This window comes from Lepidochelys kempii, chromosome 1, assembly GCF_965140285.1.
Source record: "Lepidochelys kempii isolate rLepKem1 chromosome 1, rLepKem1.hap1, whole genome shotgun sequence".
In the NCBI taxonomy this organism is placed as follows: Eukaryota; Metazoa; Chordata; order Testudines; family Cheloniidae; genus Lepidochelys; species Lepidochelys kempii.
Genome location: NC_136380.1, coordinates 2,934,016 through 3,006,104, shown reverse-complemented (window position 1 = coordinate 3,006,104; position 72,089 = coordinate 2,934,016). Strand labels below are relative to the sequence as shown.

The following is a 72,089-nucleotide window of genomic DNA, read 5'->3' as shown; positions in this document are numbered from 1 at the left end:
CATTATTCGTTCCACTTTGACACTTTGAGGGAGGGGCAGACTGGGTAATAAACTTACCCTGGTCTGACTTCTCATCAGGGCAAGATGACACAGCTCTGGGGAGAATTGGCTGGAACCTTTCTACTGTTGGTTCATGGGTGGTTGGCAACAGCATTCATGTAACACACCTAGGTCTGTCCCTGCCTGGGAATGTTTGTGGGAATGCAGGACCTGGAGGGGTTTTCAGCTTCTCACAGTGTGAGAGGGGGCCCAGACTGGTATGCGAAAAGGCTCAGGAGTAGCCCACTTCCAGGTTGCACCTGGGGAAGTACATCGCAGTGGTGCTGTTAGCAGGGTAAAATGAGCAGCTTGCTCTGCTGGGTGAGATTTGCACTTCACCCACTAGTGTGGAGAGTTTTAGTGAGACGTTACGGGTGGTGTCTGAAGCAGAGTCAAAGAGGTTACCAGGTTGCTCTGAAGCAGAGTCAAAGAGGTTACCAGGAAACAAGGTTTCCGCTTGTTTATTTCAGGAAAGGGAAGTAGGGACAGAAAAGCAACAAGATGAGTGAAAACAGTGAAACAGTGGAAAACGTGGAGGTGCTGAGCTCGCAGACATAGGTGAATTGTGGCGCTGAAGCAGGCAGAGGATGCCAGAGAGGAGGCTGTGATCTGTGGAACCAAAAGAACAAATTATTGAGGAGAAAGAGGGACAGCAGAGACACACATTGGACTTGCTGGAAAAGCTGCACCAGATCCCTCCCACTCCACCAGGAGGGGGCTGGTACGAGCAGGCTGGGACATGTAAACAAAATGAACGATTTGATGGGGAAGTGGGAAAGGGGCAAAGGTATTACAAGCTTTGAAGGAATGTTCGACTTTGTTGCTCAGGAGCATTTGTTAAACATGTGCAAAGATGGTGTAAAACAGTGTCTGAGGGACAAAATGACAAAAACCGTGGATGAGATCTCTTTTCTAGCTGATGATTTTGAGCAGACACAAGCAGCTGTGGTGAAGAAACCACAGACAGAGGGGTTTAAACTCGATGAGAGGCAGGGTTCTAATTTACCTCACTCCTACAATCCCTGACCCAAATCTCCTGTAAAGAAAGAAGAGTCCAGAAGGGTCTACCATTGTAATTCCTCTGATCACCTGAGGAATATATGCCCTGTGCTGGGAGAAAGGAGGGAGCAGCTGGTCCATGCAAATGCTGCAACCCTGAGCCCAGAACCCCCTCAGGCACCTCTCACTTCTCCCACTGTAAAGTTAGCCTCTGCACAACCAGGCATGAAGCATATCGAAGCTGTCAGCACTAGTGGAGGGAACACCTTGGGAGGCAAGATATAGGGGCAGAAATTTCTGGTGTTCTGGAGAACCTGTCAGGGGGCAGGGGTGTGGATAGGCATCAGGCCAGTCATGGGACAGGGAGCAGGGGGTTTGGATAGGGAGTGGGGTCCTGGGAGGGGGTGGTTTGAGACAGGGGGTCTTGGGAGGGGGCAGTCAGGGGACAAGGAGTGGGGGGTTGGAAGGGTCAGGAGTTCTGAGGGGGGCAGTCAGGGGGCGGGGGTATGGATAGTGGTCAGGGCAGTCAGGGGATAGGAAGCAGGAGAGTTGGATGGGGGTGAGGTCCTGGGGGGCAGTTTGGCGTGGGGGGGTCCCGGTAGGGGGCGGGCAGGAGACAAGGAGCAGGGGGGGTTGAATAGGTCAGGAGTTGTCAAGGTTCCTCCCCCACTCTGAACTCTAGGGTACAGATGTGGGGACCTGCATGAAAAACCTCCTAAGCTTATCTTTACCAGCTTAGGTCAAAACTTCCCCAAGGTACAAAATATTACACCCGTTATCCTTGGAATGGCCGCTACCACCACCAAACTAATACTGGTTACTGGGGAAGAGCTGTTTGGACGCGTCCTTCCCCCCAAAATACTTCCCAAAACCTTGCACCCCACTTCCTGGACAAGGTTTGGTAAAAAGCCTCACCAATTTGCCTAGGTGACTACAGACCCAGACCCTTGGATCTTAAGAACAATGAACAATCCTCCCAACACTTGCACCCCCCCTTTCCTGGGAAATGTTGGATAAAAAGCCTCACCAATTTGCATAGGTGACCACAAACCCAAACCCTTGGATCTGAGAACAATGAAAAAGCATTCAGTGTTTTACAAGAAGACTTTTAATAAAAAATAGAAGTAAATAGAAATAAAGAAATCCCCCCTGTAAAATCAGGATGGTAGATATCTTACAGGGTAATTAGATTAAAAAACATAGAGAACCCCTCTAGGCAAAACCTTAAGTTACAAAAAAGATACACAGACAGAAATAGTTATTCTATTCAGCACAATTCTTTTCTCAGCCATTTAAAGAAATCATAATCTAACACATACCTAGCTAGATTACTTACTAAAAGTTCTAAGACTCCATTCCTGTTCTGTCCCCGGCCAAGACGACTACAGACAGACACACAAACCCTTTGTTTCTCTCCCTCCTCCCAGCTTTTGAAAGTATCTTGTCTCCTCATTGGTCATTTTGGTCAGGTGCCAGCGAGGTTACCTTTAGCTTCTTAACCCTTTACAGGTGAGAGGAGCTTTCCCCTGGCCAGGAGGGATTTCAAAGGGGTTTACCCTTCCCTTTATATTTATGACAGGAGTTCTGAAGGGGACAGTCAGGGGGTGGGAAGTGGGAAGGGGAGTGGACAGGGGACAGGGGCCAGGCTGTTTGGGGAGGCACAGAATTTCCTACCCGACCCTCCATAGCGTTTGACAACCCCGATGTGGCCCTCAGGCCAAAAGGTTTGCCCACCCCTTCAGTAGAAGAACGTCTCCTCACTGGTCACTTGGGGGAGGGTGCCCAGGACAGAGCAGCTGATCGAACATCTGGGCACCCAGGCACTCAGGCTGTGAGAGGGATCTGTGTCGCTGACCTCACAGAAGGGAGCAGTCACACGACTCACCGGTCACGGACAGACAGAGGGGTGACGGAGGGCTCTCCATTTGAGGCCCTCATTTTTCAGCCCTTTGTTCCTGATGTTCTTGTGGAAACGAACTCTGTCTTTTTCAAAAAGGATGCAGATCCTACTAAAGAAGTGGTTGTCTGTGAAAATGCTAATGACCCATCAGACAGAGGGTAGGAGGAAATTCCCTGGGCTGGTAAGACACAGAAAGAGCTATGAAAGGGCTGCTGAGAAAGGACACTCCTCTTCCCCCAGAGAGTAGAGAACAGAACCTTCGAGGATAGGGAGATGGGAAAGGACCTAGTGCTTGAAGTTGGGATCACAGGAACAGTACACGTGAGGGGCGGATTTTTTTCATGGGCATAACTCTGGGGTTGAGAAGAAGCTCCACAGAGGGCTAGCTAACATACAAAGTCCTCTTACATCCTTACCTCACCAGACCCTGGCTTTTCAAGACCCCAAAGATAACCTTAGCCTGAGCTCCTTACTGAAGGGGACACTAAGGGTGGGGAGGGAACAGTAACTAAACACATGGTAAGGTTCAGGGAGGAGTTGAAAGACACAGTGAGTCTTGAAAAAAACAAACTGTCCAAACAAAAGATGTGGTACAATAACAATATATCGGAAACCAGTGATAACGTCTGAGGACACTCCTTCTCAGCTAACACCTGTAAACAGGCTCAAGGCTTGTCAGAGTAGGGAAAACATAATTAAACCTGATCTCCTGCGTGGAAGGAGAAACTGAGGCACACCTCCTCGTGGCATTGATGAATATCTCTATTGAGTTGCCTGTTGGAAAAGTACAAAGGTTAACAATGCTGAAGAGATAAAAGGAGAGGTTTTCTAGTGACCCAGAGAAGGCTGAGTTTTGAGATCACTGGGCTGATCTACAAAGTGGTAAAACTACACAGAACTTTTCAAGAGCACCTGTGGGTAAAACTACAACGTTTACAACACTTGGGAGTTGAATGGTCAAAATCTGAAGAGGGCCTCGGGCACACTGCTTCTGCCTCAGTCAGTGACTAACACTTCTGCAGTAAATTAAGGGGTGATATATAACATTCTGTACCAATACGTACCAGTATTTCAAACTTCTTTGCTCCTTGGTATCAGCCACAATGTAGTTTACATCCAGTCTACCCATCACATTGTGGATAAACCTGTAACCCAGAGTTCTTTCAACCCAAAGCTCTTGGTAACTTTTACTCTGTTCGAGGTGGTGTCAAGAAATAAATCAGGGGAGGCAAGGCCGTCCCACCGATAGATGGCTGCCACAAACAGGACAACACACGAGTGCTTTCACTTAAAGCTAAACTTTACTTAGTCTCAAGCACTTATACACACGTCCGCAACAGGTTAATAAAACACCCCCAATCCTTGATCATTACCAAAGCTGAGTGTGGCTTTCGAGTGGCACAGCGGCAGCCCGTCCGCCCGTGGGGAACACAAGATGCATCCAGAGGAAGAGACCAGTCCCGAAGAGTCCCACCACCTCAACCTCCCCCCCCACTTATTTATACATTAGTAATAGAATGACATGTCCCTTAAAGAAAACTTGTTAAGCAAGCAGTTCCAATGGGCAAGCAAGAGGGTTTCTTTTGATTATTGATTAACCAGGTGTGGGTTTTTCCTGAGTTTGCAGCCTTGAGACCCCAATAGACATTCCTGGAGCACATCCTGCTCTTCTAAAATGCATGTATCAGCAACGTCAACACAATTCTTATCAGAAAGGATGCGGGATCAAGCTGCCCTCTCTGTGGTTCCCCCCACCCCCACCCGCCTTGGCTCAACCTTGACTGCTGAATGGCCAATTTACAGCCTGCTGACTTGGCTACATTTAGCAATAAGCCATGGTGGTTTCAGGCACTTTACTGGTTTTCCAAAGTCTCCCCGTACAAACCATTCAAATTATGGCCCATTAAGAAACACAATAGGCCTTGGAAGAAGCTTATCCCCACCTGATGGACTTTCCTGTGAATGTTCTCACTAGGATGCGGGTAATGGTCCTTGCTATGAATCACTGAAGCATGCAAGGACATGAGGCCAGCTCATGTGACACTGGGCTCCATCCTGTGCCTGTATTTTTCCACTAACTGTGCTGGGAACATTTGCTTTGGGAAAATGAAATTCACTCCATAAGACAGAAACTGTAAAAGGTGGAAGCGACATCATCACTTGGCCTCACTCCCCCACAACCCAACACCTGCAAAAAAACTTAGCAACAAGGACTGAACTGGGGATGTGGTCCCAGGCTGAAGGGGATTCTTAGCCTGGGTATGCAAGATTGGTTGACTGCTTCTCTCATCGGGATGAGACACTGCTTGATTGAAATCCTGTCTAGTGTAGAGAACTTAGAAGGTGATTTTGTTTATTTCTTATGTAACCAACTTTGAGCCGTGCAATATTACTTATAATCACTTAAAATCTATCTTTCTGTAGCAAATAAATTTGTTTATCTTTTTCGACCTGAAACTGTGTGTTGTTTGAAGTGTAAAAGGGAAATCTGCTCAGGAACACAGGTGGGTTCATTGTCATCTACACACTGAGGGAGGGGCTGAGAGTGGCTAGTGAAAGTATTCATATAACTGCAGCTGGGTGTATCTCTGCATGTTTATGGCTGTATGTGTATGGGGATAAGTGCAAGATCTAGAGAAGATTGCATCTTATCATATCCTCAGTGTGTAAGAGGGGGCCCATATTGGTATGTCAGAGGGCTCAGTGGTTCCCCAGTTCCAGGCTGCATCCAGGGGAACTCTGTCATAGCCACCCAATGAACAGACCCTGCTAGAATTGAGTCTGTTTCCTTCTTGCCATGTGTTCAGCTACTCACGGAGAGACCGTGATAACATCATGGAAGACAGGACCCATCAGTTCTGTCTGTCATTCTCTGTGAGTCCTTAGCCAAGGTCATCTCTCCCCATCCCTCAGTTTACCTATCAGTATCATGGGGATATATTCATAGAGACTTTCCTTTGCTAGGTGTTTTGAAGATCCTTCAATGCAAAGACGGTGGGCAATTTATGAGTTTACCCTGTATAAGCTTTATACAGAGTAAAATGGATTTATTTGGGGTTTGGATCTCATTGGAAATTGGGCGGCTGGGTGCTAGAGACAGGTAACCTGCTGAGCTGTTTTCAGCTAAAGCCTGCCGCTTTCGGGGGGTGGCCCAGATCCTAGCTCTCCATTGCAGCAGGCCAGCGTGTCTGACTCAATAAGGCAGGGTTCTGGAAATCCCAAGCTGGCAGGGAAAACTGGCTCAGAGGTAATTTCAGCACATCAGGTGACAGTCCCAAGGGGATCTCTGTGACTGAACCCATCACACTGATCTCTCATTTCCTAGCAACAGCCCCATGCGTCTGCAGATACTGTTCTTTTCTCCCCTCAGGCATCTTTCTGCATATCAGTCTGTGTGCTGGCTACCCAGATCTCCTAGACATTTACAGTCTATCAGACCCTAGGGAGGCTAAGACATTATCTCTATTTTTTCTTAATAATCAACTCTAATATTAAATATACACAAAAACACAGAGCACAGAGCCTGAGTGTTTTCATCTTCTTTTAGGAAGTTCCCTTAATTACCGTTTACTCTTAAAGGTGGATACAGAACACAGATGTGCAGACAGGTTTGTCTCCAGCCTGTTCCCATTCAGATGATCGATTCACCACTAGAGGCTGAACAAACCCCACTGGGATTGCACAGAGCTATATTACAAACGGTGCACCCGCCGTGTTGGCTTTTGGCGTCGGATATTGCTGCAGAAGCTGATGTGAGAGAGGTGTCGGTCATGACACCTCATGGTGATTCCCAGGGAAGATGCTTCCATCCCAGAATTCACAGGTACCCATCTCTCATTGAGAAACTCACCTGCTCGACAAACTCAGTGCAACCTGGGCGTGATGCGACAGAGAATAGGTCTCTGTCGTCCTTTCCACTCTGCGTGGCCATTAAACATTCAGGGCCCTTGCCACTGGTGACGTGTTTGCTACAGTATCACTGGCCAAAATATCTCTTTTTTCTCTGAATCCCTGTTGACCCTGGCTTATGGTCTTTCACCCCAAGCTGGCTGCATTTCAGTGGCACAGTCAGAGAGCCCAAACAAAAGGTGGTGCCCCCATCTCGACATACAATGGCCAATCCATTTCTGAATCCAGTTTGGCTAAGCACCTTCCTCCAAGTGACAAGGGGAGGTTTTGGAACAAATTGATAAACATAACAGTAGTAAATCACCAGCACCAGATGGTATTCACCCAAGAGATCTGAAGGACCTCAGGAGCCAGGTCTCTGTTAATGCACAGAGACTGTCACATCCTCTTCTTGCATTTCAGGTCTATGGCTGTTAACAGGGGGGTTGCTGTCTGACTTTTATCTCCCGTAAGATAGAACTGGAGGTGCACTGGCCTAGAGCTCCAGTTCTATAGGTACATTGCTGTGACACTCTCTACCCCCAAAGCAAAACCCTGGCACCCCACTTTCACCGCTGTTATATAGTTCCAACAAATCTTGTACAAAATATGTCATGTGAGGTATCTATGGAAACACCGTGGTTTGCTGCATGTGATTATCCTATCTGTGTGTCTGTATCATTTTTGCCTCTGAAGTAACAAATGTTGATGAGCTACCTGTATTTCAAGTGTGTTTGCTCCTGTGGTAACTCCCACAAAGTAGTTTAAATCCAGTCTAGCCAGCACATTGTGAATGGATATTTGACTGGGTGGCTCATCGATGAACACAATGGGCCATGGTAGAAGCTTGTCCCCACCTGTAGCCGAAATATGGGTAAAGGCCCCTGCTGTGACTCATCAAAGCATGGAGGGGCATGTGGCCAGCTCATGTGACACGGGACTCCACCTTGTGCCTGTACTTTTCCACTAACTGTGCTGGTATCTCTGTTTGGGACAATGAAGTTCCCTCCACATGGCAGAAGCTAGAAAAGGGGGAAGTGTTATCACCACTTGGTCTCATTCCCCCCACAACTCAACACTTTAGAACACAGCTAGAAGAAAAAAACTTTGACTGGAGAGGTGGTCAGAGGTTGGAAAGGAGAAAGGCAGGGACCTCTTGAAAAGTCCACCAATCAGAACAGATGTGTCCTGAATACAACGAGGCAGGTGATATCGCTGAATACTTCACTAGCTTTGAGACGCTATTTGTGATTCATATGATTCCTGATAACCAGAAGATGCCCACTTTAGTTGCAAAGTTAATTGGTGAAGATCTGGATATAGTCAATAAAATGCTAATTGAGAATCATTTAGATTGTTCTATATTCAAAGAAATGGATTTGAAACAATTTCAGATTACTCCTGAAACATATAGAGTGAAACTGACAAATCCTCAGAGGGGTGCTGGTATGAGTAATGTGGAATATGTGAATAAAATGAAGGATTTGATGGGCAAGTGGGCAAGGAGCAAAGGAGTTACAAGCTTTGAAGGAATGTTTGATGTTGTTGCTGAGGAACATTTCTTAAATATATGTTAAGATGATGAAACACAGTGTCTGTGGGAGAAAAGCATGAAAACTGTGGATGAGATGGCTTCTCTAGGTGATGATTTTGAGCAGACACAAGAATCGATTATGAATAAAGCACAGACAGAGTGTTTTACACTTGGTGGGAAGCATGTTCCTTTTTACCCCATTCCTCTTTGCTCCACAGAGGGCAAGCAAAAATGCAAAGTCCCCTTACATCCTTACCTCACCCCGGGCATACCAAGACACCAAAGATAAACTTAGACTGAGATCCCTACTGAATGGGACACTGAGGGAAAAGAAAAAAAAACAGTAAATTAATATATACTGAGGTTCATAGAGCAATTGAACAACCCAATGGATGTTGAACAAACCAAATTGTCCAAGCAAAAGGCATGGTAGAATAAAAATATATGGAAACATCTACCTGGGATAAAAGATTTGGTGATGATGTTAAATCTGATGATGCAAAGTTTGATACTAATAGTAAACCTAACAACAAAGAATTTGGCAGTGATGGTAAATCTGATGAAAAGTTGTAAAATGCATGATTTCTGGGAAAAGCTATTTGCCGTGCTATGAGTAGTAAACAAGAAGACCTATAGTGCTTCTCAGGGGATAGTGCTTCTCAGCCAACATCTGTAAAGAGGTTCAAAGCTTCTCTCAGCAGGGAAAGCATAATAAACCTGGTCTGCTGTGTAAAAGGGGAAACTGAGTCACACCACTTCATGGCCTTGTAGAATATCGTTGTTGAGATATCACCAGTTGGAAAAGCACAATGGTAAACAATGCTGCACAGACATTAATAGAGTTTCTCTAGTGACCCTAAGAAGGCACACTTGCTGACTTTTGAGTTCACTAGCCTGATCTACAAAGTGTTGGAGGGACACAGAACTTTGCAAGAACACCTGTGGGTAACACCACAATGCTTGCAACATTTGGGAGTTGTATGGTCAAAACCCAATTAAGGCATTTGGCACACTGACACTGCATTAGTCATTGAGAAACACTCCTGCAGTAAACTAAGGGGCGAGTTCTGATATTATGTGCTCCAAAGCAACACCCTCGCGTCACCATATTTACCATGGTCATATGATTACAATGTGTTTTATATAAAGTTTGTCCTGTAATGTATCAATGGAAAAGTTATCATTTACAGAACATGATTACCCTATTTGTATGCATGTATTCTTTTTTACCTAAAGTATGAATATTGACAATGTACCTGTATTTCAAATGTGTTTGCTCTTTGGTAACAGCCGCAATGTAGTTCACATCCCATCTAGACAGCATATTATGAATGAACCATTCAAGGTAATGGTGCATTAAGAAACATGATAGGCCTTAGAAGAAGATTATCCCCACCTGATGGATGTTCCTGTGAATGTTGAGCCAGGATATGGATAATGGCCCCTGCTATGAATTATCGAAGCATGCAAAGTCACGTGACCAGCTCATGTGACACTGAACTCCGTCTTGTGCCTGAAGATTCCCACTAACTGTGCTGGGGGCTTTTGCTTGGAAAAATGAAGTTCCCTCCACATGGCAGAAGCTGTAATGGGGGAAAGTGATATTGTCACTTGGACTCACTCCCCCCACAACTCAACACCCGGAACCACCTCAGGGATAAGAACTGAACTGGGTATGTTGTCCCAAGCTGAAGGGGTTTCTAGCCTGTGTCTGAAAGATGGGTGGGCTGTTTTTCCCATCAGGGTGAGACACTCCTTGATTCAAATCCTGACTTGCAAATAGATCTTAGATTGCAATTTTGGTTATTTCTTAAGTAACCAACTTTGATCTGTTCTCTAAAACTTATAACGACTTAAAATCCATCTTTCTCTACTTAGTACATCTGCTTTCTATTTATTTACCTAAAACAGTGTGTTGTTTGAAGTACAAAGGGAAATCTGCTGAGGAACATGGGATGGTGTATTGTCCTCTCCACACTGAGGGAAGGGGGCAGGGCAGTAAACTTACACTGGTCAGTCTTCTGACAAGGGAAAGACATTACAGCTCTGATGTAACTGTGTAAGTGCAAGACCTGGATGGGCTTGAAGCTTTTCAGAGCCTCACAGTATGAGAGGGGCACAGGTTGGTATGTCAGAGTGCTCAGTGGTACCCCTGTTGAACCCTACAGAAGTCTGTCACGGACACCCAATGAACACACCCTATGACAGTATGAGTCCATTTTCCGCTTATCATGCATTCAGTTACTGATGGAGAGACTGCTGTTATGGCAGGAAACTCAGGAATCTTGGGTTCTGTCTGTCATTCTCTGTTTGACTTTGACCAAGTCATGTCTCCCTGTCCTTCAGTGTATCTATGGATATAATAGGGATATGTTCATAGTGACTTTCCTTTGCTACGTATTTAGAAGATCCTTCAATGAAAGGTTCTATGTGGTATGGTAATAGTTAATGTGAGAATTACTGATCTTTGATCACTTAGTGAAAGTCCCAAGTGCCTCCAGAAAGTGTTTGTGTCTCCCCTCAGTCATCTTTCTCCAGATCTGTCTGTCTACTATCTACCCATCCCTCCTGGGCACTTAGCATCAGACCCTAAGAGACCTAGGCACTCTCCCTAGCTTCCTTAGTAATCAACTATAATTTCTAAATATACACACCTACACAGAGCAGCCAATTCCTCTCTGACCTAGCACAGAGCTCAAGAGTTCTCATTTCCCTTTGGGAAAGTCCCTTAATTGCTGTTTACTGTTAAAGCTGGATAACAAGCACACAGCACGGCAATGGAAAGAGAGGGACTGGCTAGAGAGTGTCTGGTCTCCAGCCTGTTTGCATCCAGGCACCGTTTCTCCCCTAGGAGCTGGGCGAACCCCACTGGGATTGCACAGAGCTATATTATAAACAGTGCACATCCCTGTGTCAGCTCTCGGCATGGGATACTTCTGCAGATGCTGGGGTGACAGAGGGGTGGGACACGGCTGCCTGAGGGGGATTCCCAGCAAAGAAACTTCCGTCCCAGAAATCACAGGTACCCATCTCTTTCGGTTTGACAAACCAAGTGCAACATACGTATGATGGGACAGAGAGTAGGTCTGAATTCATTTCTGCTCCACACAGCCACTAAACATCCCAGGGCCCTTGCCACAGGTGCTGAATTTGCTCTAGCATCATGGGCCAAAATGCCCCTCTCTACTGTGACCCTCGATGATGGGCTCCAGCCCTAACGTGGCTTAATTTCAGTGGCACAGTGGATCCTTCAGGATGAAAGTTGTTAGTAGACGTCCAGTACAAGGCTAGATTCAGAGGTTGCGAGCCGCAGTTTGCTCAGGCCTCTGTTGCAGCCCTGCTGTCATGTTTTAAATGTAGACAAGCCCTCAAGCAGATATTGCAGAAAAACATCCAGTCTGGAGTAAGAACTGAGTAAAACCTCAAGAGCCAGCTGTGTGTTAATGCACAGACACTGTAACCGCCTCCTCTTGAAATTTAGGGCTTTGGCTGTTAATGGGGTAGGGGAGGGGTTGGGGCTCTTACGAGAATTTATCTGCTGAAAAGCATGGAGGTGCCAGGGCTCCTCGCTCGGATAAATATAACAATTTTTCCATGTGGGCAAGACATCTTCTCCCCTAGCTTCATTCCCAAAGTTGGCTGAACTGTTATGCCATGAAACTTTTAAAATGCAATTCAACCAGGAGTAGACACCCAACATGGGAAATTTCAGATTAATGTTTGTCAAACTTATATGCAACTGAAAATGAAGTCGTGTCATTGAAGGTGTCAGAAAGAATCAACTCTGGGTGATGCCACCAGCACCACCAACTATGGCCAATCCATTTGTGAATCCCGTTCTGCTAAGCTCTTTGCTCCAATAATGTCTGTGGCAAGGAGTTCCACAGGCCAAATATGTTTTATGTAACAAGTTTTCTTTTATCAATTTTATATGTTCAGCTTTTCAGTGTAATTGAATATTCCCTTGTTTGTGTGTTATGAGACAGAATAAATATAAATGCCTGGACTACTTTCTATATTGATAGATTCCTCGGGTTTATAGTCAGAGGGGACCATTAGATCATCCAGTCTGACCTCCTGTGTAAGACAGGCCATTACATTTCTCCCAGTTACCCCAGTATTGAGCTCCATAACTTGTGTTTGAATAAGACCTGGTCGACACCAGGATTTGATATCATGGAATCAAAAGAGCAACAGAGTTAAAAGGTGCTACAAGGATCAGCTAGTCTAACCTCTGCCTAGATGCAGGATTTGTTGTGTCTAAACCGCCCGAGACAGATGACTATCCAGCCTCCTGTTGAAAACCTCTAATGAAGGACTTTCCACAACCTGCCTGGGCGTCTGTTCCATTGTCCTCATGTTCTTACAGTTGGGAAGTTTATCTGAGATTAAATCTAAATCTGCTGTGCTGTAGTTTGAACCCATTGCCTCTTCCCTGCCCCATGTGGCAACAGAGAACAACTTTCCTCCATCTTTTTTATGGCAACCTTTCAAGTATCTCAAGACCGCTCTCAGGTCCCCCCAAAATCCTCCCTTTTCCAAACTGATCATACCCAGTTTCTTCAGCCTTTGCTCCTATGGCTTCCATTCCACCCTGTGGCTCATCTTTGTCACTTGCCTCTGGATCCTTTCCAGTTTCTCTACATCCCTCCTATATATTGGAGACCCAAACTGGGCACAATACTCCAGCTGAGGCCTCACCATCACCAAGAAAAGGGCTACTCTCCCCTCCCGTGACTGGCATGCTAGGCCTCTGCTAATGCAAATGAAAATTGCATTTGCTCCTTTTTGCAATCGAAAAAAAAAATCACACCCCTCAGAGATATAGCTAGAGCAACCTAACCCTGGTATATACAGCAAGAAGTCTACTGAAGAATTCTTCATCGAAAGAGCTACTACCTCTCAGAGAGGTGGATTAACTACACTGATAGGAGTACCCCCACCGAAGTACCCACAGGGTTCTTGGTGGTGGAAATGGGGTCACTTTTGAAGATAACATCCAACTTCTTATAAAAATGGCAGCTCTGTGGCACAGCAACACAGATACTGTTTGCCTCCCCTGCCTTCTGGTGCGTGTGCCTCAGGTCCTTCCCCTTTGCTGTGCACTGCAGGGTGTCCTGATCACAGCTCTTTTCCCACAAGCTGCATGAAATCTGCCCTTAGGTATCGCAGTTCCTAGGGCTGGAGCTCAGATGGGACTGCACAGCCTCCTCTCCCCAAATACGGAGCAGATTCAGGAGCTCCACAGTGGCCCAAGCGTGGAGCTGCCATGGCCACCTGGGAAAGTGTGGTGTGAGCACTCCACACCCAGCAAACGGGAAGATTAATTTTAAAATTCCTGAGCCTTTAAAGGGGGAAGGCTGGAAGCTGTTCACCTCGTTGGAAGGGAGAGCAGTTGAAACTGTTCACCACAGCAGTCAGGATGGGCAATGTTGGATGCCTTGTGGAGCCAATTTCAGCAATAAAATAAACAAAAATTTTCCGTAAAAAGCCTTAAACCTCCTGTCAAAGTGATTATATTCTGTCACTGAAACTGAGCAGTTCTGTTGTTGAAAGTGGCTTTGCAGTGTGTACACCGCCGCTGTTTCTTCATCAAAAACTGCTTTGAGCGAAAAAACACTTGGTAGTATAGATAAGGCCTTAGGACCAATGATGAATAACCATTGTTATTGTTAAACACAAACACTTGTGTTTCCTACTGGTGCCCAGTAAGGTTTCCCACACCACGATGAGTGGGAATTATTGAGGCAGAGAGCACCATAAAATATGGAATTCAGATTAGTAAGGTCATTTGTTCATAGTTCATTTCTCTGAATTATTAAAATATCATTTTTCAGTGTGTGAAGGGCGACCAATCTGCTTCACCCATGAGAACAGCCCCCAGTAGTACATGTATTGTCTCATTTAACACTGTCTCTCCATCCAGGTAATTTTACTGCGACCATCACTCTGGGCATCTACAGGAAGTCATGGAAACACGTGGTACAAGCAGGAGAGAACTTCTCTCCTACTCTATGTCAGATTCCAACACAACCGACTTCACCAACCCCTCCACCTTCATCCTGCTGGGCATTCCTGGCCTGGAGGCAGCCCATGTCTGGATCTCCATCCCCTTCTGCACCATGTTCGCCATCGCCGTCTTGGGGAACTTCACCATCCTCTTCATCGTGAAGACGGAGCCGAGCCTCCATGAGCCCATGTACTATTTCCTCTGCATGCTGGCTGTTACCAACCTGATCCTGTGCACGTCCACCCTGCCCAAAATGCTGGCAATCTTCTGGTTCAATTCCAAGGAGATCAATTTCAATGCCTGCCTCACCCAGATGTACTTCACTCACTGCTTCTCAGTGATGGAGTCTGGAATCTGTGTGGCCATGGCTTTCGATCGCTATGTGGCCATCTGTGATCCCCTGAGACATTCCACCATCCTGACAAACCCTATGGTGGCCAAGATGGGCCTGGCCGTGGTTCTGCGCAGCAGCATATTCATACTGCCCTTTCCCTTCCTGGTAAGACACTGGCCATATTGCACAACCAACATCATCCCCCAGCCGTACTGTTTGCACATAGCCGTGGCGAAGCTGGCCTGTGCCGACACCCATGTCAGTACTTTCTACGGACTCTTTGTGACATTCTGTGTGACTGGTCTGGATGGGATTTTTATCGCTGTGTCCTATACCCAGATCCTCAGGGCCATATTCAGCCTCCCCACAAAAGACGCCCGGCTCAAGACATTTGAAACCTGCGTCTCCCACCTCTGTGTCATTTTAGCCTTTTACATCCCACGTCTTTTCATCTCCCTCATGTACAGATTTGCCCAGAATGTGCCCCTTCCTTTCCACGTTCTCATTGCCAACGTGTACCTCCTGGTGCCCCCCATGCTAAACCCCATCATCTATGGGGTGAGGACCAAAAAGATCCGGGTAAGACTGCTCCGGCTCTTTACTCATAAAGGGGCCTAAAGTTTCCTTCATGTGCTCTGAATCTGAGAATGAGCTCCATGCAGATTTGTCTGGTGACATGGTGCTGGACCCCCTTCCCTGAATCACTTACTGGACAGTGAAATTGACATTAAATCCTTTTTTGGACTTACTGTGCTGTGTCAGTGTGACAAACTGAGGAATCGGTTTGTGTATAGCTCATAGGACTGCCACCATTCTAATTGTTTTTAACTTGACCTCTGAGGCCCCGCATCCTGCCCAGTCTATTCCCCAAAGCCCTGCCCCCTGCCCCACCTCTTTACACAAGGCAGCTTCCCCTGTTCCATCTCCCGAAAGGCCCCGCTCGCTTCTCAGCCTCTTCCTCCCATGCCCCGCCCAAGCTACGCCTTTCCCCCCAAAGCACCATGCTGTTGCTCGCTCCCCTCCTTTCCAACCCCAGCCACTTGCTGGATCATCTCCACCATCCTCCCCTCCCCCACCGCAATCTGGGCTCTCCATGCTGCAGGGCTGGGATGGGATCTGGTGCAGCCTGGCAAGGAACCTGCATTGAGTACAGTGAGGACACAGTGCTGGGGCTGACAGGCCTGTCTGGAGCACAGAGGGAAGCCAGGAAACCCTATAAAATCCGCTGAGCTTTGGGAGCAGGACTGTGAGGCAGGCAGCCGAGATTGTGCACCATAAAGCTTGTGGGCCCCGAAAGCTCAGCTGTAAAGTTCTGAGGAAAGAGACTATTGTGTGGCTTATTTCCTTAGCTTTCAGCAATGGTCTTAAGTTGCAGTGGGGGAGCTCTAGGTTGGATATTAAGAAACACTATTTCAGTAGTGGAGGGGGGGGTGAAGCACTGGAAATGGGTTACATAGGGAGGTGGTGGACTCTCCATCCTGAGAGGTTTTTAAGGCCCGGCTTGACAAAGCCCTGTCTGGGATGTTTTAGTTCATGTTGGTCCTGCTTTGAGCAGGGGGTTGGACTAGGTGACCTCCTGAGGTCCCTTCCAACCTTAATCTTCTATGATTCTATGATTCCACGATATTTGGCTTGTTGAACTCCTCTCCACAGTCATTACTGGAGCAAAGAGCTTAACTGAATGGGATTCACAAATGGATAGGTGGTGCTGGTGACACCACCGTTAATGAAGTTTATCTGACAACATCAGTTAGAAGACCTTATTTTCAGTTTCTTATAAGTTCAAAAAATCTTTAATCATTTGGACTGGAATTTCCCACACTGGGTGTCTGCTTCAGTCTGAATTGGGTTTTTTTGAAACTTACAGGCAAAACAGTTTGTTCTACTTTTCAAATGACATTAGGACAGAAGATGTCTTGTTCATGTTGACATTTTTTATAGTTATTCCAGTTCAGAGCCCTAGCACCTCCATGTCTTACGGGAGATAAAAGTCAGATAGTAACCCTCCTGTTAACAGCCATAGACCTGAAATGCAAGAAGAGGATGTGACAGTCTCTGTGCATTAACAGAGAACTGACTCCTGAAGTCCTTCAGATCTCTTGGGTGAATACCATCTGGTGCTGGTGATTTACTACTGTTATGTTTATCAATTTGTTCCAAAACCTCCCCTTATCACTTGGAGGAAGGTGCTTAGCCAAATGGGATTCAGAAATGGATTGGCCATTGTATGTCGAGATGGAGGCACCACCCTTTGTTTGGGCTCTCTGACTGTGCCACTGAAATGCAGCCAGCTTGGGGTGAGAGGCCATAAACCAGGGTCAACAGGGATTCAGACAAAAGAGAGATATTTTGGCCAGTGATACTGAAGCAAACTCATCACCAGTGGCAAGGGCCCTGAATGTTTAATGGCCGCATAGAGTGGAAAGGACCACAGAGACCTATTCTCTGTCGCATCACGCCCAGGTTGCACTGAGTTTGTTGAGCAGGTGAGTTTCTCAATGAGAGATGGGTACCTGTGAATTCTGGGATGGAAGCATCTTCCCTGGGAATCACCATGAGGTGTCATGACCGACACCTCTCTCACATCAGCTTCTGCAGCAATATCCGACGCCAAAAGACAACACGGCGGGTGCACCGTTTGTAATATAGCTCTGTGCAATCCCAGTGGGGTTTGTTCAGCCTCTAGTGGTGAATCGATCATCTGAATGGGAATAGGCTGGAGACAAACCTGTCTGCACTTCTGTGTTCTGTATCCACCTTTAAGAGTAAACGGTAATTAAGGGAACTTCCTAAAAGAAGATGAAAACACTCAGGCTCTGTGCTCTGTGTTTTGTGTATATTTAATATTAGAGTTGATTATTAAGAAAAATAGAGATAATGTCTTAGCCTCCCTAGGGTCTGATAGACTGTAAATGTCTAGGAGATCTGGGTAGCCAGCACACAGACTGATCTGCAGAAAGATGCCTGAGGGGAGAAAAGAACAATATCTGCAGACGCATGGGGCTGTTGCTAGGAGATGAGAGATCAGTGTGATGGGTTCAGTCACAGAGATCCCCTTGGGACTGTCACCTGGTGTGCTGAAATTACCTCTGAGCCAGTTTTCCCTGCCAGCTTGGGATTTCCAGAACCCTGCCTTATTGAGTCAGACACACTGGCCTGCTGCAACGGAGAGCTAGGATCTGGGCCACCCCCCGAAAGCGGCAGGCTTTAGCTGAAAACAGCTCAGCAGGATACCTGTCTCTAGCACCCAGACACCCAATTTCCAATGAGATCCAAACCCCAAATAAATCCATTTTACTCTGTATAAAGCTTATACAGGGTAAACTCATAAATTGCCCACCGTCTTTGCATTGAAGGATCTTCAAAACACCTAGCAAAGGAAAGTCTCTATGAATATATCCCCATGATACTGATAGGTAAACTGAGGGATGGGGAGAGATGACCTTGGCTAAGGACTCACAGAGAATGACAGACAGAACTGATGGGTCCTGTCTTCCGTGATGTTATCACGGTCTCTCCGTGAGTAGCTGAACACATGGCAAGAAGGAAACAGACTCAATTCTAGCAGGGTCTGTTCATTGGGTGGCTATGACAGAGTTCCCCTGGATGCAGCCTGGAACTGGGGTACCACTGAGCCCTCTGACATACCAATATGGGCCCCCTCTTACACACTGAGGATATGATAAGATGCAATCTTCTCTAGATCTTGCACTTATCCCCATACACATACAGCCATACACATGCAGAGATACACCCAGCTGCAGTTATATGAATACTTTCACTAGCCACTCTCAGCCACTCCCTCAGTGTGTAGATGACAATGAACCCACCTGTGTTCCTGAGCAGATTTCCCTTTTACACTTCAAACAACACACAGTTTCAGGTCGAAAAAGGTAAACAAATTTATTTGCTACAGAAAGATAGATTTTAAGTGATTATAAGTAATATTGCACGGCTCAAAGTTGGTTTCATAAGAAATAAACCAAATCACCTTCTAAGTTCTCTACACTAGATAGGATTTCAATCAAGCAGTGTCTCATCCTGATGATAGAAACAGTCAACCAATCTTGCATACCCAGGCTAAGAATCCCCTTCAGCCTGGGACCACATCCCCAGTTCAGTCCTTGTTGCTAAGTTTTTTTGCAGGTGTTGGGTTGTGGGGGAGTGAGGCCAAGTGATGATGTCGCTTCCACCTTTTACAGTTTCTGTCATATAGAGTGAATTTCATTTTCCCAAAGCAAATGTTCCCAGCACAGTTAGTGGAAAAATACAGGCACAGGATGGAGCCCAGTGTCACATGAACTGGCCTCATGTCCTTGCATGCTTCAGTGATTCATAGCAAGGATCATTACCCATATACTAGCGAGAACATTCACAGGAAAGTCCATCAGGTGGGGATAAGCTTCTTCCAAGGCCTATTGTGTTTCTTAATGGGCCATAATTTGAATGGTTTGTACGGGGAGACTTTGGAAAACCAGTAAAGTGCCTGAAACCACCATGGCTTATTGCTAAAAGTAGCCAAGTCAGCAGGCTGTAAATTGGCCATTCAGCAGTCAAGGTTGAGCCAAGGCGGGTGGGGGTGGGGGGAACCACAGAGAGGGCAGCTTGATCCCACGTCCTTTCTGATAAGAATTGTGTTGACGTTGCTGATACATGCATTTTAGAAGAGCAGGATGTGCTCCAGGAATGTCTATTGGGGTCTCAAGGCTGCAAACTCAGGAAAAACCCACACCTGGTTAATCAATAATCAAAAGAAACCCTCTTGCTTGCCCATTGGAATTGCTTGCTTAACAAGTTTTCTTTAAGGGACATGTCATTCTATTACTAATGTATAAATAAGCGGGGGGGGGGGGGGAGGTTGAGGTGGTGGGACTCTTCGGGACTGGTCTCTTCCTCTGGATGCATCTTGTGTTCCCCACTGGCAGACGGGCTGCCGCTGTGCCACTCGAAAGCCACACTCAGCTTTGGTAATGATCAAGGATTGGGGGTGTTTTATTAACCTGTTGCGGACGTGTGTATAAGTGCTTGAGACTAAGTAAAGTTTAGCTTTAAGTGAAAGCACTCGTGTGTTGTCCTGTTTGTGGCAGCCATCTATCGGTGGGACGGCCTTGCCTCCCCTGATTTATTTCTTGACACCACCTCGAACAGAGTAAAAGTTACCAAGAGCTTTGGGTTGAAAGAACTCTGGGTTACAGGTTTATCCACAATGTGATGGGTAGACTGGATGTAAACTACATTGTGGCTGTTACCAAGGAGCAAAGAAGTTTGAAATACTGGTACGTATTGGTACAGAATGTTATATATCACCCCTTAATTTACTGCAGAAGTGTTAGTCACTGACTGAGGCAGAAGCAGTGTGCCCAAGGCCCTCTTTAGATTTTGACCATTCAACTCCCAAGTGTTGCAAACATTGTAGTTTTACCCACAGGTGCTCTTGAAAAGTTGTATACTTTTACCACTTTGTAGATCAGCCCAGTGATCTCAAAACTCAGCCTTCTCTGGGTCACTAGAAAACCTCTCCTTTTATCTCTTCAGCATTGTTAACCTTTGTACTTTTCCAACAGGCAACTCAATAGAGATATTCATCAATGCCACGAGGACGTGTGCCTCAGTTTCTCCTTCCACGCAGGAGATCAGGTTTAATTATGTTTTCCCTACTCTGACAAGCATTGAGCCTGTTTACAGGTGTTAGCTGAGAAGGAGTGTCCTCAGACGTTATCACTGGTTTCCGATATATTGTTATTGTACCACATCTTTTGTTTGGACAGTTTGTTTTTTTCAAGACTCACTGTGTCTTTCAACTCCTCCCTGAACCTTACCATGTGTTTAGTTACTGTTCCCTCCCCACCCTTAGTGTCCCCTTCAGTAAGGATCTCAGGCTAAGGTTATCTTTGGGGTCTTGAAAAGCCAGGGTCTGGTGAGGTAAGGATGTAAGAGGACTTTGTATGTTAGCTAGCCCTCTGTGGAGCTTCTTCTCAACCCCAGAGTTATGCCCATGAAAAAATCCGCCCCTCACGTGTACTGTTCCTGTGATCTCAACTTCAAGCACTAGGTCCTTTCCCATCTCCCTATCCTCGAAGGTTGTGATCTCTACTCTCTGGGGGAAGAGGAGTGTCCTTTCTCAGCAGCACTTTCATAGCTCTTTCTGTTTCTTACCACCCCAGGGAATTTCCTCCTACCCTCTGTCTGATGGGTCATTAGCATTTTCACAGACAACCACTTCTTTAGTAGGATCTGCATCCTGTTTGAAAAAGACAGAGTTTGTTTCCACAAGAACATCAGGAACAAAGGGCTGAAAAATGAGGGCCTCAATTGGAGTGCCCTCCGTCACCCCTCTGTCTGTCCGTGACCGCTGAGTCCTGTGACTGCTCCCTTCTGCGAGGTCAGCGACACAGATCCCTCTCACAGCCTGAGTGCCTGGGTGCCCAGATGTTCGATCAGCTGCTCTGTCCTGGGCACCCTCCCCCAAGTGACCAGTGAGGAGACGTTCTTCTACTGAAGGGGTGGGTAAACTTTTTGACCTGAGGGCCACATCGGGGTTTTCAAATGGTATGGAGGGTCGGGTAGGGAAGTCTGTGCCTCCCCAAACAGCCTGGCCCCTGGCCCCTGTCCACTCCCCTTCCCACTTCCCACCCCCTGACTGTCCCCTTCAGAACTCCTGACCTATTCAACCCCCCCTGCTCCTTGTCTCCTGCCCACCGCCTCCCGGGACCCCCCCCGCACCAAACTGCCCCCCAGGACCTCACCCCCATCCAACTCTCCTGCTTCCTATCCCCTGACTGCCCTGACCACTATCCATACCCCCGCCCCCTGACTGCCCCCCTCAGAACTCCTGACCCTTCCAACCCCCCACTCCTTGTCCCCTGACTGCCCCCTCCCAAGACCCCCTGTCTCAAACCACCCCCTCCCAGGACCCCACTCCCTATCCAACCCCTCTGCTCCCTGTCCCATGACTGTCCTGACCCCAGATCAGCTGCTCTGTCCTGGGCACCCTCTCCCAAGTGACCAGTGAGGAGGTGTTCTTCTACTGAAGGGTTGGGCAAACCTTTTGGCCTGAGGGCCACATCGGGGTTGTCAAACAGTATGGAGGGTCGGGTAGAGAAGTCTGTGCCTCCCCAAACAGCCTGGCCCCTGGCCCCTATCCACTCCCCTTCCCACTTCCCACCCCCTGACTGTCCCCTTCAAAACTCCTGACCTATTCAGCCCCCCCTGCTCCTTGTCTTCTGCCCGCCCCTTCCTTGGACCCCCCCGCACCAAACTGCCCCCCAGGACCTCACCCCCATCCAACTCTCCTGCTTCCTATCCCCTGACTGCCCTGACCACTATCTATACCCCCGCCCCCTGACTGCCCTGACTGCCCTGACCACTATCTATACCCCCGCCCCCTGACTGCCCACCTCAGAACTCCTGACCCATCCAACCCCCCAGTCCTTGTCCCCTGACTGCCCCCTCCCAAGACACCCTGTCTCAAACCACCCCCCCCCAGGTCCCCACTCCCTATCTAACCCCTCTGCTCCCTGTCCCATGACTGGCCTGACCCCTGTCCACACCCCTACCCCCTGACAGGTTCTCCAGAACCCCTATCTCCTGACCGCCCCCCCAAACCTCCATGCCATCCAACCGTCCTCTGTCCCCTGACTGCCCCCCAGGACCTCCTGCCCCTTATCCAACTCCCCTCCTCCCCCTTACCAGGCCACTCAGAGCGGCAGGACAGGCTTATTGGAAAGCCTGGGAGGTGAGCAGGCAGAAGCTAGCTTCCCTGGCCGGGAGCTCAGGGGCTGGGCAGGACGGTCCCATGGGCCGGATGTGGCCCGCGGACCATAGTTTGCCCACCTCTGTTCTACTCCCATTGTTTCCTCCTCCGGGCCCCTCATCCCCAACCACAAGGCACATCTCGCTATGCTCCCTCGAGTGGGATCTCTCCCTGATTCAGATGTAATAGGCTTGCAGCTAACAGCTGGAAGAGAATTCTCACTGACTGCAAGTATCCTCCCCTCCCTCCCGGAGGAGTTCTCACCTTCAGCTGCAGGGCAGGAGCTGATCTGAACAACTCTCACCCCTGGAAGCATGCAGCTTCCCCCTGCTGCAGAGGATTCAAAGAGACTCTCTGCCATTGCCTCTGAAGTGCCTGGGACTTTCCCCTTTCCCTCTGGGGTCCCAGCAGAACGCTCCTTCTTCCTGCAGGCAGACACTTTAACAGCCTGAGCTACTCGGAAGAAATCATTCCCAATCAGCATTTCAACAGGGTTATCATCTGCTACCCCCACTGATAACACAGCTTCCAAACCCCCAGCAAGACAAGGGCAAGACAGTACAGCTCTGAGGTCCTAGGCTGGGGAACTGGGGGAACTGTCTGGAGCCTCTCTATGGTTGGTTCATGAGTGACAAATCAAAGTTATCACATAACTTCATGAGTGTGTGTCTCTGTTTGTGTATGACTGTGTAAGTGCAAGACCTGGAGGGGCTTGCTGCTTTTCACAACCTCACAGGCTGTTTCAGGTTGCAACCTACAGAAGTCTGTCACGCCCCCCACCCAATGAACAGGCCCTACGACAGTATGAGTCCATTTCCCACTTATCATGCCCTCAGTTACTGATGGGGAAACCATTTTTATGGCAGAAAACTCAGAACTCCTGGGTCTGTCATTCTGTTTGATTTTTGCCAAGTCATGTGTTCCTCTACCTCAGTTTACTTATGGACATAATGGGGATATGTCCATAGTGACTTTCCTTTGCTAGTCTTTTGAAGATCCTTCAATGAAAGGTTCTATGTGGTATGATAATAGTTACTGATGAGAATTACTGATCTCTGATTCTGTAGCAAAAATCCCTTGTCCCTACAGAAAGTGTATGTGTCTCCACTCAGTCATCTTTCTCCAGATCTGTCTGTCTACTATCTACCTATCCATCCTGGGCATTTAGACAACATCAGAGCCTATGAGACCTAGTCACTTTCCCTAGGTTTCTTAGTAATCAACTATAATTTGTAAATATACACAAATACACAGAGCAGCCAATTCCTCTCTGACTCAGTGGAGAGCCCAAGAGTTCTCATCTCCCTTTGGAAAGGTCCCATAATTATTGGTTGTTGTTGAAGCTGAATAACAAACACAGAAGTACAGACATGGAAACAGAGGCATGAGCTAGAGAGTGTCTGGTCTCCAGCCTGTCTCCATCCAGATGCTGCTTCCCCCCTAGAGGCTGAGTGAACCCCACTGGGTTTGCACAGAGCTATATTATAAGCAATGCACACCACTGTCAGCTCTTGGTGTGGGATGTTGCTGCAGATGCTGGGGTGAGAGAGGTGTGGGTCACGGATACCTGAGGGGGATTCCCAGCAAAGAGGCTTCCATCTCAGAAATCACAGGTACCTATCTCTTTTGGTTCGACAAACCAAGTGCAATGTATGCATGATGGGACAGAGAGTAGGTCTGAATTCATTTCTGCTCTGCACAGCCACTAAATATCCCAGGGCCCTTGCCGCAGGTGCTGAATTTGCACTAGTATCATGGGCCAAAATGCCCCTCTTTACTGTGCCCCTCGGTGATGGGCTCCAGCCCTAAGGTGGCTTCATTTTCGTCGTACAGTGGATCCTTCAGGATGAAAGCTGTTAGTCGAGGTCCAGTACAAGGCCAGAATCGGAGGCCGCGGGCGATAGTTTGCTCAGGTTCCAGTGAAGTGCTATGGCACCCCCGCTATTGTGTTTTAATTGTAGACGAGCCCTCAAGCAGATCTTCCAAAAAAAATCCAATCTGGAGTAAGAACTGAGTAAAATCTCAGGGGACAACTGTGTGTTAATGCACAGACACTGTCACTTCCTTGTCTTGCAATTTAGGGCTTTGGCTGTTAACTGGGTGGTGTGGGGGGGGTGTTATCAGGCTTTATCTGCTGAAAAGCATGGAGGTGCTAGGGCTCCTTGTTAGGATATAGATATTCAGGCCTGTCTGTAAAGGCCTGTACTCTACAGGCCTTTGGGGGGAGGGATAGCTCAGTGGTTTGAGCTTTGGCCTGCTAAACCCAGGGCTGTGAGTTCAATCCTTGAGGGGGACATCTAGGGATCTGGGGCAAAAAATTGGGGATTGGTCCTGCTTTGAGCAGGGGGTTGGACTAGATGACCTCCAGAGGTCCCTTCCAACCCTGATATTCTATTATTCTAAGAATTTAGGTGTATTCTTATCACTTGGCTAGTGATAGAGTTATAAAAGAAAGAATCAAAACCACTATCTGCCGGTGTAAGGGCCTTCTCTTACTGTGACAGTCTGAGGCCCTGTTCTTAGGCTCAGGCCTTTGGCTAAGCAGCAGAGGCAGCCATAAGCTGGGAAGCGACCGGTCACCTCCTCACATCCCAAACTAGTCACACTGAAATAAGGTGCTATTGGGCTGTTAGGCACTATCAGGACAGGATTGTATTCCTATCACCTCCAGAGAAAGGGAAGTGCCTAGAAAATGTAAAAGGAAACTTAGTTTGATAGCATCCTGTCTGGCAAGAACTCACTTATCAATAGCTGGGATGTGAAATCCTCATTTCTGTATTGTTTTGTCATTATAGTTCCCACTTTGCTATTGTTTGTCTGTATAATCTCTGTCTGGTTCTGTGATTGTTCCTGTCTGCTGTATAATTAATTTTGCTGGGTGTAAACTAATTGAGGTGGTGGGATATAATTGGTTACATAATCATGTTACAATATGTTAGGATTGGTTAGTTAAATTTCAGGAAAATGATTTGTTAAGGTATAGCTAAGCAGAACTCAAGTTTTACTATATAATCTGTAGTCAGTGAGGAAGTGACTGGGTGGGGGTGGGCATGTGGGTGTGTGAGATGGGAACAGGGAATGGGGGTAAGAACATTGGAATCATGTTTTGCTAAAGGGGGAGATGGGAACAGGGAATGGGGGTAAGAAAATTGGAATCATGTTTTGCTAAAGGGGGAAATGGGAACAGGGAATGGGAGTAAGGAAGTTGGAATCATGCTTGGCTAAGGGCAGGAATGGGAACAGGGACACAGGTGTAAGGCTCTGTGGTGTCAGAGCTGGGAAGGAGGATACTAAGGAAGGAAACTGGAATCATGCTTGCTGGAAGTTCACCCCAATAAACATCGAATTGTTTGCACCTTTGGACTTCGGGTATTGTTGCTCTTGTTGATGCGAGAAGGACCAGGGAAGTAAGTGGGTGAAGGAATAAGCCCCCTAACACTCCTCACTAGCTTAAATATGACAATTTTTCAACATGGGCAAGACATCTACCCCAGCTTCATTCTAAAAGTCAGCTGAACTGTTATGCCATGAAACTTTCAAAATTCTATTCAGCTGGAAGTAGACACCCAGCTTGGGAAACTTCAGGTTAATGTTTGGCAAATTTATACCCAACTGAAAATGAAGTCTTGTCATTCAAGGTGTCAGACAGACTGAACTATGCCATTAAAACTATGGAGGAACGTTACCACATAGATCAAGAGGCAATGGGTTTGAACTACAGCATAGCAGGTTTGGGGTTTTTATCTCAGATAAACTTCCCAACTGTAAGAACAGGAGGCCAATGGAACAGACACCCAGGGAGGTTGTGGAAAGTCCTTCACTGGACATTTTCAACAGGAGGCTGGATAGTCATCTGTCTTAATGGTTTAGACACAACAAATCCTGTATCTTGGCAGGGGTTTAGACTCGTTGATCATTGCAGCCACCTTCTAACCCTGTCAATCTTTGATTCCATGATATAAAATCCTAGTGTCAACCAGGTCTTACTCAAACACAAGTTATGGAGCTCAGTACTGAGGTAACTGGGTGAAATTTAAATCCCTGTGTAATACAGAAGGTCAGACTGGATGATCTGATGGTCCCTTCTGTGTAAAACTCCTGTCAAGGTGGTTATATTCTGTCACTGAAACTGAGAGTATGTCTACGCTACAAAATTAGGTCGAATTTATAGAAGTCGTTTTTTTAGAAATCGGTTTCATATATTCGAGTATGTGTGTCCCCACACAAAATGTTCTAAGTGCATTAAGTGCATTAGCTTGGCAGAGTGCTTCTACAGTACCGAGGCAAGCGTCGACTTCCGGAGCATTGCACTGTGGGTAGCTATCCCACAGTTCCCGCAGTCTCCGCTGCCCATTGGAATTCTGGGTTGAGATCCCAATGCCTGATGGGGCAAAAAGCATTGTCACAAGTGGTTCTGGGTACATGTTGTCAGGCCCTCTCTTCCCTCCCTCCCTCTGTGAAAGCAACGGCAGACAATCGTTTTGCGCCTTTTATCCTGAGTTACCTGTGCAGACGCCATACCACGGCAAGCATAGAGCCCGCTCAGCTCACTGTCACCGTATGTCTCCTGGGTGCTGGCAGACGCGGAACGGCATTGCTACACAGCAGCAGCAACCCCTTGCCTTGTGGCAGCAGACGGTGCAATAGGACTGGTAGCTGTCATCGTCATGTCCGAGGTGCTCCTGGCCGCGTCGGTCAGGAGTGCCTGGGCAGACATGGGTGCAGGGACGAAATTAGGAGTGATTCGACCAGGTCATTCACTTTAGTCCTGCGGGCAGTCCTATTGTACCATCTTATGGTGAGCAGGCAGGAAATATGGATGGCTAGCAGTCCTATTGCACCATCTTCTGCCGAGCAGCCAAGAGATGTGAATGGCTTGCAGTACTTCTGCACCATCTGCTGCCAGCCAAAGATGTAAAAGATAGATGGAGTGGATCAAAACAAGAAATAGACCAGATTTGTTTTGTATTCATTTGCTCCCTCCCTCCATGAAGTCCTGCCTGAAATATGAGAGGGCGGGATAGCTTAGTGGGTTGAGCACTGGCCTGCTAAACCCAGAGTTTTGAGTTCAATCCTCGAGGGGCCATTCTATGTAACAGTTGTTTTTGTTTCTCCTTGATGTAAAGCCACCCCCTTTGTTGATTTTAATTCCCTGTAAGCCAACCTGTAAGCCATGTCGTCAGTCGCCCCTCCCTCCGTCAGAGCAATGGCAGACAATCGCTCCGCGCCTTTTTTCTGTGCAGACGCCATACCACAGCAAGCCTGGAGCCCGCTCAGATCACTTTGGCAATTAGGAACGCATTAAACACCACACACATTATCCAGCAGTATATGCAGCTCCAGAACCTGGCAAAGCGAAACCGTGCGAGCAGGCAACGTCAGCGTAGTGACGAGAGTGATGGGGACACAGACTCTCAAAGCACGGGCCCTGGCAATGCATGCATCATGGTGCTAATGGGGCAGGTTCGTGCCATGGAAACTGATTCTGGGCTCGGGAAACAAGCACAGACTGGTGGGACCGCATAGTGTTGCAGGTCTGGGACGATTCCCAGTGGCTGCAAAACTTTCGCATGCGTAAGGGCACTTACATGGAACTTTGTGACTTGCTTTCCCCTGCCCTGAAGTGCATGAATACCAAGATAAGAGCAGCCCTCACAGTTGAGAAGCGAGTGGCGATAGCCCTGTGGAAGCTTGCAATGCCAGACAGCTACCGGTCAGTCGGGAATCAATTTGGAGTGGGCAAATCTACTGTGGGGCCAGTGTGATGCAAGTAGCCCACGCAATCAAAGATCTGCTGATGTCAAGGGTCGTGACCCTGGGAAATGTGCAGGTCATAGTGGATGGCTTTGCTGAAATGGGATTCCCTAACTGTGGTGGGGCCAGAGACGGAACCCATATCCCTATCTTGGCACCGGAGCACCAAGCCGCCGAGTACATAAACCGCAAGGGGTACTTTTCGATAGTGCTGCAAGCTCTGGTGGATCACAAGGGATGTTTCACCAACATCAGCGTGGGATGGCCGGGAAAGGTACATGACGCTCGCATCTTCAGGAACTCTGGTCTGTTTCAAAAGCTGCAGGAAGGGACTTTATTCCCAGACCAGAAAATAACTGTTGGGGATGTTGAAATGCCTATAGTTATCCTTGGGGACCCAGCCTACCCCTTAATGCCATGGCTCATGAAGCCGTACACAGGCAGCCTGGACAGTAGTCAGGAGCTGTTCAACTACAGGCTGAGCAAGTGCAGAATGGTGGTAGAATGTGCATTTGGACGTTTAAAGGCACGCTGGAGCAGTTTACTGACTCACTTAGACCTCAGCGAAACCAATATTCCCACTGTTATTACTGCTGGCTGTGCGCTCCGCAATATCTGTAAGAGTGAGGGGGAGACGTTTATGGTGGGGTGGGAGGTTGAGGCAAATCACCTGGCTGCTGGTTACGCGCAGCCAGACACCAGGGCGGTTAGAAGAGCACAGGAGGGCACGGTACGCATCAGAGAAGCTTTGAAAACCAGTTTCATGACTGGCCAGGCTACGGTGTGAAAGTTCTCTTTGTTTCTCCTTGATGAAACCCCCTGCCCCTTGGCTCACTCTACTTCCCTGTAAGCTAACCACCCTCCCCTCCTCCCTTCAATCACCGCTTGCAGAGGCAATAAAGTCATTGTTGCTTCACATTCATGCATTCTTTATTCATTCATTACACAAATAGGGGGATGACTACCAAGGTAGCCCAGGAGGGGTGGTGGAGGAGAGAAGCACTGGGAGGGGTGGTGGAGGAGGGAAGGACAAGGACACACAGCACTTTAAAAGTTTAAAAGTTTAAAACTTATTGAAGGCCAGCCTTTTGTTGCTCTGTCAATCCTCTGGGGTGGAGTGCCTGGGTGGCCGGAGGCACCCCCACTGCGTTCTTGGGCATCTGGGTGAGGAGGCTATGGAACTTGGGGAGGAGGGTGTCTGGTTACACAGGGGCTGTAGCGGGGGTCTGTGCTCCTGATGCCTTTCCTGCAGCTCAACCATACACTGGAGCGCATTACTTTGATCCTCCAGCAGCCTCAGCATTGAATCCTGCCTCCTCTCATCACGCTGCTGCCACCTTTCAGCTTCAGCCCTCTCTTCAGCCCGCCACTTACTCTCTTCGGGCCACCACCTCTCCTCCCGGTCATTTTGTGCTTTCCTGCACTCTGACATTGTCTGCCTCCATGCATTCATCTGTGCTCTGTCAGTGTGGGAGGACAGCATGAGCTCAGAGAACATTTCATCAGGAGTGCGTTTTTTTCACCTTCTAATCTTCGTTAGCCTCTGGGAAGGAGAAATTCCTGTGATCCTTGAAACACATGCAGCTGGTGGAGAAAAAAAAGGGACAGTGGTATTTAAAAAGACACATTTTATAGAACAATGGGTACACTCTTTCACAGTAAACCTTGCTGTTAACATTACATACATAGCATGTGTACTTTCATTCCAAGGTTGCATTTTGCCTCCCCCCACCACGTGGCTAGCCCCTCCCCTCTCCCCGTGGCTAACAGTGGGGAACATTTCTGTTCAGCCACAGGCAAACAGCCCAGTAGGAACGGGCACCTCTGAATTTCCCCTTAAGAAAAGCATCCTATTTCAACGAGGTGACCATGAATAATATCCCTCTCCTGAGGATGAGTGGTCACTTTAAATAATCTATTACCAGCAGGAGAGTGGGTTTGTGTGTGTGTGTGGGGGGGGAGTTTGTGTGAGAAAACCTGGATTTGTGCTGGAAATGGCCCAACTTGATTATCATACACATTGTAAGGAGAGTGATCACTTTAGATAAGCTATTAGCAGCAGGAGAGTGGGGTGGGAGGAGGTATTTTTTCATGCTTTGTGTGTATATAAAAAGATCTTCTACACTTTCCACAGTATGCATCCGATGAAGTGAGCTGTAGCTCACGAAAGCTTATGCTCAAATAAATTGGTTAGTCTCTAAGGTGCCACAAGTACTCCTTTTCTTTCTCCTGAGGATAACACAGAGAGATACAAACGGATGTTGTTTGAACGCCAGCAAACATACACTGCAATGCTTTGTTCTACAATGATTCCCGAGTACGTGCTACTGGCCTGGTGTGGTAAAGTGTCCTACCATGGTGGACGGAATAAGACTGCCCTCCCCAGAAACCTTTTGCAAAGGCTTTGGGAGTACATCCAGGAGAGCCACAAATGCCAGGGCAAATTAATCATTAAACATGCTTTATTTTAAACCATGTATAGTATATTAAAAGGTACACTCACCGGAGGTCCCTTCTCTGCCTGCAGGTTCGGGACACAGCTTTGGGTGAGTTCGGGGGGTACTGGCTCCAGGTCCAGGGTGAGAAACTGTTCCTAGCTGTTGGGAAAACCGGTTTCTCCGCTTGCTTGCTGTGAGCTATCTACAACCTCATCATCATCATCATCATCTTTCTCATCCCCAAAACCTGCTTCTGTGTTGCCCCCGTCTCCACTGAAGGAGTCAAACAACACAGCTGGGATAGTGGTGGCTGAACCCCCTAAAATGGCATGCAGTTCATCATAGAAGGAGCATGTTTGGGGCTCTGACCCGGAGTGGCCGTTTGCCTCTCTGGTTTTCTGGTAGGCTTTGCCTCAGCTCCTTAAGTTTCACGCGGCACTGCTTCGGGTCCCTGTTATGGCCTCTGTCCTTCATGCCCTGGGAGATTTTGACAAAGGTTTTGGCATTTCGAAAACTGGAATGGAGTTCTGATAGCACGGATTCCTCTCCTCATACAGCGATCAGATCCTGTACCTCCCGTTCGGTCCATGCTGGAGTTCTTTTGCGATTCTGGGACACCATCATGGTCACCTCTGCTGTGAACCAGCTGAGCAGCTAATAGCAGAGCGGCTAACAGAGGGAGTTTGCCTGGGAGTTCACCCGGGGAGAGCCTGCTGAGGCTTACATCTTGCCGGCTTCTCTGAGTAGTTATTACAACTCCTGAGGAAGCTCGTAGAAGGAAGGTAATATGGACGGGGGGTGTTCAGCTGTTGTGACCTGCACTGGATGTGCCACGTTTGTCTTTCTTCCACAGGACAGAAGCGACTTTGTCTGTACAAAGTGCAAGCTGGTCTCCATATTGGAAGAGAAGGTTCAAGGTCTGGAGCAACAGGTATCGACCCTGCATTGCATAAGAGAAACTGAAGATTTCCTGGAAAGATGTCAGGATATGCTTCAATGGGCACAATGTTCTGAAGATTCAGAGCAGGCTGTGCAGCGGGGACAGGAGGACGGTGAAGAAATTTGGCAGCATGTGACCTCCAGAAGAAGAAAGGCCATGTACCAGCAACACAGATACAGGTAAGTAACCATTTTCATGTTCTCTCCACAGATACTAATGCAGAGAGTGGACTAGATGATACATCTGAGGAAAGGGAACAGAAGGAGACTCCGCCAATTGGAAGGCATGAGATGCACTGTCCTAGGGTTGGGGGTTCCATGACCACCGCTCCGAAGAGAAGGAGGCGGGTGATGGTTGTCGGGGACTCTCTCCTCAGGGGGACTGAGTCATCTATCTGCCGCCCCAACCGGGAAAACCAAGATGTCTGCTGCTTGCCAGGAGCTAGGATTCACGATATGATGGAGAGACTGCTGAGATTCATCAAGCCCTCGGATCACTACCCCTTCCTGCTTCTCCACGTGGGCACCAATGTTACTGCCAAGAATGATCTTGAGCAGATCACTGCAGACTATGGGGCTCTGGGAAGAAGGATAAAGGAGTTTGAGGTGCAAGTGGTCTTCTCGTCTATCCTCCCTGTGGAAGGAAAAGGCTTGGGTAGAGACCATCGAATCGTGGAAGTCAACAAATGGCTACGCAGGTGGTATTGGAGAGAAGGCTTTCGATTCTTTGACCATGGGATGGTGTTCCAAGAAGGAGGAGGGCTAGGCAGAGATGGGATCCACCTAATGAAGAGAGGGAAGAGCATTATTTGCCAGCAGGCTGGCTAACCTAGTGAGGAGGGCTTTAAACCTGTTCACCGGGGGAAGGAAACCAAAGCCCTGAGGTAAGTGGGGAATTGGGATACCGGGAGGAAGCATGAGAAGGAGCACATAAGAGGGCAGGGCTCCTGCCTCATACTGAGAAAGAGGGATGATCAGCGAGTTATGTCAAGTGCCTATACACAAATGCAAGAAGCCTCAGAAACAAGCAGGGAGAACTGGAAATCCTGGCACAGTCAAGGAATTAGGATGTGATTGGAATAACAGAGACTTGGTGGGATAACTCACATGACTGGAGTACTGTCATGGATGGGTATAAACTGTTCAGGAAGGACAGGCAGGGCAGAAAAGGTGGGGGAGTTGCACTGTATGTAAGGGAGCAGTACGACTGTTCAGAGCTCCAGTATGAAACTGCAGACAAACCTGAGTGTCTCTGGATTAAGTCTAGAAGCATGAGCAATAAGGATGATGTCGTGGTGGGAGTCTGCTATCGACCACCAGACCAGGGGGATGAGGTAGACCAGGCTTTCTTCTAGCAACTCACAGAAGTTACTAGATCGCAGGCCCTGGTTCTCATGGGAGACTTCAATCACCCTGATATCTGCTGGGAGAGCAATACAGCGGTGCACAGAAAATCCAGGAACTGTTTGGAAAGTGTAGGGGACAACTTCCTGGTGCAAGTGCTGGAGGAACCAATGAGGGGCAGATCTCTTCTTCACCTGCTGCTCACAAACCAGGAAGAATTAGTAGGGGAAGCAAAAGTGGATGGGAACCTGGGAGGCAGTGACTATGAGATGGTCGAGTTCAGGATCCTGACACAGGGAAGAAAGGAGAGCAGCAGAATATGCACCCTGGACTTCAGAAAAGCAGACTTTGACTCCCTCAGGCAACTGATGGGCAGGATCCCCTGTAAGAATAACATGAGGGAGAAAGTAGCCCAGGAGAGCTGGCTGTATTTTAAAGAATCCTTATTGAGGTTACAGGGACAAACCATCCCGATGTGTTGAAAGAATAGTAAATATGGCAGGCGACCAGCTTGGTTTAACAGTGAAATCCTTGCTGATCTTAAGCACAAAAAAGAAGCTTACAAGAAGTGGAAGATTGGACAAATCACCAGGGAAGATTATAAAAATATTGCTTGGGCATGCAGGAGTGAAATCAGGAAGGCCAAATCACACCTGGAGTTGCAGCTAGCAAGAGATGTTAAGAGTAACAAGAAGGGTTTCGTCAGGTATGTTAGCAACAAGAAGAAAGTCAAGGAAAGTGTGGGCACCTTACTGAATGAGGGGGGCAATCTAGTGACAGAGGATGTGGCAAAAACTAATGTACTCAATGCTTTTTTTGCCTCTGTCTTCACAAACAAGGTCAGCTCCCAGACTACTGTGCTGGGCAGCACAGCATGGGGAAGAGGTGACCAGCCCTCTGTGGAGAAAGAAGTGGTTCGGGACTATTTAGAAAAGCTGGACGTGCACAAGTCCATGGGGCCCAATTTGTTGCATCCGAGAGTGCAAAAGGAGTTGGCGGATGTGATTGCAGAGCCATTGGTCATTATCTTTGAAAACTCATGGCGATCCGGGGAAGTCCTGGACGACTGGAAAAAGGCTAATGTAGTGCCCATCTTTAAAAAAAGGGAAGAAGGAGGATCCTGGGAACTACAGGTCAGTCAGCCTCACCTCAGTCCCTGGAAAAATCATGGAGCAGGTCCTCAAGGAATCCATTCTGAAGAGCTTAGAGGAGAGGAAAGTGATCAGGAACAGTCAGCATGGTTTCAACAAGGGCAAGTCATGCCTGACGAATCTAATTGCCTTCTATGATGAGATAACTGTCTCTGTGGATGAGGGGAATGTGGTGAACATGTTGTTCCTTGACTTTAGCAAAGCTTTTGACACCGTCTCCCACAGTATTCTTGTTAGCAAGTGAAAGAAGTATGGGCTGGATGAATGGACTATAAGGTAGATAGAAAGCTGGCTAGATTGCTGGGCTCAATGGGTAGTGATCAATGGCTCCATGTCTAGTTGGCAGCCGGTATCAAGTGGAGTGCCCCAAGTGTCGGTCCTGGGGCTGGTTTTGTTCAATATCTTCATAAATGATCTGGAGGATGGTGTGGGTTGCACCCTCAGCAAGTTTGCAGATGACACTAAACTGGGAGGAGAGGTAGATACACTGGAGGGTAGGGATAGGATACAGAGGGACCTAGACAAATTAGAGGATTGGGTCAAAAGAAATCTGATGAGGTTCAACAAGGACAAGTGTAGAGTCCTGCACTTGGGATGGAGGAATCCCATGCACCGCTACAGACTAGGGACCGAATGGCTCGGCAGCAGTTCTGCAGAAAAGGACCGGGGGGTTACAGTGGATGAGAAGCTGGATATGAGTCAACAGTATGCCCTTGTTGCCAAGAAGGCCAATGGCATTTTGGAATGTATATGTAGGGGCATTGCCAGCAGATCGAGGGACGTGATCGTTCCCCTCTATTCAACATTGGTGAGGCCTCATCTGGAGTACTGTGTCCAGTTTTGGGCCCCACACTACAAGAAGGATGTGGAAAAATGGGAAAGAGTCCAGCAGAGGGTAACAAAAATGATTAGGGGACTGGAACACATGACTTATGAGGAGAGGCTGAGGGAACTGGGGATGTTTAGTCTGCGGAAGAGAAGAATGAGGGGGGATTTGATAGCTGCTTTCAACTACCTGAAAGGGGGTTCCAAAGAGGATGGATCTAGACTGTTCTCAGTGGTAGCTGATGACAGAACAAGGAGTAATGGTCTCAAGTTGCAGTGGGGAAGGTTTAGCTTGGATATTAGGAAAACATTTTTCACTAGGAGGGTGGTGAAGCACTGGAATATGTTATCTTGGGAGGTGGTGGAATCTCCTTCCTTAGAAGTTTTGAAGGTCAGGCTTGACAAAGCCCTGGCTGGGATGATTTAATTGGGTATGGGTCCTGCTTTGAGCAGGGGGTTGGACTAGATGACCTCCTGAGATCCCTTCCAACCCTAATGTTCTATGATTTTATGATCACCTCTGCTGATGAGCTCTGGCCATCGTGGCAAGCTGCAGGTGACCATGCAAACAGTCAATGGAAATTCAAAAGTTTGCGGTCCTTTTCCTGTCTACCTGGCCAGTGCATCTGAGTTGAGAGTGCTGTCCAGACCGGTCACAATAGAGCACTCTGGGATAGCTCCCAGAGGCCAATACGATCTAATTGCATCCAAATTCCACCTGGCAATGCCGATTTCAGCGCTAATCCCCTCATTTGGCATGGAGTAAGGAAATTGATTTTAAGAGCCCTTTAATTCGAAAAAAAGGGCTTCATCGTGTGGACGGGTGCAGAGTTAAATCTATTTAATGCTGCTAAATTCGACCTCAACTCCTAGTGTAGACCAGGGCTGAGGAGTTCCATCACTGAAATTGTGTACACCCCCACTGTTTCTTTGACAAAAGCTGCTTATTTGCGAAAAAACATGGTAATGTAGAAAAAGCCAAAGGAACAATGATGGATAATTAGTATCCACACTTGTGTTTCCTTCTGGTGCCTACAAAGGTTTCCCACACCATGATGTGGTAGGAATTATTGAGCAGGGAGCACCGTAAAATATGGAATTGGCATTAGTAGGGTCAATTCTTCATAATTCATTTTTCTGAATAATGACAATGTCATTTTCAGTGTGTGAAGAGGGAATAATCTGCTTCCCCCATGAGAACAGCCCCCAGTAGTGCATGTAGTGTCTCATATTCACATTGTCTCTCCATCCAGGTATTTGTACTGAGACCATCACCCTAGACCGTGGGCGCATACAGGAACTCAGGGGAACATATGCTAAAAGCAAGAGACACCGTTCTGCCTCAGAGTTGGACACCTTCTCCCCTACTCCATGTTAGATTCCAACACAACCCACTTCAGCAACCCCTCCACCTTCATCCTGCTGGGCATTCCTGGCCTGGAGGCAGCCCACGTCTGGATCTCCATCCCCTTCTGCACCATGTACATCCCAGCCATCTTGGGGAACATTTCCATCCTCTTTATTGTGAAGACTGAACCGAGCCTCCATGAGCCCATGTACTATTTCCTTTGCATGCTGGCTGTCACCGACCTGGTCCTGTATATGTCCACCGTGCCCAAAATGCTGAACATCTTCTGGTTCAATTCCAGGGAGATCGATTTCAGTGCCTGCCTCACCCAGATGTACTTTGTTCTCGTCTTCTCTATGATGCAGTCTGGGATCCTCGTAGCCATGGCTCTGGATCGCTACGTGGCCATCTGTGATCCCCTGAGACATTCCACCATCCTGACAAACACCATGGTGGCCAAGATCGGCCTGGCCGTGGTGCTGCGCTGCGGCATAGTTGTACTGCCCTTTCCCATCCTAGCGAGGCAGTGGCCTTATTGCAGAACCAACGTCATCCCCCAGCCGTACTGCGCCCACATAGCCGTGGTGAACCTGGCCTGCGCCGACACCCGTGTTAGTAGTTACTACGGCCTCTTTGTGCGAGTCTGCGTGATGGGTCTGGATGGGATTTTTATTGCTGTGTCCTATACCCAGATCCTCAGGGCCATCTTCAGCCTCCCCACAAAAGACACCCAGCTCAAGACTTTGGGGACCTGTGGCTCCCACGTTTTTGTCATTTTAGCCTTTTACATCCCAGGTCTCTTCATGTCCCTCATGCACAGATTTGCCCAAAATGTGCCCCTCCATTTCCACGTTCTCATTGGCAATATGTACCTCTTGCTGCCCCCCGTGTTAAACCCCATCATCTACGGGGTGAGGACGAAACAGATCCGGGACAGGCTGCTCCAGCTCTTTACTCATAAAGGGGCCTAACGTTTTCTCTTGGTGCTCTGGCTCTCAGACTGAGTTCTGTGAAGAGCTGGCTGGTGGCATGGTGCTGGGCCCCCTTCTCTGAATCACTGACTGGACAGTCAAAGTGACATTAAATCCTTTCCTGGCCTTACCGTTCTGTCTCAGCATGACAAACTGAGTAATCTTTTTGTGTACAACTCATTCTCCCATAGGATCGCCACCTTTCTAATTGCTTTTAACTGGATCTCTGAGGCCCCACGCCCAGACCTGCCTATTCTCCAAGGCCCTGTCCCCTGCCTCACCTCTTTCCACAAGGCCCTTTCCCTGTCCCACCTTTTCCCCAAGGCCCCATTCCATTCTCAACATCTTCCCCCAAAACCCCACCCCTGTTACTCGCTCCCATCCTCTCCAACCCCATCCACTTGCTGGATCATCTCCACCTTCCTCCTCCCCAGCCTGGGCTCCCTCTGCCCTGGGGCTAGGGTGGGACCTGCTGCAGCCTGGCAAGGACCCTTCAGGGAGGATGCAGCAGGCAGGCTGGTCTGGAGCATAGAGGGAAGCCAAGAAACCATATAAAATCAGCTGTGGGTTTGGAGCAGGGCTGAGAGGCAGGCAACCGAGATTGTGCATCGTTCAGCGTGTGGGCCTGAAAGCTTAGCTGCAGTGTCCTGAGGGCAGAGACCATCGTGTGGCTCATTTCCTCAGCTTTCAGCGATAGTCTCAAGTTGAAGTGGGGGAGGTCTAAGTTGGATATTAGGAAACACTATTTCACTAGGAGGGGGGTGAAGCACTGGAATGGGTTCCCTAGAGAGGTGGTGGAATCTCCATCCTGAGAGATTTTTAAGGCCTGGCTTGATAAAGCCCTGGCTGGGATGATTTAGTTGGGGATCGGTCCTGCTTTGAGCAGGGGGTTGGACTAGATGACCTCCTGAGGTCCCTTCCCACCCTGAGATTCTATGATTCAGTGATTTGTTCCTTCTGGCGGGGGGCCTGTTGCTGGCAGGGTCCCAGCAATAGGGATGGGCTGGGACCCCTTTGCCCTGAGCCAGGCCTTGGGGGCGGGGAAGGGATCAGCTTTGAAGCTAGGAGGACAACAGCTGAGAGAGGTGGAGGGATCAGCCCCTGCATTAGCTGGGAAGGTGGGATGCTGGGCAGAGGCCCGGGTGGCTGCGGGAGCTCACACGGAGGGAGATAAATCACACAGCTACCACTAGCCGGCAATTTACACGGCACCTTATCTGGAACGACAGAGCACTCAGGCCAACAAAAGGCTGAAAGGAGCCACATCAGGGGAGTGTGTGACTCTGCAGCCCTGAGTAGGGCTTTTTGGTAGTCTTGGGCCAAATCCTCAGCTGGTGTCAGTGGGAGCAGCCCCACTGAAATCAGGGGACGTCCCCGCACTAGAGAACCCAGTGGAGAGACAGCACCATGAATCTGTGCTGCAGCATGGACCACACGAGCCAGGTCTGAGACGCTAAACAAGGGATTGGCAGCTGGGGACTCTGGGCTCGTCTCCTGGCTCCAAACATTTTCCTTCCTGCTGCCCCAGTTTCCCCATCTGTAAAAGGGGGATACCTCCTGGGAGTAGTGAGCAATACTGTGTGTAGAACCCATCAACAGTAAATTCTGTCCATGTGTGACCGTGCTTCAGTGGGACATGGCTGAGGATGCCAAACTGAGGACAAACTGCTGAGACAGATGCTGGTGGTTATTCTATGATTACATTAAACCAAGACAGTAACAGTCATAAACTTCTGTCTCACCGCACTGGTTAACTAGACACATCCCAGCCCTTGCCTCCTCACCCGGACACTGGACTCCATGAGGAGCAGTCAGTGAAAACCAATTTCACCACATAGCGGGTCCTTCTCATCCAAAGAGACCAGCCACTTATGCAGGTCAATCTATCACTGAGATCTTACCCAATAAGACCAATTCTGCCATCCCAGTAGCAATTGAAAACTAAAGGTTTGATAATAAAAGGAAACAAGAAGAGTTATAAATGGTTAATAGATTAGATACATCCCAGTGGTTTTTCATGGTTCAGAGATCAGCGTCATAGCAGTGATGGAATAAACTGCTAGCTTGCAAAAGTCTCTCTAGAAATAACCAAAGCAGTTTGGGGGTTATTAGTCCTTGTTCAGAGCTTCCTTGTCAGAAATCCAGTGCAGAGAAATGAAGACAATACAGATATGTTTCGGGGGTCCTTTTATATTCTCTGCCCTGTGTTTGGAATATTACTGTCCCAAACAAAGCCCATTCCAGGACATTGCCAATATGAATAACTTCGGACACAAGGATGATACATGCAGATACACAGGAGAATCATACTGAGCAAATCAGAGCTTCCCCATTGACACCTGACAGGACGTACTTAGTACAGCCTCTGTTGACATTATATAACCGTGATAGCAACCATGATAAAAATGGTCATATTCAATCATACAGCATCACACCCTGTTCTCGCCCCCTCACGGTGCAACAGCTGCTAGCCACCTAAGCAAGGCACCTTGCCTGGGTTCGAGCAGGGCAAGCAGTTTGAACACTAGAGCCACTTGAGGATGGGAAGAGCAGATCAAAATCTGTTTTGCCACAGGGAGCCTGCTCCCTGTACAAAGAAAGGAGGAAAGAGTACTTTGAAAGTGAGAGGTGGACGTATGTGAACTTGGCTGTTTCCTCCAAGCATCACCAGCCAGTCCACTTGGCTTTGAACAACCTGCCCATACAGAGGTTCTTTTGAATGTCCCTGTGTTTTCTGGGACTAGCCCAAGGACAGAACTCCTGGGATGGGATCCCTGGGGTGCAAGCAGGACTGTGGAACAGCTGAGCCCTCCGTCCCAGCAACTTGGGGTATCCCTCTCTCACTGGGAGGGAATGGAGGGCTGGAGAGGATTCATCAACAGGGGTGGGGCCTTAGGATGAAGAAGCAGAGGAAGGGGTGAGGCTTGACAGAAGAGGTAGAACAAGGGGTGGGGCTTTGGAATCCAGTGACCAGCGATTAGAAATGTGGCAACCTATGAGTTAACGAGTTGCACACAGACTGATTCCCCAGTTTGTCAGGCTGACACAGCACAGTAGGGTCGGGGAAGGATTTAATGTCTATCTGACTGTCCAGTAGGCGATTCAGGAAAGAGGGCTCAGCACCATGTCCCCAGACAGCTCTGCATGGAGGTTGGTTTTAGAGCCAGACTACCAGGAGAAAACTTTAGGTCCTTTATGAGGAAAGAGCCAGAGCAGCCTGTTTCTGATCTGTTTGGTCTTCAAACCATAGATAAGGGGGTTTAGCATGGGGGGCACCAGGAGGTACATGTTGGCCATGAGAACATGGAAATGCAGGGGCACATTCTGGGCAAACCGGTGCGTCAGGATGAAGAAAAGAGCTGGGATGTAAAAGGCTAAGGTGGCAAACAGGTGGGAGCTGCAGGTCCAAAAAGTCTTCACCCAGGCGTCCTTTGTGGGGAGGCTGAAGATGGCTCTGAGAATCTGTGTGTAGGACAGGGCAATCAAAAACACATCCACACCAGTGATGAGGAATATCAGAGAGAAGCCATAGTAATTATTGACACGGATGTCAGCACAGGCCAACTTCACCATCGATATGTGCTCACAGTAGGTATGGGGGATGATGTTGGTTCTGTGATACAGGCACCGCCTCGCCAGGAAGGGATTGGGCAGTACGAGCATGCTGCTGCGCAGTACCACGGCCAGGCCTAGCTTGGCCACCGCCGCATTTGTCAGGATGGTGGAATGTCTCAGGGGATGGCAGATGGCCACGTAGCGATCCAAAGCCATGGCCACTAAGATCCCAGACTCCATCGCTGAGAAGCAGTGAATGAAGTACAGCTGGGCGAGGCAGGCACTGAAATCGATCTCCCTGGAATTGAACCAGAAGATGCTCAGCATTTTGGGCACGGTGGATGTAGACAGGGCCAGGTCGGTGACAGCCAGCATGCAGAGGAAATAGTACATGGGCCCATGGAGGCTCGGCTCTATCTTCACGATCAATAGGATGGTGACGTTCCCCAAGATGGCTAAGGCATAGATCGCACAGAAGGGGATGGAGATCCAGACATGGGCCGCCTCCAGGCCAGGAATGCCCAGCAGGATGAAGGTGGAGGGGTTGGTGAAGTCAGTTGTGTTGGAATCAGACATGGAGTAGAGGAGAAGGTGTCCAACTCTAAGGCAGAACGGTGTCTCCTGCACGCACCATACGTTTCCCTGACTTCCTCTATGTGCCCAGGGTATAGGGTGATGGTTGCAGTACAAATGCCTGGTTGGAGAGACAATGTTAATATGAGAGACTATATGCACTAGTGGAGGATGTTCTCATGGGTGAAGCAGATTGGTCACTCATCATACACTGAAAAATGACATTTCCATAATTCAGATAAATGAATTGTGAACCTCTGACCCTACTCATGCCAATTCCATATTCAGTGGTGCTCCATGTGTCAATAATTCCTATTTGTTTTGGTGTGGGAACCCTTAATAGACACCAGCAGGAAACATGAGGGTGGATACTGGTTATCCCTCATTGTTCCTTAATTCAGTGAAACCCAGGATAGAGAGTTCATGCTGTAGAGAGGTCCCCATTCACCTGGTAGCTCAAAAACTGACAGTGGAAAAAATCAAAGCTTTGCCAAGACATGGGCTGGGGGCAAACATCCCAACTAGAACAAACCTCAGAGAGAAGACCTGTCAGTTCAACTGAAACACCTGCTCTTTCGAAGCAGTGGCCAAAACAAAGACAATGCCTAAGGAATGGGATGGAAAATAACGTACTCTGGATATGTGCTCAGTTTTGGTTGCCTAGTCTCTATAAAGGGTATAGCAGAGAGAAAGGGGGTTTCTGACGGTTTGTCTACATTACCCACTGGATTGACAGGCAGCGATCGATCCAGTGGGGGTCGATTTATCGCATCTAGACACGATAAATCGACTGCTGAGTGCTCTCCCGTCGACTCTGATACTCGACCAGGGCGAGAGGCGCAGGCGCAGTCGACGGGAGAGCGTCAGCTGTAGAATTAGCACAGTGAAGACACCGCAGTAAGTAGATCTAAGTACATCGACTTCAGCTACGCTATTCACATAGCTGAAGTTGCGCAACTTAGATCGATCCCCCCCAGTGTAGACCACACCTGAGACAGGCTAGGAGAATGGGGGAGGCTGCCATATGCAGAGAGACTGAAAACTCTGTCACTATTTAGAGTAAAGAGAAAGAAGGGGGCATATGATAGAGGAGAGGAAAATAAACTGTGAAACTGATTGTGTTGAAATGGACAAACAGAGAACAGCTCCCAACTGCTAATATGTACAGAAAGTGCTTCAAAAGGCTCCTTCCTCAAAGCTGAGGCAAATTATCAGCAAAACTGATGGGCAGCAAAAATGGGAATGAAACTTGGGAATTCCTTAAGAAGACTTTATTACATAGCTACAAAGCAATGATAAATCAAGGATGTGGACAACTTTCGCTAAAAATCCTACCCAGTGGCAAAGTGAAGGCATCAACTGCAGGGAGGAGGCAAGCAATGTACAATAAACAGGGGGGTGGGGGGAGGATACAGATCGCAAGCAATACAAATTGCACTTTATGAAAATGATAAGGGATGTTAAAGATATCAGGAGGTTATTAAATATTTTAAAAACAAAGAAATAATGGAAAAGTTATAGGCCAAATTCTCTGGAGACAAAGGAAATTTGATAATATTGCAGAAAAAAATTGTTTTTATTTTATTTGGCATTTCCAGGCCATTAGCAATCAATGACGTTAAACAGCATCTACAGTAGAATGCTAGAGTTATGACCACCAGAGTTACAAAGTGACCGATTAACCATACATCTCATTTGGTACCAGAATTATGCAGTAAGGCAGCAACAGAACAACAAAAAAAAAAGGTAAATCATAGAATCATAGAAGATTGGGGTTGGAAGAGACCTCAGGAGGTCATCTAGTCCAACGCACTGCTCAAAGCATGATAAACACCAACTAAATCATCCCATCCAGTGCTTTGTCAAACCGGGCCTTAAAAACCTCTAAGGAAAGAGATTCCACCACCTCCCTAGGGAACTCATTCCAGTGCTTCACTACCCTCCTACAGAAATAGTGTTTCCTAATATCCAAACTAGAGCTCCTGCATTTCAACTTGAGACAATTGCTCCTTGTTCTGTCATCTGCCACCACTGAGAACAGCCAAGCTCCATCCTCTTTGGAACCCCCCTTCATGCAGTTGAAGGCTGCTATCAAATCCCCCTTGACTCTTCTCTTATGCAGACTAAATAACCCCAGTTCCCTCAGCCTTTCCTCGTAACCCATGTGCTCCAACCACCTAACTATTTTCATTGCCTGAACTGGACTCTCTACAGTTTGTCCACATCCCTTCTGTGGTGGGTGGTGAAGCACTGGAATGGGTTCCCTAGGGAGGTGGTGGAATCTCCCTTAGATGTTTTTAAGGGCCAGCTTGACAAAGCCCTGGCTGGGAAGATTCAGTTCGTGTTCATCCTGCTTTGTGCAGGAGGTTGGACTAGATGACCTCCTGAAGTCTCTTAAAACCCTAATATTCTATTATTCTATTTAATGGGTGTGCAGAGCCAAAAGGGCCACAGACTTATTCTCGGTCCCATCCCACCCATTCTCGATTCCATCATGCCCATGTGGCACTCCGTTTGATGAGCAGCAAGAGATGGGTACCTGTGAATCCTGAGATGGAAGTGTCTTCTCTGGGAATTCCCTTCAGCTAGCCGTGTCTCACACCTCTCTCACCCCAGCATTTGCAGCAGCATCCCACGCTGAGAGCCAACACAAGGGTATGCACCGTTTGTAATATAGCTTTCTGCAATCCCAGTGGGGTTCACTCAGCCTCTCGCAAATAATCTGAATGTAAACAGGCTGGGGAGAAGCTTGTCTGCACTCTTTATACAGCTTCGGGAATAAACACTAATTACATGACTTTCCCAAGGGGAGATGAGAACTCCTGGGCTCTCCGCTGAGCCCGAGAGGAATTGGCTGCTCTGTGCATTTGTGTATTTTTAAAAATTATGGATGGTTAATAAAGAAACTAGGGATAATACCTAGGTCTCCATAGGGTCTCATACACTGAAATACCCAGGACAGATAGGTAGGCAGTAGACAGATAGATCTGGAGAAAGATGACTGAGAGGAGACACAAACACCTTCTGCAGACACATGGGGCAGTCACTATGGTATCAGAAACGAGTAATTCTCATCAGTAACTATCATCATACTGTGCAGCATCTTTAATTGAAGGATCTTGAAAACACCTAGCAAAGGAAAGTTGTTAGGGGGTTTATTCCTTCACCCACTTACTTCCCTGTCCTTCTCGCTTGAACAGAGAGCAACAATACCCGAAGTCCAAAGGTGCAAACAATTCGATGTTTATTGGGGTGAACTTCCAGCAAACATGATTCCAGTTTCCTTCCTTAGTATCCTCCTTCCTGGCTCTGACACCACAGAGCCTTACACCTGTGTCCCTGTTCCCATTTCCCCCTTTAGCAAAGCATGATTCCAATTTCCTTACCCCCATTCCCTGTTCCCATTTCCCCCACCCACATGCCCACCCCACCCCCCTAATCCCTGATTGACTGCAAACTATATAGTAAAACTTGAGTTCTGCTTTGCTATACCTTAACCAATCATGTTCCTGAAATTTAACTAACCAATCCTAACATATTGTAACATGATTATGTAACCAATTATATCCCACCACCTTAATTAATTTACACCCAGCAAAAGTAATTATACAGCAGACAGAAACAATCACAGAACCAGATAGAGATTATACAGACAAACAATAGCAAAGTGGGAACTATAATGACAAAACTATACAGAAGTGAGGATTTCACATCCCAGCTATTGATAAGTGAGTTCTTGCCAGACAGGATGCTATCAAACTAAGTTTCCTTTTACATTTTCTAGGCACTTCCCTTTCTCTGGAGGCAATAGGCACTATCAGGACAGGATTGTATCCTAACAGCCCCATAGCACCTTCTTTCAATGTGACTAGTTTGGAATGTGAGGAGGTGACCGGTCGCTTCACAGTTTATGGCTGCCTCTGTGGCTTAGCCAGAGGCCTTAGCCTAAGAACAGGGCCTCAGACTGTCACAGGGAGAGAAGGCCCTTACACCGGCAGACAGTGATTTTGATTCTTTCCTTTATACCTCTAGAACTAGCCAAGTGATAAGAATACACCTACATTCTTAGAGTATAGGCCTTTACAGACAGACCTGAATATCTATATCCTAACAAAAGTCCTTGTGCTCTCCTCCCTAAGACGCATACCCCTGTGATCTCTAGGGTAGAACAGGTCATGTGCTCAGCTCCAAAGGGCTCCTAGCTAATGGCCTGGACAGTTGTCTCACCGGCCTGCACTACACCCCTCCCTCCCTTTGCCTGTCGAGGTTTTGCCTCCCGCTGCAGAGTTAAAGGAATTCTCACCCACCTCCTCAGTTGTTTCTACAATTCCATCACCCTTCTCTGGGCTCTCCTCCTGGACACATCTTCTTAAGCTCCCTAGCACTGGGCTTGGCCTTTGTTTAGCGGCAACCTGGACATTTGTCTCCCTGACAGGCAATATAATCTCCTCCCTTCCTGAGCAGACACTGCCTTCAGCCGCCAGGCAGGAGCTGGTCTCAGCCACCCCCACCCCGGAAGCATGCAGCCTCCCCCCTGCTGCAGAGGAATCAAGGAGACTTGTTCTCCTTCCTTCAGGAGTTCCTGGGACATTCCCTTTTCCCTCTGGGGTTCCAGAAAAATGCTCCTTCTTGTTGCAGGTGGACACTTTAACAGCCTGAGCTACATGGAAGAAATCATTCCCAATCAGCATTTCAACAGGGTTATTGTCTAGACCCTGATAATGCAGCTTCCAAAACCTCAGTTTTTATGTGCACTTTAGCGAAAGGCACAAGGATTTTATAACCTATGACGAAGGAAAGCTCTGCCATCTGTCCTTGTAGCATGTCACCTTCTTGCATTATACTCAGCCCAACCACAGGAATTTCTGCCCCTGTATTCCCATCCAAGGTGCTCCCTGCTTTGATGCTGACAGACTTGATGTGCTTCATACCTGGGGGTGCAAAGGCTAATTTTACAGTATGATAAGTATCAGGTGCCAGAGGGGCTTCTGTGCTCAGGATCTCAGCATTTACATGGGCAGCCTGCTCTCTACTTTCTCCCAGCACAGGGCATTTATTCCTCGGATGATCAGTGGAATTGCAATGACAGCACCAGCTGGACGCTTTTGTTTTAAAAATAGATTTTGGTCTCAGATTGGAAGAGTGGGGTAAAACAGAACCCTGCCAAGTGTAAACCCCTTCATTAGATGCCTGTGTCTGCTCAAAATCACCAACCTCATCCACAGTTTTCATCTTTTTCTTCTATGGACACTGTTTTACATCACCTTTACAGATGGTTAGGAAATGCTCCTGAGCAACAAGGGCAAACATTCCTTCAAAGCTTGTAACACTTTTGCGCCCTACCCACTTTCCCATTAAATCTTTCATTTTGTTTAAGTATTCCACATTACTCATACCTGCACCTCTCTTAAGACTCCTAAATTTCACTCTATACATTTCAGAGGTCATCTGAAATTGCTTCAAAACCATTTTTTTAAAATTTACAATAATCTAAAGCATCCTCAATTGGCATTTTATTGAATATACCCAGAGCTTTCCAGTTAACTTTGCAATTAAAGTGGTTACCTTCTGGTCATCAAGAACCTTATGAATCACACACAGGATATTAAAGTTACTGAAGAATTCAGCAATATCCCCTGCCTCATTGAATGCAGGACACAGCTGTTACCATTTGTGGATTTTTGGATAGGTGGGAATCAGTGGAGGGGGAAGGCTCTGGTTCTGCTTTTCCAGCAAGTCCAACTGGTGTTTCCATTCTCCCTCTTTCTCCTCAATTTCTTGTTTTAGTTCTGTAGCCCTTCTGTGTTCAGCCTCCTCTCTGGCAGCCTCTGCCCACTTTAGCTCCAAAATTCTCCTAGGTTCTTTTTTCTTTCTCTACTGCCTCCAATCTGAATAGCTCCAATTTCACAATTGTTTCACTGTTTTCCCTCATATTACTGCTTTTCTGTCCCAACTTCCTGTTCCCAAAATAAACCGACAGAAAAGAACTGATATACCAACCTGGGCCCCATCTCACTCTGTGAGGCTGTGACAAGCTGCAAACCCCTCCAGGTCCTGCACTCCCTCAAATGTTCACAGGCAGGGACACACCCAGCTGAGTTACATGAATGCTTTCACCAGCCACTCATGAAACAACAACAGAGAGGCTCCAGACAATTCCCCCCAGTTCCCCAGCCTAGGAACTCAGAGCTGTACCGTCTTGCTCTGGTCTGAAGTAAACCCAATGTAAGTTTATTACCTAATCTGCCCCTCCCTGTATGTGAAGAGAATAGTGCACCAGCTCTTGATAGGACATTTGAAACAAGTCATTGTTTTAGGTAAAAAAATATGAAACCGATTTATTAAGTATGGAAAATATATTTTAAGTGGTTATAAGTAATAAATGTAAAGATCAAAATTGGCCACCTAAGAAATAAAACAAGATCACAGTCTGAGCACTATAAAATAGAGAGGTTTTAAGTTGAGCACTATCTCATCCTAATCGTACAGACAGTTCACCTATGTTCCATACACAGGTTGGGATTTCTCCTTCCCCAGTTGGGACCTCCTCCCCTGTCAAAGTCTTTTCCTCGAGACATGTTTCCGGGTATTCAGTTGTGGGAGGAGTGAGATGAAGTGGTTCTGTCACTTCTCACTTTAATAACTTCTGAGATGGGGAGGTGTCAAGGTTCCTTCCCCACTCTGAACTCTAGGGTACAGATGTGGGGACCTGCATGAAAACCTCCTAAGCTTACTTTTACCAGCTTAGGTTAAAAACTTCCCCAAGGTACAAATTAATTTTACCCTTTGCCCTTGGAATTTCCACTGCCACCACCAAACTTTAACTGGGTTTACTGGGAAATGTAGTTTAGACACGTCTTTCCCCCAAAAATCCTCCCAAACCTTGCACCCCACTTCCTGGGGATGGTTTGGTAAAAATCGTCACCAATTTGCATAGGTGGCCACAGACCCAAAACCTTGGATCTTAGAACAAGGAAAAAGCATTCAGTTTTCTTACAAGAAGACTTGTAATAGAAGTAAAGGAATCACCTCTGTAAAATCAGGATGGTAGATACCTTACAGGATAATTTGATTCAAAACATAGAGAATTCCTCTAGGCAAAACCTTAAGTTACAAAAAAGACATACAGACAGGAGTAGTCATTCTATTCAGCACAGTTCTTTTCTCAACCATTTAAAGAAATCATAATCTAACACATACCTAGCTAGATTACTTACTGAAAGTTCTAAGACTCCATTCCTGGTCTATCCCAGGCAGAAACCGCATATAGACAGACAGAGACCCTTTTTTTCTCTCTCTCCTCCCAGCTTTTGAAAGTATCTTGTCTCCTCATTGGCCATTTTGGTCAGGTGCCAGCGAAGTTACCTTTAGCTTCTTAACCCTTTACAGGTGAGAGGATTTTTCGTCTGGCCAGGAGGGATTTTCAAGGGGTTCACCCTTCCCTTTACATTTATGACAGGAGGGAACTTCATTTTCCAAATAAAGCCCCCAGCACATTTAGTGGAAGAGTACAGGCACAAGATGGAGTCCGGTGTCATGAGAGCTGGCCGCAAGCCCTTGCGTGTTTTGATTAGTAATAGCAGGGGATATTGCCAGTATTCTGGCTACAACATCCCCAGAAAAGTCCATCAGGTGGGGATTAGCTTCTTGCACATCCCATTGGGTTCATTAATGGCCCATGAATATGAATAGTGCACTGACAATGTGCTGGTTAGACTGGATGTAAACATACTTGTGAGAGTTACCACAGGAGCAAATACACTTGAAATAGAGGCTCATAGTCAATATTCGTAACTTCAGCTACAAAAATGAGACATGCATAGAAACAGGATAATCATATTCAGCAAACCAAGTTTTTTTCCACTGACACCTCACGTGACATTTTGAAGAGATTTGTTGCAATTATGTAACAGTGGTGAGTGCTGGGGTGCCAGGGTGTTGCTTTGGGGTACAGAGTGTCACAGCAATATACCTATAGAACGAGAGGTTTCAGAGTAACAGCCGTCTTAGTCTGTATTCGCAAAAAGAAAAGGAGTACTTGTGGCACCTTAGAGACTAACCAATTTATTTGAGCATGAGCTTTCGTGAGCTACAGCTCACTTCATCGGATGCATACCGTGGAAACTGCAGCAGACTTTATATACACACATTGAATATGAAACAATACCTCCTCCCACCCCACTGTCCTGCTGGTAATAGCTTATCTAAAGTGATCATCAGGTGGGCCATTTCCAGCACAAATCCAGGTTTTCTCACCTTCCACCCCCCCACACACAAATTCACTCTCCTGCTGGTGATAGCCCATCCAAAGTGACAACTCTCTACACAATGTGCATGATAATCAAGTTGGGCCATTTCCTGCACAAATTCAGGTTCTCACGCCCCCCCACCCCCATACACACACAAACTCACTCTACTGCTGGCAATAGCTCATCCAAACTGACCACTCTCCAAGTTTAAATCCAAGTTAAACCATAACGTCGGTGGGGGGAGGGGGGTAGGAAAAACAAGGGGAAATAGGCTACCTTGCATAATGACTTAGCCACTCCCAGGCTCTATTTAAGCCTAAATTAATAGTATCCAATTTGCAAATGAATTCCAATTCAGCAGTTTCTTGCTGGAGTCTGGATTTGAAGTTTTTTTTGTTTTAAGATAGCGACCTTCATGTCTGTGATTGCGTGACCAGAGAGATTGAAGTGTTCTCCGACTGGTTTATGAATGTTATAATTCTTGACATCTGATTTGTGTCCATTTATTCTTTTACGTAGAGACTGTCCAGTTTGACCAATGTAAATGGCAGAGGGGCATTGCTGGCACATGATGGCATAGATCACATTGGTGGATGTGCAGGTGAACGAGCCTCTGATAGTGTGGCTGATGTGATTAGGCCCTGTGATGGTGTCCCCTGAATAGATATGTGGGCACAGTTGGCAACGGGCTTTGTTGCAAGGATAAGTTCCTGGGTTAGTGGTTCTGTTGTGTGGTATGTGGTTGTTGGTGAGTATTTGCTTCAGTATTTGCTGTCTGTAGGCAAGGACTGGCCTGTCTCCCAAGATTTGTGAGAGTGTTGGGTCATCCTTTAGGATAGGTTGTAGATCCTTAATAATGCGTTGGAGGGGTTTTAGTTGGGGGCTGAAGGTGACGGCTAGTGGCGTTCTGTTATTTTCTTTGTTAGGCCTGTCCTGTAGTAGGTAACTTCTGGGAACTCTTCTGGCTCTATCAATCTGTTTCTTTACTTCCGCAGGTGGCTATTGTAGTTGTAAGAAAGCTTCACAGAGATCTTGTAGGTGTTTGTCTCTGTCTGAGGGGTTGGAGCAAATGCGGTTGTATCGCAGAGCTTGGCTGTAGACGATGGATCGTGTGGTGTGGTCAGGGTGAAAGCTGGCGGCATGTAGGTAGGAATAGCGGTCAGTAGGTTTCCGGTATAGGGTGGTGTTTATGTGACCATTGTTTATTAGCACTGTAGTGTCCAGGAAGTGGATCTCTTGTGTGGACTGGACCAGGCTGAGGTTGATGGTGGGATGGAAGTTGTTGAAATCATGGTGGAATTCCTCAAGGGCTTCTTTTCCATGGGTCCAGATGATGAAGATGTCATCAATATAGCGCAAGTAGAGTAGGGGCTTTAGGGGATGAGAGCTGAGGAAGCGTTGTTCTAAATCAGCCATAAAAATGTTGGCATACTCTGGGGCCATGCGGGTACCCATAGCAGTGCCGCTGATCTGAAGGTATACATTGTCCCCAAATGTGAAATAGTTATGGGTAAGGACAAAATCACAAAGTTCAGCCACCAGGTTAGCCGTGACATTATCGGGGATAGTGTTCTTGACGGCTTGTAGTCCATCTTTGTGTGGAATGTTGGTGTAGAGGGCTTCTACATCCATAGTGGCCAGGATGGTGTTATCAGGAAGATCACCGATGGATTGAAGTTTCCTCAGGAAGTCAGTGGTGTCTCGAAGGTAGCTGGGAGTGCTGGTAGCGTAGGGCCTGAGGAGGGAGTCTACATAGCCAGACAATCCTGCTGTCAGGGTGCCAATGCCTGAGATGATGGGGCGCCCAGGATTTCCAGGTTTATGGATCTTGGGTAGTAGATAGAATATCCCAGGTCGGGGTTCCAGGGGTGTGTCTGTGCGGATTTGATCTTGTGCTTTTTCAGGAAGTTTCTTGAGCAAATGCTGTAGTTGCTTTTGGTAACTCTCAGTGGGATCATAGGGTAATGGCTTGTAGAAACTCATGTTGGAGAGCTGCCGAGCAGCCTCTTGTTCATATTCTGACCTATTCATGATGACAACAGCACCTCCTTTGTCAGCCTTTTTGATTATGATGTCAGAGTTGTTTCTGAGTCTGTGCATGGCATTGCGTTCCGCATGGCTGAGGTTATGGGGCAAGTGATGCTGCTTTTCCACAATTTCAGCCCGTGCACGTCGGCGGAAGCACTCTATGTAGAAGTGCAGTCTGCTGTTTCGACCTTCAGGAGGAGTCCACCTAGAATCCCTCTTTCTGTAGTGTTGGTAGGGAGACCTCTGTGGATTAGTATGTTGTTCAGAGGTATTTTGGAAATATTCCTTGAGTCGGAGACGTCGAAAATAGGATTCTAGGTCACCACAGAACTTTATCATGTTCGTGGGGGCGGAGGGGCAGAAGGAGAGGCCCTGAGATAGAACAGCTGCTTCTGCTGGGCTGAGAGTATAGTTGGATAGGTTAACAATATTGCTAGGTGGGTTGAGGGAACCATTGCTGTGGCCCCTTGTAGCATGCAGTAGTTTAGAAAGTTTAGTGCCCTTTTTCTTTTGTAGAGAAGCAAAGTGTGCGTTGTAAATGGCTTGTCTAGTTTTAGTAAAATCCAGCCACGAGGAAGTTTGTGTGGAAGGCTGTTTTTTTATGAGAGTATCCAGTTTTGAGAGCTCATTCTTAATCTTTCCCTGATTGCTGTAGAGGATGTAGATCAGGTGATTCCGCAGTTTCTTTGAGAGTGTGTGGCACAAGCTGTCGGCATAGTCTGTGTGGTGTGTAGATTGTAATGGATTTTTTACCTTCAGTCCTTTTGGTACGATGTCCATCTGTTTGCTTTTGGAAAGGAAGATGATGTCTGTCTGTATCTGTACAAGTTTTTTATGCAGTTGATAGATTTCCCCTCCATACGGCTAAATGCAGTGCCTTGCATAATGACAAGTTTCAGAGTAACAGCCGTGTTAGTCTGTATTCGCAAAAAGAATCCTCTACAGCAAACAGGGAAAGATTAAGAATGCGCTCTCAAAAATGGATACTCTCATAAAAAAACAACCTTCCACCCAAACTTCCTCGTGGCTGGATTTTACTAAAACTAGACAAGCCATTTACAACGCACACTTTGCTTCTCTGCCATTTACATTGCCACACTTCCCCTCTGCCATTTACATTGGTCAAACTGGACAGTCTCTACTTAAAAGAATAAATGGACACAAATCAGATGTCAAGAATTATAACATTCATAAACCAGTCGGAGAACACTTCAATCTCTCTGGTCACGCAATCACAGACATGAAGGTCACTATCTTAAAACAAAAAAACTTCAAATCCAGACTCTAGCGAGAAACTGCTGAATTGGAATTCATTTGCAAATTGGATACTATTAATTTAGGCTTAAATAGAGCCTGGGAGTGGCTAAGTCATTATGAAAGGTAGCCTGTGTCCTCTTGTTTTTTCCTACCCCCCCCCCCAGATGTTCTGGTTTAACTTGGATTTAAACTTGGAGAGTGGTCAGTTTGGATGAGCTATTACCAGAAGGAGAGTGAGTTTGTGTGTGTATGGGGGTGGGGGGGGTGTGAGAAAACCTGGATTTGTGCAGGAAATAGCCCAACTTGATTGTCATGCACATTGTGTAAAGAGTTGTCACTTTGGATGGGCTATCACCAGCAGGAGAGTGAATTTGTGTGGGGGGGGTGGAGGGTGAGAAAACCTGGATTTGTGCTGGAAATGGCCCATCTGATGATCACTTTAGATAAGCTATTACCAGCAGGACAGTGGGGTGGGAGGAAGTATTGTTTCATATTCTCTGTGTATATATAAAGTCTGCTGCAGTTTCCACGGTATGAATCCGATGAAGTGAGCTGTAGCTCACGAAAGCTTATGCTCAAATAAATTGGTTAGTCTCTAAGGTGCCACAAGTACTCCTTTTCTTTTATCAGAGGCTCGTTCACCTGCATATCTACCAACGTGATATATGCCATCATGTGCCAGCAATGCCCCTCTGCCATGTACATTGGTCAAACTGGACAGTCTCTACGTAAAAGAATAAATGGACATAAATCAGACATCAAGAATTATAACATTCAAAACCCAGTTGGAGAACACTTCAATCTCTCTGGTCACTCGATTACAGACCTAAAAATGGCAATACTTCAAAAAAGAAAAAAAACCTCAGAAACAGACTCCAACGAGAGACTGCTGAATTGGAATTAATTTGCAAACTGAATACAATTAACTTAGGCTTAAATAAAGACTGGGAGTGGATGGGTCATTACACAAAGTAAAACTATTTCCCCATGTTTATTCCCACCCCCACTGTTCCTCACACGTTCTTGTCAACTGCTGGAAATGGCCCAACTTGATTATCACTACAAAATGTCCTCCCTCCCCGCCCTCGCTCTCCTGCTGGTAATAGCTCACCTCTCCTGATCACTCTTGTTACAGTCTGTATGGTAACACCCATTTTTTCATGTTCTCTGTGTATATAAAATCTCTCCACTGTATTTTTCACTGCATGCATCCAATGAAGTGAGCTGTAGCTCACGAAAGCTTATGCTCAAATAAATTTGTTAGTCTCTAAGGTGCCACAAGTCCTCCTGATCTTTTTGCAGCTACAGACTAACGCGGCTGCTACTCTAAATCCTTCCCCCAAGTATACTAGATTTGTTAGTCTCTAAAGTGCCACAAGTACTCCTTATTTTCCGGGGTTCTTTCAACCCAAAGCTCTTGGTAACTTTTACTCTGTGTGAGGTGGCGTCAGGAAATAAATCAGGGGAGACATGGCCGTCCGACCGATAGATGGCTGGAACAAACAGGACAACACAAGAGTGCTTTATTTAAAGCTAAACTTTACTTAGTCTCAAGCACTTACACACGTCCGCAACAGGTTACTAAAACACCCCCAACCCTTGATAATTACCAAAGCTGAGTGTAGCTCTCGAGTGGCACAGTGGCAGGCTTCCGGTGGCCAAATCTTCCATCTGCCAGTGAGGACTGCAAGATGTATCCAGACGGAGAGTCCAAAAACAAGACCAACTACCTCAAACTTTCCCCCCCTATTTATACATTAGTAATAGAATGACATGTCCCTTAAAGAAAACTTAAGTAAGCAGTTTCAATAGTCAAGCTATTCTGATTATTGATTAACCAGGTGTGGGTTTTTCCAGAGTTTGCAGCCTTTAGGCCCCAATAGACATTCCTGGGGCACATCCTGCTCTTCAAAAATGCATGTATCAACCACTTCAACACAATTATCATCAGGAAGGAAGCGGGGTCAAGCTGCCCCTTCTGTGGCACCCAAAACTCCTACCTTGGTCAAACTGAGAGTGCTGAATGGCCAATTTACAGCCTGCTGACTTAGCTGCTTTTAGCAATAAGCCATAGTGGTTTCAGGCACTTTACTGGTTTACCAAAGTCTCCCCGTACACTCCTGTTCTTTTTACTAGAAATAATAAATAGTCATCTCCATTTAATGTGTGAAGAAGCTGTGCCCAAGGTCACCCAGTGAATCTGTGGCAGAGCTGAGACTCTTCACAACCAGCTCACTTGTCTCTGCTGAGACTTTATCTCCAGTTAAATAACTTGAGCCAAATCCTCTACTGGTGGAAGTGCTGCAGCCCCACTTGAAATCAGGGGTGATCCCCTCACTCGAGAATCCAGTGGAGAGAGAGCACCAGGCCTCTGTGCTGCTGCATGGACTGAGACAAACTAAGTATGGGAGAGACTAAGCAATGGACTGGGTAGGGTCTTGCGGACTATGTTCCTGGCTTAAGACACTTCTGTGCCTGCTGCCTCCGTTTCCCCATCTGTAAAAGGGGGATAGCTCCCGGGAGTAGTCAGCAATAGCCTGTGAATCACCTATCAGTGGTGTGCCTGTGACACCGTGCCTCTGTGGGACACAGCTGAGGATGCCAAATTCAGGACAAACTGAGGAGGAATATGGCAGACACACCCCAGACTGGTGATTATTTTGTCTGTACCCTCCCACCACGGACACAGATTCACTGGCCCAGTATGAGGTTGCTCAAGATAGGGGACACCTTCTTTGTGACTTTTTTACACAACTTTGGGAATCTGAGCCTGTCAGGGTTCCTTCCCCATTCTGAACTCTGGGGTACAGATGTGGAGACCCGCATGAAAGACCCCCCAAGCTTATTCTTACCACCTTAGGTTAAAAATTTCCCCAAGGTACAAACTTTGCCTTCGCCTTGAACACTATGCTGCCACCACCAAGCGTTTTAAACAAAGAACAGGGAAAGAGTCCATTTGGAGACGTCTTCCCCCAAAATATCCCCCCAAGCCCTACACACACCTCTTCCTGGGGAGGCTTGAGAATAATATCCTAACCAATTTGTTACAAAATCATCAAAGACCCAAATACCTGGATTTTGGAACAATGGAAAAATCACTCAGGTGCTTAAAAAGAGGATTTTATTTAAAAAAAAAAAAAGGTAAAAATCATCCCTGTAAAATCAGGATTGAAAATATGTTACAGAGTATTCAGACTCAAAACACAGAGGATCCCCCTCTGTGCAAAACTTTAAAGTTACAGAAAACAGGAATACACCTCACTCTTAACACAGGGAAAATTCACATAAAACAAAAGATAAACTAATCCGCCTTGTCTGGCTTACCTATACTGGTTGCAATATTGGAGACTTGGATTATGATGGGTTGGAGAAGATGGATTTCAATCTGGCCTCTGTGTCCCAAGAGAGAACAAGCACGTAAACAAAGAGCACAAACAAAAGCCTTATCCCACCCAAGATTTCAAAGTATCTTGTTCCCTTATTGGTCCTTTGGGTCAGGTGCCAGCCAGGTTAGCTGAGCTTCTTAACTCTTTACAGATAACAGGATGTTGCCTCTGGCCAGGAGGGATTTTATAGCACTGTATACAGAAAGACAGTTACCCTTCCCTTTATATTTATGACACGCCCCCGAAATCACAGATAGAGTAAAACACTGGCTGCAATTTCTTCCTGGAGCTCTAGGCGAAAACAGAGTTAATACAACACATGCACCTCTAAATATACTACCAAGTATATAAAGACTAACAATATTTCCCACATCTTAAGGACAATTTGAACCAGTTGATTCTGGGAAACTATCATGGGAGAGTGGATCAGCCACTTTATTAGAAGTTCCTGAGATGTGTTGTATGTCGAAATCAAAATCTTGGAGAGCTAAACTCCACCAAATAAGCTTTCTGTTATTTCCCGTGGCCGTATGAAGCCACTGTAGCGCAGCATGGTCGGTTTGCAGGTGGAAATGCCATCCCCAAACGTATGGGCATAGCTTTTCCAGGGCGTAGACAATGGCATAACATTCCTTTTCACTGATTGACCGATGGCTTTCCCTCTCAGACAGCTTCTTGCTGAGAAACACGACAGGACAGAATTCTTGATCTGGTCCTTCCTGCATTAAAACTGCTCCCACACCACGCTTGGACGCATCTGTGGTTACTAGGAACAGTTTGTCAAAGTCTGGGGCCCTTAGTACAGGGTCAGACATGAGTGTTGCTTTAAGCTGGTTAAAGGCCTTCTGACACTCTTTGGTCCACTGAACAGCATTTGGCGGTTTCTTTTTGGTTAGGTCTGTCAGTGGGGCGGCGATTTGGCTGTATTGCAGTACAAATCACCTGTAATATCTGGCCAAGCTGAAGAAGGATTGGACCTGTTTCTTTGACTTTGGGACAGGCCACTTTTGGATAGCATCCACTTTGGCCTGTAGGGGGCTGATAGTTCCTTGACCCACCTGGTGTCCATGGTAAGTCACTCTGTTTAGGCCTATTTGACACATCTTAGCCGTAACAGTTAGTCCTGCCTCCCTTATGCTCTCAAAGACTTTTAGTAGATGTTCCAGGTGTTCTGCGCAAGAATCCGAAAATATGGCCACATCGTCAAGGTAGGCGACTGCATATTCTCCTAATCCCGCTAGGAGACCATCTACAAGTTTTTGGAAGGTGGCGGGTGCATTCTGCAGCCTGAAAGGGAGCACATTAAATTCATACAGCCCGACATGTGTGATGAAGGCTGACTTTTCCTTGGCAGATTCATCTAGCGGTACCTGCCAGTACCCCTTGGTTAAGTCCAAGGTAGAGATCAGCTGGGCCCATCCCACTTTCTCCAATTGTTCCTCTGTGCGTGACATTGGATAGTTGTCTGGGCGAGTGACAGCATTTAGCTTACAGTAGTCCACGCAAATACGTATTTCCCCATCTGGTTTGGGAATTAGAACCACTGGAGATGCCCATGCACTGCGGGAGGGGTGGATTACACCCAGCTGTAGCATATCCTGGATCTCCCGTTCTATAGCAGTTTTAGCTTGAGGAGACACCCGGTAAGGTTGGACTTTAATTGGGTGAGCATTACCTGTGTCAATGGAGTGGTATGCCCATTCAGTCAGTCCTGGGGTGGCTGAGAATATTGGCGCGTAGCTAGTGCACAGCTCCTTGATCTGCTGTCGCTGCATACGCCCAAGGGTCATGGAGAGGTTCACCTCTTCCACACCACCAGCACATTTCCCTTCGTACTAGACACCTTCAGGCCACTCAGCGTCGTCTCCTCCCTGGGCTGTAAACTGACAAACCTTTAATTCTCTGGAATAAAAGGGCTTTAGAGAATTAATATGCTACACCTTAGGCTTTCAGTTGGAGGTGGGGAATGCTATGAGATAATTAACAGCTCCCAGGCGTTCCTGGATCGTGAATGGCCCTTCCCACAATGCTTCCGTTTTATGGGCCTGGAGCGTCTTTAAGACCATGACCTGGTCCCCTACTCTGAATTCTGCTCTCTGGCATGTTTATCATACCAGGCTTTTTGCTCTTTTTGAGCATCCTGTAGGTTTTCTTTAGCAAGGGTTAAAAAGGTTCGGAGGGTGTTTTGTAGGTTGGTTACAAAGTCCAGAATGTTAGTTCCTGGAGAAGGTGTAAAAGCTTCCCATTGCTGCTTCACCAATTGTAATGTCCCCTTAACCTCACGGCCATATACAAGTTCAAATGGGGAAAACCCTAAACTGGGATGTGGTACAGCTCTGTAGGCAAAGTGCAACTGCTGCAACCCTAGGTCCCAATCACTGAAGTGCTCATTTACAAATTTATGTATCATGGCCCCCAAAGTTCCATTAAACTTCTCCACCAGGCCATTTGTTTGATGGTGGTAAGGAGTGGCAACCAAGTGATTTACCCCATGAGCTTTCCAAAGGTTTTCCATAGTTCCTGCCAGGAAATTAGTTCCTGCATCTGTAAGGATGTCAGAAGGCCAATCTACCCTGGCAAAAATGTCCGCTAGTGCCTGGCACACACTTTTAGCCCTGGTGTTGCTTAGAGCTACTGCTTCTGGTCATCGGGTGGCAAAATCTATGAAAGTCAGTATGTACTGCTTTCCTCTGGGTGTCTTTTTCGGAAAAGGACCCAGAATATCCACAGCTACTCTCTGAAATGGAACTTCAATGATAGGGAGTGGCTGGAAAGGGGCTTTGACCTGGTCTTGGGGTTTTCCCACTCTTTGGCATACCTCACAAGATCGGACATAGGCAGAAACATCCTTGCTCATTCCCTCCCAGTGGAATGACCTCCCCAAATAGTCTTTGGTCCTGTTCACCCCAGCATGGCCACTAGGGTGATCGTGGGCTAAGATCAAGAGCTTTTCCAGGTACTAAGTTGGAACTACCAACTGTCTCTGAGGATGCCAGTTTTCCTGGTGTCCACCAGAAAGAGTTTCCTTGTATAAAACTCCTCTTTCTACCACAAACCGGGATCAATTAGAAGAGTTGAGAGGCGGTGAGTTGCTCTGTGCCTCTGTCCAAATCTCTCTGGAGGCTTTCATCTGCTTCCTGTTTGGTCTGGAACTGTTCCCTTGATGCTGGAGACATCAGTTCCTCCCTGGATTGTGGACCTGGGCTTGGTCCCTCTGGAAGTGATGCAGGTGATGGGGCTGTTTCTGCTGACAGTGAACCGCTCTCCGCTGGTGCACTATGGGGTATTTCAAGCTCTGGCTGAGCCTCTTGTGTAGGGTCATTGGCTGCTGCTTCCAGGGCAGGCTCGGTGGTGCCCTATGGTGTTGGAGCTGTAGATGGGGTTGCAAGTGCTGGACTCAGTGCTGGCAATGGTGCTGGTGCTGGTTGCTTCACCAGTTTTGGTTTGGGGACTGTCTTTGGCTGGGTCTCTGGGACTGGATCCACTACGGCCATTGCAGTGGTTGGCAGAGTTCTACCACCACCTTCTGGGTCTCTGGTAACACAGACTGGACCCTGGTGGAAGGCTCAGGAACAGGGATAGGTGTGGAAGCTGGCTTAATCTGGCTGCGTGTGACCATTCCAACCCTCTTGGCCAGCTTTACATGATTGGCCAAGTCTTCCCTCAGCGGCATGGGAATGGGATAATCATTATAGACGGCAAAAGTCCACATTACTGACCAGCCCTTATACTGGACAGGCAACTTGGCTGTTGGCAAATCAAAAGAGTTGGACTTGAAGGGTTGAATTGTCACTTGGACTTCTGGGTTGATTAACTTGGGGTCCACTAAGGATTGATGGATAGCCGACACCTGCACTCCAGTGTCCCTCCACGCACACTCACATTTTCCCTTCTTCCCACCCACACTCAGAGTTTCTCTTTGCTCTAAGAGTATCTGGGAGGCATCTGGGTCTGAGGACCTTTGGTATCCAAGTCACAGCACCAAGATGTTAGGGGCTTGTTCCTTCACCCGCTCACTTCCCTGGTCCTTCTTGCATGAACAGAGAGCAACAATACCCGAAGTCCAAAGGTGCAAACAATTTGATGTTTATTGGGGTGAACTTTCAGCAAGCATGATTCCAGTTTCCTTCCTTAGTGTCCCCCTTCCCAGCTCTGACACCACAGAGTCTTACCTGTGTCCCTGTTCCCATTTCCCCCCTTAGCAAAACATGATTCCAATTTCCCCATCCCCATTCCCTGTTCCCATTCCCCCCACACACTTCCTGATTGACTGCAGACTATATAGTAAAACTTGAGTTCTGCTTAGCTATACCTTAACCAATCATTTTCCTGAAATTTAACTAACCAATCCTAACATATTGTAACATGATTATTTAACCAATTATATCCCACCACCTTAATTAGTTTACACCCAGCAAAATTAATTATACAGCAGACAGAAACAATCACAGAACCAGACAGAGACCATGCAAATAAAGAATAGCAAAGTGGGAACTCTAATGACAAAACAATACAGAAGTGCAGATTTCACAACTACATCTATAATGACATAAGGGTTTCCCAGCTGTGTCTATTGATAAGTGAGTTCTCGCCAGACAGGATGCTATCAAACTAAGGTTCCTTTTACATCTTTGAGGCACTTCCCTTTCTCTGGAGGCGATAGGCGCTATCAGGACAGGATTGTATCCTAACAGCCCAATAGCATCTTCTTTCAATGTGACTAGTTTGGGATGTGAGGAGGTGACCGATCGCTTCCCAGCTTATGGCTGCCTCTGCTGCTTAACCAAAGGCCTTAGTCTAAGCACAGGGCCTCAGACTGTCAAAGTAAGAGAAGGTCCTTACATGGGCAGACAGTGATTTTGGTTCTTTCCTATATACCTCTATAACTAGCTAAGTGATAAGAATACACCTAAATTCTTAGAGTCTAGGCCTTTACTGACAGACCTGAATATCTATATGCTAAGAACAGTCTATTGGGGCCTTATCATTGGGCGTGTGTGGCAGAGTACTCTGTGGTGCAAACTGGACTATGGTTACTCCTGAGCCCTCTGGAATATTCTGCCTACTATCCCAGGGAATGACCACCTCCTCTCTGCCAGTTGGGTCATTCACATTTTCAAAGACAAACATTTCTTCAGTAGGATCCACATCCTTTTTTAAAAAGACAGAGTTTATTTTCAAAAACTCATCAGGAGAAAATTCCTGAAATATCAGGATTAGGGTACTCTGCGCCACCCCATCACCATCCATGAGAGGTCAGTTGTGTGACTGCTCCCCTCTGGAAGGTCCATTACACAGTTTCTCTCAAAGTATGAGCCACAGGTTGAGTGCTTTGAGCAGGGGGTTGGACTAGATGACATCCTGAGGTCTCTTCCAACCCTGATATTCTATGATTCTACCTGGGTGCTGTCAAAGTTTGACTCAGACTCACAATTTATCAGACCACTCTGTTTTATTAGCAAAGCTGCTCTGCTAATACATTTAGAAGTGAGCCCCCCGAGTGGGGCTTGTGTCTTTTAATTTATACAGTTTTTTGGAGAACAAGTTACAGAGAAGTTACAGACAAAAGAAGAAAAAGATTTTAGTCACCACCCTTCAAGATCCCTGAGACCAGTCACGTATCTTCAATTACCTGCCACCCTTAACAATCTCCTTTAACAGCTTCCAGTTAACTTAACTAATTGCCCTTCACACCTTCCATTCTGATGCCTGCTTCTTAGACCTGCTGGCTCTATCTTAATTGCTTCTCCATTCAAAAGCTAACTGTCCCTACATGTGCTCCCTCGGATACTTTGTAACATGTTTTGGCATGCCCTCTCATATACAATGTATCCAGCATGTCCCCTTATACAATGTTATACTTCCACAGTGCACAGATGCTGAGCCACCCATTCTGTCCTGGGTATCCTCTCTCAAGTGACCTGTGAGGAGACATTCCTTTTCTCCCACTATTCCTTTCTCCCAGTTTCCTTATCTTTCCCCTGCAGGACACAAACCCCTGTGCTCTCTAGGATGGGATCTATCCACTGTTCGGCTGTGAAGGGCTCACAGCTAACAGCCTGGACAGTTGTGTCACTGGCAGGCACTCCATGTCTCTCCCTTCCTGCGGTGGTGTTGCCTTCTGCTGCAGTGTCAAAGTAACCCTCCTCCACCTCCTCAGTGGTTTCTACCATTCCATCACCCTTCTCTGGGCTACCCTCTGGGACACATCTTCCTGTGTTCCCTAACACTGTGTTTGTCCCTGGCTTAGCTGCAACATGGACATTTTCCTCCCAGACAGACAATAGACACTCCTCCCCTTGCTGAGGAGCCACTGCCTTCAGGTCCGGAGCAGAACCTTGTCTCAAGCACCCCCACCCCTGGAAGCATGCAGCTTCTCCCTGCTGCAGAGGAATCAAGGAGACTCTCTCAGCAGTTCCTGGGACTTTCCTCTTTCCCGCTGAACTTCCAGCAGAGCACTCCTTCTTGCTGCAGGTGGACACTTTAATAGCCCGAGCTTCATGGGAGAATTCATTGCTAATTATCATACCAATAAGGTTATCATCTGCTACCTTCACTGACAATACAGCTTCCAAACACTCAGTTTCTATGTGCACTTTAGTAAAAGGCACAAGGCTTCTGTAACCTGCTACTACTAAAAGCTCTGCCATCTGTCCTGGCAGAACCTGGCCCCCTGATTGCAGTTTCTTTCCTGGGATCCTCTGGCCACCTGCAGATTTTCTTTCATAAGGGCACCTGAAAATGCAGGATATACTTCAAGAGCCCCTGGATGGTTGATGGGGTGTGTTACCAGGCCTCTCTCATTTGATCCAGCAGGCCATGCAGCTTTCGGTTATACAGGAGCTCAAAGGGGGAGATTGGGGCACTTCCGTATTAGCGAGCAATACTGATGGGATCAATTGGTCCCACTGGTATGAGGCAGGAGCTGCTCAAGGAATCTGGCAAGAACAGGGAGGATATTGCAAGAACACCCATTCACAAGAAGGTTTAGTCACAGCGTGCTCACGTAGACACATGCCAGCCAATTCTTCTGAGGGAAACTTTTCAGGTCCTGTTAAGACACTCAAGAAGGCCATCTGTCTGGGGCGTGGTACACTGTGGTCTGTAGTTTCTTAATGCCCAGGGCTGTGCACGCCTGGGAGAGCAACCAGGAAGTAAAGTTCGTTACCTGATCAGAGTGAATTTTCTGGGGCAGTCCAACTCAGATATATATTTCTGCCAGCTCCACTGCAACAGCCTTGGTTAAGCGGGTAGCATAGTCCATCAGGACAAGGCTATAACAAAACCCAGCATTACTCTTCAAGAGGGGTCCTGCCAGGTCCAGTATGACCCTCTCAAAGGGGACCCACACTACAGATAAGGGGACCACGGGAGCTTTTGACATCCCCTGCAATCTGGCACTTGGGGCAGGAACTACAATAATCTCTCACCTCATGATGGAACCCCAACCAGAAGAAGGGATATAAGATGTGGGCCAGTGTCTTCTATTGCCCCAAATGGCCAGCTGTGGAATTATCATGGGCGAACCTCACAACAGCCTTTCTATGACAGAGGGAGGTGACAAACTGGGTTCTGACTTCCTGAGTTTGGGGGTCCCAATCGATACATTAGAGGCGATAGATTGTTAGCTTGAATCGTGGCCACGGTTCAGCTCTCAAGAGATCATTCATGGCTCCGTGAACCCAGGCTACCTGTTCGTAAGCCCAGCTGAAGGTGGGGTCGTCCTTGTGGTTCCATCAAAAATCTGTGAGGGTGGTCATTACTGGACACTCCTACAGGCGCTCAGGAGGTGATGCTGGGAAAGTTGTTTCATCAGAGGACCCCCTGGGGGTTCCTCTGTCTCCTTCCACACTGAGGTCTCCCTCCTTGGCTACCTGAGTACCTGTAATAGGAAGAGAGCCGGAGACATAAGGCCTTGTATCAGAGGCCTGGTATGAGGCAGCAGCTGCTCAAGGAATCTGGCAAGAACAGGGCGGATATTGCAAGAACATCCATTCACAAGAAGGTTTAGTCACAGCATGCTCACCTAGACACATGCCAGCCAATATCAAGTGATACCAGACATCCCAATATCAAGGATGGTATAAAAACATTCCCGAAGGATAACAGGAACACACTGAGCCCTCCTAAAAGATAAGGTCAGGATGACAGTTCATAATGTATTTGATCAGGATATAAAGAAGCATCTCACAGGGTGTATCTTTGTCTGGATTTAGGGAGGACTAGAAAGTCCCGCTGTTCACTGAGCTGGTCCATTGTTAGAGGCATGCATGTATTAATGGTCCGGAAGAGTCTGCGGGATATTAGTACCATGCTTCATCAACAATAAACCTGGCTGGGTGCCCTCATCCCTTAATGGATCTTGTGGACATTGGATGGTTTGCTCGAGGTCTGCCTAAGCACACTGGTGACCCTGAGAGGATTTGGTAAGTAAGCAAGCTGTCCTCTGTAGGAATCTCAATTGAACATGACAGAAAATGAAAAGCAAAGGAACTCTCTCATCTCCTCCCTGAAAATCTCTGCAAAGCTTAATGAAGTAAGGACCTGCTGGGTTGCTAGCAAAAGCGATTGATATGAATTAAAAAAATATAGTGGGGAAAGAACATGTTAACGAAATGTGTAAGACTAGGGCAAAGAGTGTTGTCTTGAAATGTGGAATACTGCAAACTATAACCAGGGCTGTTAAATGGTTAAAACAACACACCACAAAATTGGAGGGACAAGTAACAAAAACAAAGAGTTAAAAGAAGAAGGAGAAGCCACAGAGCTCTGAAATTCTCCCACTCCCCTTGCAGGGTGGCAAGCAGTCCAGAGATAGTAAGCACATGAACAGAATAAAAGCCTACCATAAAGATATTTGTCATCCCCGGTTATAAATATGTGTAGTCAACAGCAGGGTTCAGATAGCTACCCCGTGTCTGAAGAATGGGGAGAGAAATGAAAAAAAGGTGGCCCTAGCAAAATTAAAAAGATGAAACAGGGTCCACTGTAGTGCAACGACCACCTTACGATAAAACACAGGTTCTGGTAAAACTTGAACCCAAACCTAGATTTGTGCTTGTCAGAAGTAAGTGCACAGAAGGAAAAAGTAGCAAACAATACTGTCACTGAATTAATAAATCAGATGAAGAAAAAATGAAATAGTCCACAAAGCACATTAGAAGACAGGAGCTGAGATTTGACTGCAGGGCAGTAAATAAAAAAGAATTTCAAAGGAAAAAAAATTAAGCAGATTAACACCCAGAATTAATACATTAATACATGGAGTTGCCCCAAAACAAACTGCAGCAAAAAAGGGCACTCCTGCAATCCATTTGGCATGCACACAAAAGCAACCTACCCTGGGAAGCAGATTCAGGTTTTACAAGAGCAGGGAAGTATAACTACCCCCACTCTCCTCTCAGACCCAGGATAAAAACCCGGAGTGTGGGTTCCCAACTTTTTTGACCCATGGAATCACACTCCGCGCTCAGAGCTAGAAATATTACCTTCTTTCTCAATTATCTCTACATCTCTTCAGACCATGTCTACACTTGCATTTTACAGCTCTCTAACTCGCTGGCTCATGGCTTTCCACTTTGTAGCGTAGACTTAGCCTTAGTTTGCTAAACTTGCGGCTGCTGCTACTGCCTGTACCTTAAAATAACTTTATAGAGTTAAAAGAAAAGGAGTACTTGTGGCACCTTAGAGACTAACAGATTGATTTGGGCATAAGCTTTTGTGGGTAAAAAATAGAGTTCATTTCTCTTGGCTCAGCTCTTGGTACCTTCCTCGGTTGCTCTTCACCCAGTCAAAGTGTATTATGTAGGGTGACCAGATAGCAAGGGTGAAAAATCGGGACAGGGGTGTGGGGTAATTGGCACCTGTATAAGACAAACACCCAAATATCAGGAGTGTCCCTATAAAATCAGGACATCCGGGCACCCTAGCATTATGCCAAAAGTGTGGGAACTTTGATAAATTATACTTATGTACAGCACTATCCCACTGTGTGCCGAGTAACTGAAACTGGCTTAGAATCTAATCAGGCTTGTTGTGGATGTTGACTGGGTAAATGCTATGCTCCAGTTCATACCAACATCACAGAAAGAAGCTGGGCCCAACTGGTACAAAAAGAACTAGTTAATGAGCTGGTACAAATACAAGATGGGGTGTGTGCTCTGGGATATTCCAATTTTTCTATACATGGAAACATTTGTCCTGAAATGTGTGTGTGTGTGTGCAAATCACTAGCACAGCCCAAATCGGAAGCCATGGCTTTTGGCCACCAAGTAGTGTCAGCATTGACATTAAAATTATTACTTCTCCAGGAAACCTATAAGATTTATTGATTGAATTGAAAACAATGAGGAGTCTGGTGGCACCTTAAAGAATAACAGACTGATTTGGGCATTAGCTTTTGTGGGTAAAAAATCCACTTCTTCAGATGCATGGAGTGGACGCACAGGAAGGAGGCCCTCAAAAATACCACCTGGATTTCAACAATTTCCATCCCACCATCAACCTCATCCTGGACCAGTCCACATAAGAGATCCACTTCCTGGAAACTACAATACAAATAAGTGGTGGTCACATAAACACCACCCTATACCCAAAACCTACTGACTGCTGTACCTACCTACATGCCTCCCGCTTCCTTCCAGGATACATCACACGACCCATTGTCTACAGCCAAGCCCTAAGATACAACCACATTTGCTCCAATGCCTCAGACAAAGACAAACACCTACAAGATCTGTATCAAACATTCTTAAAACTACAATATCCACCCAAGGAAGTGAGGAAACAGATTGATGGAGCGAGATGGATACCCAGAATTCACCTACTACAGGACAGGCCCAACAAGGAAAATAACAGAACACCACAGGCCATCACATACATCTCCCAGCTAAAACCTCTCCAAAGCATCATCAACCATCTACAGCCTATCCCAGAAAAAGATCCCTCACTCTCACAGGCCTTGGGAGGCAGGCCAATCCTCACTTACAGGGAGCCCCACAACCTGAAGCAAATACTCGCCAGCAACTATACACCACACCACAGAAACACTAACACAGGAACCAATCCCTGTAACAAACCCTGTTGCCTTCTCTGTCCCCATATCTACTCTAGTGACGCCATCATAGGACCCAGCCACACCATCAGAGGCTCATTCACCTCCACCTCTACTAATGTGATATGTGCCAGCAATGCCCCTCTGCCATGTACATTGGCCAAACCGGACAGTCTCTACGTAAAAGAATAAATGGACACAAATCAGACATCAGGAATAGTAACATACAGAAGCCGGTAAGAGAACACTTCAATCTCCCTGGACATTCAATAACAGATTTAAAAGTGGCCATTCTTCAACAAAAAAAACTTCAAAAACAGACTTCAAAGAGAAACTGCAGAGCTACAATTCATTTGCAAACTTAACACCATCAATTTTGGAGTGGCTGAGTCACTACAAAAGCAATGTTCCCTCTCTTGGTATTGACACCTCCTCATCAACTATTGGGACTGGACCACATCCACCCTGACTACATTGGCCTTCAGCATTGGTTCTCCTCTTTTATGGTAACTCTCTTTTCTTTATGGCCAATATATTTTTATGCCTGTATCTGTAATTTTCACTCCATGAATCTGAAGAAGTGGGTTTTTTACCCCCGAAAGCTTATGCCCAAATCAATCTGTTAGTGTTTAAGGTGCCCCTGGATTTCTCATTGTTTTTGTGGATACAGACAACACAGCTACCCCTCTGATAATTGATCGAATTGTTTCCCTCAGGGGAGCAATTACAATTTGACATGCATGATTTGGTGGCAAGAACCAAGGAAGCCTTAATACCCATAGCTTATATTATCCAACAACAAATAGAAGAAGTAGAAAGCATGCAAAGAGAGGAGAAAACACCTTGGTGGGCAATCCCACAGGTTACTCTACACCCAATTGTCAGAACACTTAGTGTACCACTGATGGGAATACAAGCCATAGCAATAATTGCACTGATGGGAATGTGTTGCTACATGCAACCTCAACCAAAACAGCCAAATTACAACACCGGGTTCAGAAAGGAATGGAACAAGTTATCAACACTGCCATAGTAATGAATAACATTTATAAGTGATAATCAAATGCTTATTAATGTTTTAAAGCAAATATTTTTACTTATAGAGTTGTAAGGACTGTTGGACATTAGTATCCTAGGATTCTCCACGTACGTGTCTATGCGTCGATGTGTGTATGTGTGTGTCCATGTGTGTGTGTGTGTGCATGCGTCCACGTTCATGTGCACGTGTGTTTGTGTGTGCATGTGGGTCCATGTGTATGTCTGCATGTCGGATGGTGTGTGTGCAGACCCACTATATCTCATAGCCCAGTGGTTTAGCACCCTCCCCGGAATGTGGGAGATCCAGATTCAAATCCCTGCTCCACTGAAGGTTTATTTGTACAAAGTGGAAGAGCTCCAGACAGTCAGACAGACAGCCCCTTCCGGGTACTCAGGGCACTCATGTGGGACATGAGAGACCTGTGTTTAAGGCCCTGCTCCAAATCAGGTAGAGCAGAGATTTTGGATCTGGGGCTCCCACGTCTCTTTCAGGCACCTCATGAGAAATCGCTGACCTGTCCTCCTGGCTCTGGGAGATGGCTCACAGCTGGCAATCCTACATGGAAATAGACTCCTCTCTCCGACCCACCAAATGGGCGCCTAGAGATATGAATCAGTGGGAGTTAGGTGCTTAAGGACCTTTGTGAACCATGAGAAAAAAAACCCCACTGGATGATCATTCCCGGTGGTTGTCTCCTTTCTGAGTTCTATCAGTTAGCCAGTTCTCACTCCATCTAATGAATGATCTAGTGATACTCTCTAGTGCTAGTTAGTTGATCTAAATGTCATGTGGTATTAGGTCAAACAACTTGCAATGGTCTAAGTCTATTCCATCTCTGCAATTGCCTTTATCAACCAAATTTGATATCACCTAAAAAAAGAAATCATGTCTGTTTGACAGGTCATATTTTCCATCGTATCTTGTTCATTGGTATGAATTGTAGTCTTACCCTTTAGGTCTTTATTCACTAAATATCCTATCTTCTTTTTAACTATTTTGCCCATGACTGATGTCAAACTAACAGGCATTTAATACCCAAGTCATCCCTTTTTTGAATACTGTCATAACATTAGAACACTGTCAGTCTTCTAGGATATCCATGGAGTTCCTTTATTTATTAAAAATCAACATCAGCGGGGAACAGACCTCCTCAGACAATTCTTTTAGGACTCTTTGGGTGTGCGATATCTGGGACAGTTGATTTAAAAATATTGATCCCTAGTAGGTGCTGTTTACCATCCTCCATAGTTACCAGTGGACTAGAAAGAAGTTCATGTGATCTGAGTGCATCATCTTGCTTCTTTCCAGATGTAGCACAGAAAGATTATTTGAATAGTTTTCCCCTTTCTGCATGATTATTAAGTGTTACCACCCGTATCTAGTAAAGGCCTTTACCACACTTCAGATTTGCTTTGCTTCTAATATACTTGAGATATTATCAGATTAAAATATGACCGTGTAGATCACTGTTGATGGCACTGTTAAATAATTGCAACAAATCTTGTACACAGTATATCAAGTAAGGTGTCTATGGAAAAGTTATGGTTTGCTGAATATGATTATCCTATTTGTACACATCTATCATTTTTGTATCTGAATATTGAGTATGTAAGTGTGTTTGCTCCTGTCGTAACACCAACAAGGTATTCAGCAAGCACATCTTAACACTTGAATCACAATGTTAAAGTGTTAAGACAACACTAAACTCGCAATGGACCATAGAAGAGGCTTAACCTGTGTTTTCCCACAAACTAGGCTGAGGGCTTTGTTTGAAGGAATGGGGTTCCCTCCACATGCAGAAGTTACAAAAGGCACTGGAAACATTTTCATTTAGCCTCTTTCCTGCTCAAACCTCTGGAATATGGTTTTATACTAGGGGGAGCGTTCTAACTAATTGGCAGCACTATGAAGCAGAGTGCCCCAGGGGTCGGTCCTGGGCCTGGTTTTGTTCAACATCTTCATTAATGATCTGGATAATGAGATGGATTGAACCCTCAGCAAGTTCACAGATGATACTCTGGAGGGTAGGGATAGGATCCAGTGTGACCTAGACATATTGGAGGATAAAGCCCTAAGAAATCTGATGAGGTTCACAAGGACAAGTGAAAAATCCCATGCCCTTCTCCAGGCTGGGGAGTGACTGGCTAAGCACCAGTTTTGCAGAAAAGGACCTGGGAATTACATTGGACAGTGGACAAGAAGCTGGATATGAGTCAACAGTGCTGCCAAGTAGGCTAACGGCATATAGGGCTCCATTAGTAGGAGCACTGCCAGCAGAAGAAGGGAAGCAATCATTCCCCTCTTTTCGGCACTGGTGAGGGCACATCTGAACTATTGTGCCCAATATGCCCCCCCCCGAAAAGCTGTGGACACATTGGAGAGTCCAGAGGAGGGCAACAAAAATGATTAGGGGGCTGTCCAGTCTAGACGTGGGGTGTTGGAGAATTGCAGGATTGCATCCGACAAAGTGAATGTTCACCCACGAAAGGTTATGCTCCAATATGTCTGTTAGTCTGTAAGGTGGCACAGGACTCTTTGCCACTTTTACAGATCCAGACTAACATGGCCACCCCTCTGATGCAATGAAAAGGTGTATCAGGCATGATTTGGGGGGAAAGCTTTTGGACATGCTAGGAGTAATCAATAAGAAGCCATATGTGGCTACTGCTTCTCAGCTAACACCTGTTCATAGCCTCAAAGCTTGTCACAGGAGGAAAAGGATAATAAACCTGCTCTGCTGTCTGGAGGGGGAAACCGAGGCACAACACCTCATGGCACTGATGAATATATATATATTGAGTTATCACTAGTTGGAAGAGCACAATGGTTAACAATGCTGCACAGGAAGCACACTTGCTGACTTTTGAGATCACTAGGCTGATCTACAAAGTGTTGAAAGGTACACAGAAGTTTGCAAGAACATCTCTGGGTAACATTACAATGTTTGCAACACTTGGGAGTTGTACGGTCAAAAAGTAGAGAGCCTTGAGCACACTGCTCCTGCATCAGTCAGTGACTAACACTCCTGCAATGGACTAACCGGGGAGGTGTGACATCCTGTGCCTGAAAGCAACACCGTGGCTCCCCCATATTTACTATTTTGATACAATTATTGTGTGATTTATACACTGTCTGACATGTAAGGTATTGATGGAAAAGTTATGATTTGCTGAATATGATTACCCTATTTGTATGTGTGTGTCATTTCTGTACCTAACTTTATGAAAGCATGCAAGGGCATGTGACCAGCTCATGGGACACTGGACTCCATCTTGTTCCTTTACTTTTCCAGTAACTGTGCCGATGATTTTTGTTTAGAAAAAATGAAGTTCCCTCCCCATTGCAGGAGTATGAAAGGTGGAAGTGATATCATCACTTGGCCTCACTCCCCCCACAACTCAACTCCTGGGAACACCTTAGGAACAAGGACTGAACTGGGGATGTGGTCCAGGGATGAAGGGGTTACTTACCTGTCTATGGATGATTGGTGGACTGCTTGTACCATCTGGGTGAGACACGGCTTGATTCAAATCCTGTCTAGTTTATAGATCTTACATTGTAATTTTGTTTATTTCTTAGGTAACAAACTTTGAGCTGTATGCTGTTACTTAAAATCACTTAAAATCCATCTTTTTGTAGTTAATAATACTTACAGTGACTTTAAAATCTATCCTTCTGTACTTAATAAATCTGCTTTCTATTTGCTGCTTAGTATGATGATA

At 46.7% G+C, this 72,089-nt stretch overlaps 3 protein-coding genes across 3 annotated transcripts; 2 read left to right on the top strand and 1 right to left on the bottom strand.

The window, feature by feature from the left end:
- Positions 1 to 14,374: 14,374 nt before the first annotated feature.
- Positions 14,375 to 15,322, top strand: LOC140913767 (olfactory receptor 52R1). Its single transcript, XM_073350598.1, has one exon. It carries the CDS (start codon positions 14,375 to 14,377, stop codon positions 15,320 to 15,322), a length of 948 nt encoding a protein of 315 aa, XP_073206699.1.
- Positions 15,323 to 36,279: 20,957 nt separating this feature from the next.
- On the top strand, positions 36,280 to 37,227 carry LOC140913677 (olfactory receptor 52E4). The gene has a single exon (XM_073350501.1). The coding sequence runs from the start codon at positions 36,280 to 36,282 to the stop codon at positions 37,225 to 37,227; it is 948 nt and encodes a 315-aa protein (XP_073206602.1).
- A 3,168-nt stretch (positions 37,228 to 40,395) lies between these two features.
- LOC140899667 (olfactory receptor 52K2) lies at positions 40,396 to 41,358 on the bottom strand. The gene has a single exon (XM_073315533.1). The coding sequence runs from the start codon at positions 41,356 to 41,358 to the stop codon at positions 40,396 to 40,398; it is 963 nt and encodes a 320-aa protein (XP_073171634.1).
- Between the last annotated feature and the right edge of the window lie 30,731 nt (positions 41,359 to 72,089).

Bases quoted from the DNA above. Each gene is read 5' to 3' on its own strand.
- LOC140913767 (XM_073350598.1), top strand. From the start codon at position 14,375: ATGTCAGATTCCAACACAACCGACTTCACCAACCCCTCCACCTTCATC.
- LOC140913677 (XM_073350501.1), top strand. From the start codon at position 36,280: ATGTTAGATTCCAACACAACCCACTTCAGCAACCCCTCCACCTTCATC.
- LOC140899667 (XM_073315533.1), bottom strand. From the start codon at position 41,358: ATGTCTGATTCCAACACAACTGACTTCACCAACCCCTCCACCTTCATC.